This window comes from Aegilops tauschii, chromosome 7, assembly GCF_002575655.3.
Source record: "Aegilops tauschii subsp. strangulata cultivar AL8/78 chromosome 7, Aet v6.0, whole genome shotgun sequence".
Lineage (NCBI taxonomy): Eukaryota > Viridiplantae > Streptophyta > Magnoliopsida > Poales > Poaceae > Aegilops > Aegilops tauschii.
In genome coordinates this window covers 619206994-619278021 of record NC_053041.3, presented here as the reverse complement: position 1 = coordinate 619278021, position 71028 = coordinate 619206994, and the positions used below count along the sequence as shown (strand labels likewise).

Sequence of the window (71028 nt, the reverse complement as noted above, 5' to 3'; positions counted from 1 at the left end):
AAAATTCAGTGAAGAAGAACCATTACTACCTCCATGAAGTATTTGATCGCACCTGCGCTATTCTATCTCATCTCTATGGTGAAGAAGATCTTAAGCAGATGTGCTTCAAGCAGGACTTTGACTGGTCTCAACCACCTTCGAAGAAGTTCAAGAAGGTCAAAGTTCCTCACTTGGTGGCCAGCTCTTATTCTTTATCGCGCGCGACTGATGAAAATGAAGACTTGGGCGACACTGCGGCAGGCCCTACTTCAACAACCGACCCCAACAACGCTGGCGCTCCTCCATCGACTTCATTATGATATTCTTCAAGGGCGTTAGTCCTCACTTTCCATCCCTTTTGGTTGTCATTCAATGACAAAGGGGGAGAAATTTGAGTGAGTTGGTCTTCAAGCGGGTCTATATATGGGCGTTTTTGCTAAGATACAACTCTCGCTCATTTGAAATCTTTGTTGGATCGAGTTGTAATCTTTAACCCGATGGTGGTCTGATACTTCTTCTATGTTCTTCTGCATGCTATTTCCTCATATATGTTAATGCACGCATGCTGAATTACATCAGTCACCATATTTCACCATGCATTTCAAATCCTTCATACCATATGTTAAATGCGTGTATAAATTACAAGATATAGGGGGAGATCTCCATGATTCTACTCTTCAATGTGCATTGCTTCTCAAAAGCAAATTCCTCACTATGTACATCTTCAGGGGGAGATCTTCTATATCTTGCAATCAAATTCCTCAATATCAGTATTTACACTTCATATATTTATCCCCGTTGAAAACTTAACCTATATTTTCATCAATCACCAAAAAGGGGGAGATTGTAAGTGCATCTAGTGCCCCTTAGTGATTTTGGTGTATTGAAGACTTATAGGTTAAGGGACTAATGCGTTTGTGAGTGTACACAGGTCTATAAGTCTATGAGGAGTTTGATATTTACAGAGAAAGTCGACCCCTGAAAATGAATGTCTTCAACTGAAGACTTTGACTTTCTTAAGACTTTGAAAGTGAAGAAATTGGTGTGACCGTGAAGACATGATATTCATGCGAGGAACATGAAGCGTGTAGACTTTTGTTTTCGTAGTTTCATTTTCTCTTTCTTGAGTCATAGGAAACACCGTACTGTTAAAGGGGGTCGAGGAAAAACGAAGGAAAAGTTTCCATGTGATGCTCAACTCAAAATCCTACACCTACCAATCCCTTCGAGTGAAGCCATTGGAAATCTCATACAGCTCAGTAAATTTCTTTAGTGACAAAGACGAAGTTCTTCTGGTCTCTGAGGAATTTGTTCTGACTAAGGAGTTAGGAATTCGTCAGTGCGAATCGCCTACAAGTGAGGAACATGATAGCTCTGAGGAATTTGAGAGCTCAAATTTCCGACCGTTGATGTGCTATGCGCCAGCTGTCCCAAAATATCTACCCACCTAATGGTCATATCATTGAAGGTCATTTATGTCTTATCATGTCGGGCTGCTCCCTAGGCTTTAAATAGCCGCCCCCTACAACCACTAGCTGGTTGGCTGCTCCGAAAGAAACTGTACCTTGTCATTTAAAGCATCCCATCTTCCGAGGACATTGAGAGAAAATCATCAAGTGAGGAAAAACCAAACCCAAACACCTAGAAACCAAAAGTGGTTGAGCATCACTGAAGAGATTGTTCATGTGTGGATCCGACGCTTGTTACCTTTGAAGACTATGCATCTTCCAGACGGTTAGGCGTCATGGTCTAGAGCATCCAAGAGGAAATTGTGGATCGCCGAGTGACTGAGTTTCTGAAGGTTTGGAAGTCACCTGAAGAGTTACCACGAGTGATTGGGTGAGGTCTGTGTGATCTTAGCTCAAGGAGAATACGGTGAGGACTGTGTGTCCTCAGGTTTAAATACCTAGTCGCTCCAACCAGACGTACAACTGTCACAACAGTTGGAACTGGTCTACCAAATCACTGTCTGCACCGAGCTAACTGGTTCTATTTCCTCAACCCTTTCATTTCCTCATTACTGTGTTGTGTACTTGATCGTTACTATTTGAAGACTTCGACTGAAGACTTTCTTAATTTCCTGAGTTCAATTTCTTCAGTCAGTTTGTCTTTAGCCTGCTTATCCTGTGTTTACGCTTTCTGTACTCTCTACTTGTTTTCACTTCATCATGATGACTGTGCTTCTGTTCTGTTATGCTTGCATCTGAGTACTTATTCCGCTGCTAGTCGTTCGTGACTTAGGAATTTCCTCACTGTCAAATTCCTCAGTGACTAGTTTGTAAAAATCGCCTATTCACCCCCCTCTAGTCGACTTAACGCACTTTCATCACTATGTCGGTTGTACCATATGTACCGAGAACAATAAGTCGTATAGTAACTTACTGATTTTTACACAATGTATGTTGTATTTTGTATTCCAATTCAGAATTGAGATTCCATCGGGAATCAATCATATATGTCTGAATCTAGTGATCCACATGGATATGTAATCACTACATCTATCAACTGCAGAGATAGATGATTTTTTACTGTCGATGATATAAGATACCGGAATGAAAGTCCACCTCTGGAGAATAGTTGGGTATCTACGTGAACCCTTGTGCTACAATACTTGCTCTATGTTTCACCACCTCATTGTTCTCAATTCCGTTTCCAGAAGAAAACTGGTGTAGGTATTGCTTATGAATACCTTCCCATTATTGAGCAAGATCATTTCTACCTAGATTATAATACCCTTTCCTTGAGTTCAGTCCGAGTATTTTTCACACTTTGCCATGGCCATGGTCTTTGGATCTGAATCATTTGAAAGGTTTTTGCAATCTAGTTGAGAAATGTATGTCGACAATTGTAGACTTCCGGTTATATGATTCTCCAGAATCTATATATCAATATATAGTTGATGGAAATATCATTACCCATGGTGACTGCTCGTGATTTCTGAAAGCGATTGAGTCGGGTATTCCGATGTCCCGGTCATTGTGTGCACTAAGACCTAGGTTGGTGGAGGTTTCCCGTCCACTAGGTGTATACTACCCATTAGGTGTCTATCAACGTGAAGTTGAATTGCATTTACTGATTCACAGGCCTTGATATCCTTGCTTGCGAGAAGCTGAATCCTGATGTAATTCTGCCATACATCTCCCCCTGTTGCTTTGAATGGGAAGTGGAGTGGATTTTGATGGTACCTTCACTCTTTCATGCATTTTTTTGCAGGGTTGTAGGATTGTGTGACACCATTATAGTCAGTAAATAAATCTGGCAGGTTATTTGCAATGTGTTACAAATCTTCTGAATTCATGGTTCAGATCTTTGAGTACGTGGATTTGAGGCAGAAATGTGTTGAACATTCCACTAATTTCCCGGCATTCTTTATGGTACTTGAAATCTCCCCCTAATGCCTGGAAATGTTCCTCATTGAATCAGCATACTATCCTTGAATAACTCCCCATGTGAGGAGCTTGAGGTATTGACGGAAATACAGTTATTCCTCACATAGATCCCAACTATATGTTGAGGGGCCAATGATGTATGTCGGGTGGTGATATCAGTATGCAACCGAATTACTGCAGATAGGAAATACTTGGTAGATATCCACATATCAAAGATAAAGGGGAATATTATGCAGTTCTGTCATGAGCGTGTAAAACTGCATGACTTCAACGTAAAGTTGACAAGTTGTAGTTCCAAAGTGAAGATAATGCAATGAGCTTAACTCTTTGGATAGGATTCTACCAAACCATTTTGAGTCTAGACATTAGGACAAATTGCTAAACTTCAATCCAAAATCCATAGAGAAGGCCCTCAAGGAGAATTTTGCAATGTTATCCATTCGATTTGCTTGAAATCGATGTCAGGGTAATGAGTCAATGGTTTCATGTGAATAAAGCACACAGTTAAGACCATCATGTAGATATGTCTTTTAGAACCATGGAACACTTGAATAGTCTACTCAATGGCTGGGAAGAGCCACTTACCTCGACTTGATGCATTCAAGGAGTCTGAGTGGTTCAGCGTAGACAGTAGGGTTATCAACATAAAACTTCATTGATATGTACATACAAATAAATGATTTCCTTATAAATACATAATCTAATCAATCAATCAATCAACAAATAAATGCTTTCCTTCATATATGCTAATGAAAATCCGAGCTGGATTCTTGACACTCCCTGGATTAACCCAACACTTTTCTTTTGAGGGAATTTCCCCCACACTACTTAATGAAAAAGATAGTATATTTTTTTGCTAGGATCCTGCCTTGGAATATTCACTTCATAATTATACAATGATGACATCCCACAGCTGCATATTTTTGTAAATCATCATAACTATTTGTACAAGAGGAAAATCTCTGGCCAGGTTAATTTTATGAGGCTGGACAATAGGCCTGCCTACAACATTTGGTTTATAAAATTTTGTACAACAACAATATTTCAAGGCCATGTGAATGTTTTTGAGGCCACCCTTATGCAAATGTATACATATTTGCTTGTAAGTTCATTATAAAATTTGTACAAACTGAAACTTAAAGAGCCTTGGTACTGCATTTAAAGGTTGAACAGTAGGCCTTGGTACCGCATTTTTTTGCAACTCATATGACTACTACTGAAATTATGTCAACATACTCATACTTCTTGTTCTTCAAATGTCACCTAGCCTTTTTTTTCTTACTCTCAAATGCAGTATGGTATGAACAGTTATGAATGAGCACTGATAGGTCAGAATGAGTGAAATGGTGAAGCCTACCTCCTACATCTAACTAAAATACCCTAACTCCAACATCTAATTAAAAAACACTAACTCCTACATCCACTGGATCATTGAATCACAAAGTTTAATTACATATATCATTGGATATAAATGAATCCAGTACAAATAACCCTAACTCATACATCTAATTAAAAAATCATAACTCTTACTTCTACTGCATCATTCAATCACACAATTTAATTACATATATCACTGGCTATAAATGAATCCAACACAAAAAAACCCTAACTAAACATCTCATTAAAAACACTAACTACTGCATCTACTAGATTATTCAATCACAGAATCTATATATCGCTTGCTATAAATGAATCCAATACAAAAAAACCCTAACTAAACATCTAATTAAAAAAACCTAACTACTACTTCTACTAGATGATTCAATCACAGAATCTATATATCACTGGCTATAATTGAGTCCAATACAAAAAACCCTAACTAAACATCTAATTAACAAACCCTAACTACTACATCTACTAGATGATTCAATCACAGAATCTATCCAAACTTACCATTGACTATAAATCAATCCAATATCTAAAAACCCTAATTATTAGAAGGGGATTCAGCAACTAGCAACAACAAAAAAACTAACACCTAAATCTACTGCTTAACAAGGGTAACTAGCAACGGAGGGGACTGTTGGCAAGGATTACCTGCAGATCCACGTGCTCGCCGCCCGCCTCTGCAGGTCCATGAGATGCGCCGCTCGACGCCGTCACGCCAAGCTCCGGCACGGCAGAGTCCGACATGGCCACCTTCTTCTCCTCCAGATCCGTCGCCGCAGCGACCGATCCAGCTCATGGGGATGCAGCACCTCCCGCACCCGCACCGCTGATGCAGGCCTGCACGGCATCTGCCGCGGTCTCCGCGCCCGTCTTCTCCACATCTCCGTCCGCAACGGCGGCTTCGCCACGGCCTTGCTCCATTCAAGGCACGAGCAAGCAGGAGGGAGAGAGGGAGGCGGTGGTGGTGAGCGAGCAGGTGGGGTGACCAGTGAGGGAGACGATGAGGCAGAGGAGGGAGAGAGAGGTGATTTGGGGGAAATGGGGTGGGTGATGCGGCCGGTGCCCGTTCCCCTCCTCTTATACTATCGGCCTTTTTTGGAAATTATCCACACACACGTGCACGTGCACGACCACGGGGAAACGCAAACGCCAGTGCATAATACACGTACACGCCCGGTGTACAATAGTACACGAGACGGTGCGGGCTCGTACATGGCTCTACGACTGGTCTACGCGCGCTCTACGCCCACCTGAAATGACCATCGTGCCCCTTGTTACGAATGGCCATCGACGCATCTGGGTCGTCCTTGTGTTTCTTGCACTGAACGTTCACTCCAGGGGGGAGCACCAGAGCAGAAGCACTATGCACTTTCTTACAACAACATTTTCTTCCAAGATGACCACACTAATGAATGAGAATAAGTAAAATTTATGTATATAAGCAACTGCATATGACTCTATGTCTGATGAATGAGGACAATAGCAAACTCAAAGACACATTCTTTGTTCTTCCTAATTGAACCTTCTTAATGATAAAATTCCAGGCCACCTAAAACTGAGCCTGGGTTGGACCGGACTTATCAAAGGGTGGAGCTCGGCTGACGGCCATGCAGGACGAAGATGCGCCTGGGATGGAAGGTGCACAAGGTCGGACCTCCGCCACCGTGCCTGTCGTGGAATTGTAACGACAGATGTCCTAGTGTGAGGACTTAGTCGTGAGGCCAACGCATCTATGTGTTAGCTTGAGAGGGGTTGATCGGGATGAGAGACGCGAGGCGGATCAACACACAAGAGAAGGATTTAGACAGCTTCAGGCCCCGGGAAACATCATCCGGTAATAGCCCTACATGTTGTTTGTGGCTAGGTCTTATTATGCTCATGAGGGAGTCTCCGCATAAGCCGGCTCCCCTTTGCTGTGTCTAGCCTTAGAGATTATTTCATGTCCCTCTTGGGGTGCCCTGCCTGTCCTTATATATGTTGAAGGGGCGGGTTACATGACTAGTCCTAGTAGGATTAGGATTACTCTATTACATGTGGAGTCCTAGTCTTGCTTCCTTTGTAGGAGAATATTCCTTACGCCTTTCTTCTTAAGCTGGCCCACCATCATACGAACCGGCCTACTGGGCCTTGGGCCTCTTCGTCTGTCTGACCCGCCCGCCGGGTTACTAATGAGTCGCCAAGATCAGGCGGGTTACCCGTGAGTCGCCAAGCTCCGGGCGGGTCACCAGTGAGTGGCCAAGATCCAGCCGGGTTACACCGCGGGGTATATCCCCGACATTAGCCCCCAGTTTAATTTGGATTTATCCATGTTAAACTGATCTGCAACATAAACACAAGAACAAATTTGACAGGTTGTGCTCCGGGTTAAATATTCTTGTAAGCCGGCACCTGATCGACCTTAAGTCCTTATCATTTCCTCCTTCTAGAAAATCCGGGTCAATAGCCCGGCTTCATAATCAACTTGCTTGTAGAAGAAATATTGTAAATAAAGAATCCATTTGAGTCGGTCTTCAATGCTCTGATTTGACAAAAATATTGGACTTCAGATATTCAACTGATATTTAGCCGGCTTGAAAATGTAGAACTTGCCGAGCTATGATTTCCAAAATCGTCGGGTTATAAAAACTAATGATTCCGGGTCATGATTGTTGCAAACGCCGGGTCACACAATTGATCTTCCTGATTTACTCAAAACTGAGAATTTGAAGACGTTCCTCCTTTATATGCATATCACTTGTACCCCTCAAGTCTTAAGAAGAGAATAAAATGATAGCTTAAGACTTGCTTCAATATAAATGCTGCAACTTTGGAGAAATCCGGTTTTTTTTATCTCAGTCACTAGTCAAACTGAATATTCCATATATGTAGCCCCCAAGTGCCGGGTTGTCATGCTTGCAGCAACCTGGGACTTATAATTGCCTCATGCTCATAAAACTTCAACCAGTGTAGCCCCCAAGGGCCGGGTCATGAGCAGGGACTTTATATATACTTCATTGAAAATAACATCATATGATGTAACTCCCACCATGGGGCTTGAACCCACGTCCACAAGGTTAAGAGCCTTGTGCTCTACCAACTAAGCAATGGACCCTTCAGTATAATGGATTAAGGCTTGTGTACTTTGAATTTTTGACAGGAGCAATTGGTAGCCCCCAAGGGCCGGCTCATTACGATGTGATGAGTCGGGTCTTCAATAAAGCAAATAAAAATGACTTTGCATTAGCCCCCAAGTGCTATGGTGCATGCTGGCATTGACATGGGACTTGCATATTTGATGTAATCTCAACTTGAATAATGTATCCCCCAAGTGCCGGGTCGTAAGCCTGCAGCGACTCGGGACTATTCCTTCCATTATAAAATAAATAATATCCATTGATAAAATAATAGTCATTGCGCTAAAACGACTTTGAAAACCTCAATCATAATACTGGTTATTGATAACCATAATTAAAATCCAGCCATGTTGGCTATTCAAGATTTGAATAATATAATCCGGTATGAAAACCTCAATCATTCAATATTATAATGAAAATCCAGCCAAGTTTGGCTATAAAAGTTGTGAAAGCTTTTCGGTTGACAAGTAAATCCGGAGTTTAAATACTCGGCGGCTCTTGGCCGATGGTGACTTAATGCGCATTAATTGTAAGACGGAATTTTTATAACCCGGCGGCTTATAGCCTTTGAGAAAATCCAGAACGGATAACCATTTTGAAGCATCAATTTTGATGATGAGCTTGAACTTAATCATTTATATAATTTATAATTCTACAAATCCTGCACAGAGTTTAAGCTACATATGCCCTGGCGACTTAACGTCAATAGCCATGGCGGGTAACAACCCAAACATAATATAGTCTTATACAATTATGGAAAAGACTAACACTAAGGCCATTCAAGCCTAAACATACTGGCGACTTAATGTCAAAAAGCAGGGCGGGTTATCAAGCCTCACATATTCATATAACCAGGAAAACATACCTGTAGGATTGATTTATACTGCCGGCTTACATCGCCATATCCAGTGAGGGTAATAATCAAATGATTTATAAGCGCATGGATTCCAATGGCGCAATCCAAAATATACCGGCGACTTAACGTCCAAAGCCAGGCCTAGTTAATAAACTCCAGATATGCTCAAATATGAGCCATAGAGATGAAGGCTACATGGCCTGAATTGTCTCAAGCCATATGTTAATATGGTGTCAATATATGAATCCCAAAAAATGCTCAGAAAAAGATAATGAATCGAGAAACGAGGCTTTCATAGGCCGCCAAGCCTAAAGCTCCAAGTCTTTCATGGGTCGCCAAGCCACTGAGTTAACCTTTTACCCTTTGTGAATCCGGCTTCACATGACCGCCGGTTTAACCTTGACAAGTTCAGGGTCTATGTAAGATTGACTGTCAAGAGTTCGGCTTGTCATTCCGGGATTACCCGGGTGGAGTGGCAGAATCTACAAAGCAGGATAACCCGGAAAAGTTTGGTGAATGCACATGGTGTTCCAAGCCAGCTCACGAGGGTAGTAACGCTATGTTCTCTTTGTTGAATACACCTATGTTTGAACAGGAAGCCCCCACGTGCTTTATGGCGTATAAGCCGGACCAAGAGGGATATTCACAGCTATGCTCAACGAGCAGGAAGCCCCCAAATGGCTTGTGGCGTTGAGCTGATCAAGAGGGATATTCATAGCTATGCTCAATGAGCAGGAAGCCCCCCAAGTGACCATAAATGTGGCATTGAGCCGATCAAGAGGGATATTCATAGCTATGCTTCAAATATGAGCAGGAAGCCCCCAAGTGACCATAAGTGTGGCATTGAGCCGATCAAGAGGGATATTCACAGCTATGCTCAAATATGAGCATGAAGCCCCCAAGTGACCATAAATGTGGCATTGAGCCGATCAAGAGGGATATTCACAGCTATGCTTCAAATATGAACAGGAAGCCCCCAAGTGACTATAAGTGTGGCATTGAGCCGATCAAGAGGGATATTCACAGTTATGCTTCAAATATGAGCAGGAAGCCCCCAAGTGACCATAATAAGATGAGCCCATCAGGCAGGATACCCATGTTTGAACCATGCATTATGCCAGCAAGTTCTCTTTGGCAACCTTTAATTTTTCTGAGAACTCGGACTTGCGCGACATGAATTCTTTTTGAATCGGACATGTAAACCGGAATCTGAGAGCTTCAAAGCTTTATGGGAGAGAGATATCTTTTGAGCCGGATTTTAAACCGGAATCTTCATTTTGAGCCGGAAATTTTCTGACGGCCTCTTAATTTTCATCAATATGGCAGCGGCCTCCGGGACCGGGTTATCTTCCCCTTCAACGTCCTGGGGTTCTTGGATTTGCTGAAACTGGCAAGACTTGCTGAGTCATATCATCGTAGCCCCTGAGTCTTAAGACGACTCGAGGAATTGTCCTGAGATTCTCCATATTTGACCGTAAATAAACCGGTATGAGTCATTCAACAGCTCAGTGATATAATAGTCCCTTTTGCAGTAGACAACTTGTCCTCCATTGGAGAACTTGCAAGCCAGAGTAATTGTTCTTTTAACGAAAGCAACATGTAATATATAAAAATATACTGGATGGATTTCACCTGATACGTCAGGCCAGTAATTATCCACCGCGGAGTTGATGATCACCACGGTGAAGCTGAAATCAATCACGGGTGAGTCGGCTGCGGCGTTGTAAGCCAGCATGAACGGGCGAGTCAATCGCAGGCGCGGTAAGCCGCGCGGACGGGCGAGTCAACCACGTCATGTTGATGTAAATTGGGCCGTAGAGACGGCGGTTTGCACGTCCATTGAGCAGCGAGCAGGCACGGGTCCGGTGAATCAATGTTACCCAGGCCACAGGGCGGCAACTCGCCCATGTGCGTTGAACAACATGATGCAGACAAATGCCGGTGTAAACCACTTTTGTAGTGAATAATTGTCCTGCATGCAAAAATATATTGTCCGCCAGAGTGACTGCTCTCAGATGGATTAATATATGCTGAAAAAAGAGAGAGGGTAAATAGCACCTGGAATTCTCGTCGGATGAAGGCGGAATCAGCGCCTTAAAAAGAATACTAGTGTTTTGGTTTGCACTCCTATGTATTGAATATTAATCCTGATGAATCCACTTGAAGATGCTTTGGCGTGAGGCAGTATAAAATATTTGTACTGTTCACCAATCAGTACTACTTGTACTAGTATCTCCTGGCTGTTTTCTTTTCTGTTTTCTTCCTCCGTCGTTAGTTCCAGAGTCCATCAAAACTTGAATCTTGTGCCAAGGAATTATACTTCATAGTGGCTTGCTTTGGACTTGTGGCTGCTATAACCGCTGTAGCCCTGGGACATCTGCAGCCTTGTGTGCGACGCGGCCGTTGCAGGACTGGACGCCTCATAGCGTTACTGTTAGGGCCGGTTTACTGTGGTACTCGAATCTGTTTCGCGGAGGCCGCAAGAAACGCCGGTGATGATTTTTTTTTTTCAAATATCCTCTGAGGTCTTCCTTGCCCTTTCCACGTGGGCAGCCTATTTCTTTCCAGCCGAATGACTTGGGAGACGGCAGCGGCCAGCAGGGACCCGATGCGGGTGGAAACGGCGTGGAACAGCGGCAAGTGGGGTGAGGTGAGACTGGTGCGAGGCGGCAGAGGTAAGCGGCGGCTCGTGGTCAAGGCGGAGCGAGGCTAGCTCGAGACGGACTAAAGCAACCTGGCGCGGGCAACGGCAAGGCGGCCAGCGAGTCGATGAAAGCAACTCGGTGACGGAGATGAACCAGCAATGACGGCTCGCGGGCGGTGACTCGACGAGATGCAATGGCGGCTCGTAGGTGAGGCGGAGGCGCAGTTTGACCAAGCCACAGCGGGAGTGCCGGCGACGGCGACTTAGAAAACGGCCCGCAGCAGCGGCTCAACAGCGCAGAAACGGGCGTGGGCGGCTCGACGCCGTGGCATCACCGCGTTTAAGGCGGCCAAACGACCTACAGGCAACAGCGACTCGGCGGCGGATTGAAGCGGAGTTGGGCGGCAGCTGACTCCCCAGAAACCGGTTGACACGGGCGAGTTATGGCAACGGCGACTTGGAGGGAAGCCCCTGGTCATAGTGGCGGTAGCTCCAGCAGGGGCGGCTCGGGCAGAACGGGCCGCTCCAAGGCGGCTTGATGCAGCCGCGGGGCAGAGTGAAGAGGCCATATGATACAGACATGCAGCTGTCCAATATTAGTGTCAGTCCTACTGTTCTTGTCTATGTGCTAGTCACGTGGAGAGAGGCAAGAGAGGGCAAGCTAGAGCATGAGATGGTGCAACGTGAAAATAGAAGAGAATGGGAAGATGTCCAGATCGCATGCAACATTATCTATTTGGCTGATTGGTTTCCACGACTTAAAAGATCAACTTGTTTGTTAGTTGAGTACAAGGATCAAGTCAGGTACGTGTCAGCCCATAGCTCGGTTACGGCAAGGGAAGATCAATCTGGTTATTTCTTTGCAAGGAATCGGCCACCTGAACGACCAAGAGTTACACGCACAAGGAAGTTTATCAGGTGCAAGATCATGAGTTTAAAGGAGTTTGGGTGGGGACCACCATGTTGGAAAAAAACAGATCAAGGAGCAAACTAAAGATGCGTACCAGAAAATAGGAGTCCAAGTTAGGAATATTTGTATCAGTTTTATACCGGTTGGTTGTTTGTTAAAATATAAAGCATGGAATCTAGTAATAGTTAAGGAGAGGGTTAGACGTGAGAAAGAGTCCATAAGTTTTAGGAAAGCTAGCTTGCGTGCGTGTGTTTTGTTAGATGGTTGGCTAGTATATAAAGCCTGGCGCATCATGGCAAAAGTTCAGGTTATTTTGAGATGAATTAGACACCGTGTGTGTTTTGGCCGTCGGCCATTATCGAGTTTAGAGAAACCTTGTTAAAAATCTCTTTTGGCGTGTGAGTTCCCGCGACGCGACGCGTGGGAAATTACAAGCTGAGCCTATACGGTTCGTCCACGTTATTCCTTTGGATTGAAGGGTTGGCGTGTTGTTTTCGTGGGATTTGCGAACATCTTCGTAAACCCGCGTGCAACGAGTTCTTGCTGCGACGGAGGTTTGTGCCGTGAAAGATCAGGCCATCAACGGATCGACCCTCACCTCGAGGTTCGCTCCTCATCACCATATAAGCGGCCGGTGGCTTGCGAGGAGGGCCACCGTGTAGTATGCCAGTGGCGGTTTGAAGCAGTGGAGACCGCGGCGGCTCGGACAGGAGGCACGGCGGCGGCGGCGCAAGGCGAGGCCAAGCCAGCGGGGTTGGGGAACCTCGGATCTCGTCGAGGTCGCGAGCTATGGTGGCTGGAGGTCCATCGGCACTGGCCGTTTGGGTCCTCAGATGGGCGATGGATGCAGGGAGACGAAGACCCTTCTTCTTCCTTGTTGGTATGATTTGCTGTTGTTGTTCTTCTCCTTCCTTTGCGCTGATGCTGGTGGGAGATCCTGCTTTGTCTGGGCGGATGGCCCGGCCGCGGTGCTGGACCGGTCGGATGACTCGAGTTCTCTTCCTTCCGGAAGGGACACTTTTCGCGGTACTCAAAGCCAAAGATGGCGACGTCTGTTGCAGGTGTGTTGGATTGATGTCCATGCCCTCTCAGCGCTGGTGTCAAGAAAGGAGGAAGCAGCGTGGCGGCAATTGTACCAAGGTTGAAGATGATGACCTGCTTGCGACTGGTTGCAGATCCTTCTGCTGCAGGGGTCTTTTCTCAAGATTCAGGGATGATGACACAAGGCTCCGGAGATCTTCTTGTGTTATGGTTGTCTTAGGGTACTCTAGGTGTTCATGGTTCTTTGTTTTTACGTTTCAGTGTGCTTGTAAGGGTCAACTACTTTATATTGATTTGTGATAGGAATGATAAAATTCTCAAAAAAAAATACGACGACTTTGCAGCGGTGAACGACACACATCCCTAATTCTCATCTCAAACTTTGAATATGCGAGCTCCAGGATTAATCACAAAACAATGAATTTACCGGCTCTTCATGTCGGGTTATCCTGCGAGATTGCTCTGTGCCGGCTCTTTTTCATCTGACATATCGCGAGCTTCTCGACCCCTAAAAAAGATCCCTCCAAGAACTCAACACCACCGTGCGCAAGCCCCACGGTGGGGGCCAACTGTTGTGGAATTATCACGGCAGATGTCCTAGTGTGATGACTTAGTCGTGAGGCCAACACATCTATGTGTTAGCTTGAGAGGGGTTGATCGGGATGAGAGATGCGAGGCGGATCAACACACAAGAGAAGGATTTAGACAGCTTCGGGCCCCGGGAAACATCATCCGGTAATAGCCCTACATGTTGTTTGTGGCTAGGTCTTATTATGCTCATGAGGGAGTCTCCGCATAAGCCGTCTCCCCTTTGCTGTGTCTAGCCTTAGAGATTATTTCCTGTCCCTCTTGGGGTGCCCTGCCCCTCCTTATATATGTTGAAGGGGCGGGTTACATGACTAGTCCTAATAGGATTAGGATTACTCTATTACAAGTGGAGTCCTAGTCTTGCTTCCTTTGTAGGAGAATATTCCTTACGCCTTTCTTCTTAAACCGGACCACCATCATACGAACCGGCCTACTGGGCCTTGGGCCTCGTCGTCCGTCTGACCCACCCGCCGGGTTACTAATGAGTCGCCAAGATCGGGCGGGTTACCCGTGAGTCGCCAAGCTCCGGGCGGGTCACCAGTGAGTTGCCAAGATCCAGCCGGGTTACACCGCGGGGTATATCCCCGACAGTGCCCCTCCTGCCCTGTGCGCCGCAAAGAAGGGTGGGTAGGAGGAGGCGAGATAGCTCGTGCCAACATCGCGGCGGCGAGCTTGGGGGATCCATCCATATCATCCCCCACCCACGCATGGGCCTCAACCCACCTCCACCGGAACGACGAGCCGAGAGGTAAGGAGGCAAGAGATGGTGGGGGAGGCCCGCGTGGTGAGGAATGCGATGAACGGGTAAGAGGAGGAGGCAGTTGAATCTGGTGAGAGGAGAGGTCGCGTGACTCACCATGGGGAGCTACTAGTCGTGCTCGCCACCGCCTCCATCACAGTTGGCCGGCAGCAGAGCAAGCCCCATGGAAGGATGTGGCGGAGGTGAAGGCGGCCAACCCCATGTATGTCCCGTTCCTCATCTCCGAGATGATCAAACTGGGGCGGGGGCAGATCCAGTGGCGAGATAGAGAAGACCGGGAGGCGAAGGTGCGTCGCCGGCGCGGGCGGGCCTTGTGCGGTGGATTTGGCGGAGGAATAGGCAGCGGCGATGGGGCTGGAGGAAATGGGACATGAGAGAGAGGGGTCGCGTGTGTGGGTTCCCTTTGGATCGCTATTGCTTTTTATCTCGTGGAGGTTTTATCTAGCCAGCGAACGCACTTATCCTCGCCTTTCTTTCTCAGCACAGTAAAATAGACAGGTGGATAGCATGAGGATTCGCCCTTACTGCGTACGTTAATGTGTTTAATTGCCCGTGCAACCAAAGAAAGCCATACCGGGTATTTATCCCAAAGATGGAGATCTGCTACTTAGGAGGACAACACCAAACAGAAGACATTGTGTGTTGCTGCCACCACTTGTCATAGAAGACAATGTTTCACAGAGAGACACGTCCACACCCCATGATCCCGTGGAATTGAAATCTAAACCATTTCATGGTATACATGCCCCGGAGACAGCTGCCCGCATGCGACTTTGTGATAGACTAGCTTAATAGGGATGGGTGACCGGCAGGGAAGTTGCTCCCAGGTGTGCACAAGTAAGGAAAAAGTGCGCAGTAAAGACTAGTATTGATCTGTGGGGTCAGTCTAGATCTCCCCAGGAATAACAACCGCCGGCGGGTGTGTCCAGGGCGTTAGAAGTTGGTATCAGAGCCGACCCTCGCGATTACATGGATGTTTGTGGGTCAGGTGCGCGGTCATGTTGTGCATGACGTTTGCGACCCGTCGTGGCACACGGCATGGCACATGTGCTGGACTGGATGCTTAGACGTATGTGCCAAGAGGGAACATTCTTGTGGACTGACGAGGATGTCGGTTCCTCTGGGTGGGGGTGTATGTGATATCCTGATTTAATAAAGATGATAGACTACTCATATCAATAAGGAATTCCTTCTTTTTCGGGAGCCCATTCGGAAAGAACTCCAATGTTAAGAGTGCTCAGCTTAGAGTAATTCCAGGATGGGTGATCAATGGAAGTTGCTCCCGGGTGCGAGCCCATGTGAAAGAGTCTAACGGCGCCGATGATGATGCCTAGACGCGGCAAGTTATAACCACACCATCCACACTCCGTCACTTCGTTGCCATTGATCTAGGAAGTGCTGAATCCTCCGCCCACCAATGTCGGCAGACTCAACAGAAAACCACAAGAGCCAACCAATGTTGAACAGCATGAGCCATTGCCAGGAATTTGTTGCCTGCAGTACATGAAGTCGTTGCGCCCCTAGCCACTGGCCCCTCTCCATGCCAAGAGCTGCCAGCCGTCGAAGTCCTAACTGACACAAGTAGATTGGCCACTGACGCTGAGAGTAGACCAGTCTACCACCGTCGCCTCCTGCCAATCGCAACTGCGCTTCCCGTCACGCCTAGAATGAATATCGTGCGCCCGTCGACTGCAAGTGCTTCCCTCATTGGTGTCCTTCGACAGCGGCGAGGGGGTGAAGGCGGCGAGGGGGTGAAGGGGAGTGGATGGTGGTGCTAGGTTTGTGAGGCGCACACGAGTCACTTGGGCAAGAGTGATGCGCAGCGTTGCTTCTTACAATTTATTATATCAATTTATATTACAAATTTGTTCGGCATGTGTTTCAATATTTTCAAGTTTAGAATTTAGTAATTTACTGTATTCAAATAATGTAAGTTACGATGTGGATTGTTCGGTCATAGATTTTCTTAGATCAAAGGTAGCTTTCATAACTTGGCTATACGAAAACCAAATAGTCTTATCGAGCAGGAAAATAAAACCGAGGTACAAAGTCCACAGAGTAGATTCTCATTTCATCACCACTAAAAACGGGCATATGAACATTCAAATCATTAAAAAAATGAAACTAACAATACTCCCTCCATCCGAATATATAGAGCCTAATACTTTTTTCGTGGTTGCCTTTGACCATTAATAAGTTAATAATATATGACATGCATGTTACATAAAAGTATACCATCGAATTTGTATGTAAAAAGAGTTTCTAATGATATATATTCTATACATACATCTTCATATAATATTCCATTTTCAGATGAAATCTCAAAAAACGTATTAGACCATATATATTTGGATGGAAGCATAGCATGAGCATACGCCATCAGATGAATGAAGCAATTGATGTGGCAAGTTACCAGAAAAAATGTAGGGAAAACAGAATAGTAAAATGAAAAGGATGGAAAAGAAGAAAACAAAAGCATCATCAATGTTTTTTGAGCGGTAAGAAACTGCTTTATTGATCAAAGGGGATGTTCAAAGGAATACAAATGGGATCATGCAGGTACCCTAGCCACAAATGGCGACCCCTACTAAGTGAAACTGAAAATTTTACCAAACTATGAGCTTTTTTGTTTGTGTCTCTACCTTCATATATGATATTACAAGCCTGAAAAAGCAATTTCTTCTCCCTGATCTCACGAATGATAGTGCCGTTCATGCCACGAGCATCATTTTTTATGTCGTCCACTACCCCTTTGCTGTCGCATGAAATAATGACTTTTCCTAGATTCAAATCCAAGGCTAGTGCTTGAGCTTCTCGACATGCTAAGGCCTCCAAACAGGAAGGGTCTGTAACTCCAGGAAACACCATTGACGAGGATCCTAGGAACCGGCCTTCGTCGTCCCTACAAACAGCGGCAGAAGCACCAGTGGCACCATCACGGGATAGCCCTCCGTCGACATTGATTTTGACCATGCCTGCTACTGGGGGTTTCCACCTCTGGGGGTGCCTAGCTGGCGCCACACAAATAGTGCTATTCGGAACTTTTTTGATTGCCTCCAACTCTGATATGAACCGCTGCACAAAGATATGAGTGGCATGTGGACTCTGGAAGTTTGATTCGTGGATCGCCTTCCGCCTGGCTGTCCATGTAGCCTAAAGAGTAAATGTCAACAGCACAAATTTATCATGTGAGAGTGCCTCAATCATCGCAAACAGCCACTGCTTCGCTGATGGTTATGTAGTGGCAATGAGGTGTTCAGCAAGATCCCCATCGGTCAAAGTCCATATACATCTCAAAGACGAGCACTCAAGCAAAGAATGGCGCCAAGAGTCTCTAGCGCCACACAGCTGACAATTATCAGAGTGCGACATTTTCCTGCGTTTGCGAACATCTTCAGCAGGGATTGATTGTTTTGCTAACTTCCAAAGAAAATTCCGAATCTTTCCCGGGACATCAACATGCCAAAGCTTCTTCCATCCTCCTTCTTCTGCTGTTCTATTGGAAGCGCTCGCGCGGCCCTCGAGCCATGCTTCACGCCTCCGTTTGGTGCTTGCGAGCATACGATATGATGACTTCACAGAGAAATGTCCGTTCCTCTCAAAATGCCAACTCTAGAAGTCAGTATCATGCCTAGTAGAAAGCGGTATGCTCATGATGGCATCAACATCTGCCGGTAAGATTAATTGTTGCAGCAGTTCGCGGTTCCATGAGGCCTCTGTATGGTCAATGAGCTCGGAAACAAAAGTGGGACGGGCAGCCGACAAGCACACTATTGGTCTCATATTTTCATCTCTGGGGATCCGGTTATCTAGCCAGATGTTGGTGGATGAACCATCACCAATCCTCCTAATCAGACCTTGGCGTAAGATATCTCTTCCCTCTATAAGTGCTCTCCAAAAGCATCATCAAATTTTTTTAGGCAAAAAAACATCATCAAATACAAAAGAAAAGGCGCTTCATAAAATAATCGGGCCGGCCCAAGTGGTGGGAGAGGGTGCGAGCGGGCCGGCTGGACCAGTTTCCCCTTTCATCCAGCAGCGATGGAAGGTAGACTAAAAAAATCGTCTAAAAAAGAGGTAGACTGAAGAAAAAAAGCAGCGATGGAAGGTCGCCGACATCTCCGATGCTGCTCGGCGGAGCTTCGATCCGGCGGCCGGAGGCGACTCGCCATCCGAAACTCGAGCCGCCTATGGACGACGCCGACACAGGTCTCCGGCAGGTTCGCACCAACCAGCGAGTTCTCGGACTCGGACAAACCCTTTCCATTCCCGTATTCCAGATTTGCTTTTGGATTAGTTGTTAATTTCAACATTTCTGAGAGACCTCGAATTTCATCAGATGAGAGATGCATTCGATCTAGGGGTAATTTTTTTCTCTGAGAAATTTCACACTGTACTGTTCTTGTACTGAATAGTTTGGGAGTAATTTTGCTCTAGCTTTTTCATTCGTTGGAATAGGGCAGAGTATATATATGTGGAGTATACAGATAATTCTCGGACTCGGACGGTCAGTTCTACTTCTGGATTAACTCTTAATTTCCAAATGCATATAGACCAGCCCCCTTTTCTCAGAAATTTAGGAGTAATTTTGCCTTTTCATCCGCTGGAATTGGGTAAAGTGTACATATATGTTCAGTATACAGATAGATGAATATACAATCTTACCAAGACTAGACCGTGTTGCGTGGTCGGCAATAATTTTCAGACCAATGATAAGATGATGAAAATGACTCGTGCTGTGAAACTTCCTGCTGCCTTCAAGGTCAAGAGTGCCGCCTAGTACAGTCCTAGTATATACTATTACACGTGTTGTTAATCATAGTATAGCTTTGCTGGAAAACCAAGCCAGTGGGTACCAACCAAAGTGGTTGCGCAAGAGACATGAGTCGTCCACTCTGAAGTTGGACTGGTCTTACTCAGCTTATATTACTTCACGAGTCACTATGCTTTTGTTTTTTCCCTTAGTAGTATATATACCCCTGTCGAGGTGCATTTAGCCTTATTATAAAGCAAACCGGTGGGGAAGCACAGAATTAGTTCAAGCATCTCTCTCAACTTGTACTTGTTTATGTGGCTTAGTAGTGTGTATGCATGTTCAGACCCATTTGGCCTTATTATAGCAAACTATTGGGAAACAATGTATACATTCAAAGCATCTCTCTCAACTGGTACTTGTTTATGTGTCTTTGTTGTCTTCAAGGTTATCAGGTGCATCACCTTCAGGGTCTATGCACATATTGATCCTGCAGCCTACCTAGCCTTCTCCCCCTCTCTGAAAGCTTGCAATGGCGGACCCAATTACCCTTAGTGCTGCTGTAGGATGGGGCGTAACCACAGTAGGTTGGCTCGCCTCACCCATCATTCCTAGGCTCCTCAACAAAGCTTTCACCCTCCTCGAATTTGACGCAGCAGAGAAGCTGAAGATACTTGATATACAAGTTTTACAACTGCAGCGGGTGATGGATGTAGTCGACGAGAGCACTTACAAGGCTCACTTGGAGCCACTATTAGATAAGCTTAAATCTGCTCTATATGAAGCCGAAGACATCTTGGATGATGTTGAGTATCAGCGTCTCGACAAGCAGATCCAAGATAGCAAGTCAGCCGGCAGCATGCCTCCACGTAAGCGTGATTGGCTGATGAAGAATCTTCGGTCTGCCCTGCCGAGATCCCTGCTAAAAGATGAGGTATTTCCCTACCCTCATAGAACCCAGATGTATGGTCTATGCTTTCTTTCATGTTTTTGGTCCCTGCTAGTAGTTCTTTGGATGTCCTGCTAGTACTTGTTTGGATGTTTGCGGCGCTTGAGCCGTGGTTCTTAGTCGTTCATTGTTTGGTTAGGTTGTGGATTTGCTTTTGGATCTTTGGCATTGTATCGATGCCATCTTCGGCGTTGTACTCCTCTTTCTATAGATCATTCATACATGGAGATCTCCTGCATGGTTCGAAAAAAACAGGCCGAGTGCGTGTTTTTCGTCTTCCTTCTTGCTTGGGCAGCCGGCCATGTATGTATGCATGTTGCTGGCTAAAGCGTCCCCGAGCAGCTAGTTTGGTTAGCTCGAGCAGTCCGACTGGGCGACTACGCCCTGCCGAACCTGTGGATGCTCGTCGGAGTTGAGGCATAACGCCTGTGGAGGTATGGAGCATACGATGCCCAGGGATTGCCGATATGAGCCTAGAGACCTTGTCAGCGCACCTGGAACAGCAATGAGGGAACTTTTCTCTGGATATCAACAGGGTATAAATAGAGAAAAGGCCCTTGCTTTTCATTGGGTTGTGAAATAAGTCTATATTCCTGAGAATTTATTTTGGCGATATATTCTTTAAACGGAGTAGTTCTTGATAGCCTCAACTTGCCTGTTATTTGGTTTTGCAGGTGACTGGTATGTCAAAAGTGGAGTTGAAGAAGAGCCTAGAGAAGATAGAAAGTGCTATAAATGATGCATGTGATATTTTGAAACAACTGAACTTGCCAGGTGTAAGTGATGATAATGGGAGACCAGCTGTTGCTACCAATGCACTTAGTGCAGGCACTAGTTCTGCAGTACGTGTAATTGGTCGAGATAAGGATCGTCACAAGATCATAGCAATGCTTCATGAGAAGGAAGACCACTGCCAAGCAAACACCGTCAGTGGTACATGTTATTCTGTAATTGGCATTCATGGCATCGCCGGGTCTGGAAAATCAACACTTGCACGGTGTATTTATGATCATGAGAAAAAGCAGAAGCAAGAGAATAAGGAAGGCCATTTTGAGATTGTTATCTGGGTTCATGTTTCACAGAAATTTGAGATGGATTCCATTTTCAGGGACATGTTTGAGGGTGCTACAGGGAAAGAATGCCCCGAATTAAACAGTCTTCATGCCCTAACAGAAAAACTGGAGGAGGTACTGCTTGGAAAACAGATTTTGCTGATACTGGATGATGTCTGGTACAGCAGTAGGAATTCTGAAGACCATGAAAAACTACAAAAGTTAATTTCTCCACTGAATGTTGGAAAGGCAGGAAGCAGAATCTTGGTGACTAGTCGAACCGAAGATGCATTACTAGCTATGGGTACTGTACAAGAGAGATGTATTCCAATATCTGACTTGGATGATGAAGTGTTCCTCGAAATGTTCATGTATTATGCACTTGGAGATGCAAGGGTAGGTGGCAATGATCGAAGAGAACTTGAAATGATTGGAGAGGACATTGCAAAAAAACTGAAGAGATCACCTCTAGCAGCCAGAACAGTGGGTGCACGGCTCCGTAAAAACCCAAAAGTTGAAATTTGGAGAAGAGAGAAGGACCGGGACCTTATGAAAGAGACAATGGGAGCTCTGTGGTGGAGCTACCAGTATCTTGATGAGCAGGTCAGGCGATGCTTTGCTTACTGCAGTATTTTTCCAAGACGACATCGCTTGATACGTGATGAGTTAGTTAAGTTGTGGGTGGCAGAAGGGTTCATAAAGACTAGTAAGCCTGAAGAGGAAATGGAAGATGTTGCTCAGGAATACTTTGATGAATTGTTGTCGGCCTCATTTCTGCAATTCGGAGGGAAACAAGAGGTACGTGGACATGAGGTTGAGGTTGATTACTTCACAATTCATGATCTTCTGTGTGATTTAGCGGAGGAGGTTTCTGGAAGAGACTGCTTCAGGATCGAGAAAGGCTTCACAGGAGAAGTTCCTCCAGATGTTCGCTATCTTTTTGTTGGAACTAATGATAGAGAGATGATTACTAAGAAGATATCAAGACTGCAAAACTTACGCACTCTCATCATCGATGAGTGGATCCGTGTTAAATATGACGAGTGGGAAGTCGTAGCGGGCATGGTCACTATGTTGACAGGGCTGCGGAAATTGCGGGTTCTGAATTTGAGAATGGTTGGTGGACATGGTTTTTGGACCTTCTCAATCCCGGATTCTATTGGTCAACTGAAGCATCTGCGTTATTTTGCTTTCGTGGTACCTGCACATACCAAGCTAACTGTACCGTGCGCTTTTACCAAGCTTTACCACATGCAGGTAGCAAATTTTGGTGTGTGCGATCTTTTGACGTTCTCTGGTGGTGAAGATATGATGAACCTCGTCAACTTGCGCTGTGTGGTCAGCTTGGCAGATCTGAATTTTCCTAACGTTGGTAGGCTGACATGGCTCCAACAGTTAAGGTTCTTCACAATAAAGAAGAAAGAGGGTTATGAGCCACATCAGCTGAGGCACCTAAACAAGCTTCAAGGTAAGCTGCAGATCCATGGTCTTAAGAATATTGAGAGCAAGGAGGAGGCGCTTGAAGTCAATCTTGCTGGCAAGGAAAAACTCACAGAACTGGTTCTGGTCTGGGATGATGGGAGCTGCAGTCCAGAGGTTCAGGCAGAGGTACTTGAGGGCCTCTGCCCTTCAAAGTATCTTGAAATACTAGAAATTAGTTACTACAACGGTACGAGTTTACCGACTTGGATGATGGGTGAGCATAATGGCGGCCCGAAGAACCTGAAAGAACTTAGATTCATGCAACTGGGACCTGCTCCTGACCTTGGAGCTTTCATTCATCTTCAATCTCTATGTTTTCTGAAGTGCAACTGGGATGCCTTACCAGGCAACATGGAGCACCTTACATCGCTCAAGAAACTGGAGATCTCTGCCTGCGAGAATATACGGTCGCTTCCAACACTGCCCAAGTCCCTTGAGAAATTTAGAGTCAAATGGTGCAGTCACGAGTTCACGCAATCTTGTATAACGGCTGGTGATCCAAATTGGCAAAAGATTGAGCACATTCCAAAGAAAGCAATTTCACTTTATTGAAAAAGGTTACGGAAGGTACGCATTTAAATTCCTTTGATGTCTTCCTTTATGATTTTTGTGTTCAGTAAATGTTGCTGCAAATATTAGCCGTCAAGATTGCTGCCATGTTTCTGACTCGTTTGCTTTGCTAACTGTCAGCAGCATGCCCTTTTGATGAGGATGGGAGCTGAAGAAGATGGGAGTCAAAATCATGAAGCATCCTGCCAAATCTTAAGTCTTTACTGGGTAGCCATTTCCGGGTGGACTCCCTGCCAATTATTCATAAACTGTGGACACTGCAAAATGTCATGGCTGTCTCAATATATTTGTTTACCATATCTGGTATGTAATAATGTGGAATGGTGACCACTGGTTTATTTGCTTCCTATATATTGACCCCAAAACTGTATGATTCCTAGAGCTTGTAATAACACCCTGGGATGGTGAACACTGGATGTATTTGCTCGCTGCCCTTTGCAACACTGATGAATGATGAACGGCAAATAATTTGATTGCTAGGAATTAATTAGGGGATGGCTACAATTGTATGACATTGGGTCACCAAATTGGGTGGCGCGGGCTGTTTGCTTGGCATCTGAGCAACGAGCCTGAGAAAAAAAAAAGCAAGATCGATTTCAGGTTTGCTCAGGTTACCAAGAACACAAGATCGATCTTGGGGCCGACACCATGGAACTTTCCTCCTGGCACATGCACCTCGAAGGTGATGAAGCTTGCAGCCGGCAGGCCAAGCTCCAACTCGCACTGACCATGAAAACAACAACACATACACGACTACTGCCTGGTGTATTGTATCCATCCTCAACGAGGACATAACTCTTACCAGCCAAGAAAAAATGTGATATGTAAATATACTTCAACTACCTTTACCCACAGTTGTCAATCGACCAAAACTGTTAATTCCATTGTCACATTCTAAGAAAATTAGGGGTACTCGTTTGTTTTCGATAGAACGCATAGGCTTTAGTGGTTGCAATCAACGTGTACTATATTCAGCCTCGACGAGATAATAACTCTAATAAATAGTTCAGGAAAAATGTGACATGGAAATATACATACATCAGCTACCTAGCAGTACCACAGTTGTTGGTTGATTGAAACTGTTAAATTCATGGTCACATTCAGTCTTACTCGGGGAGAGCAGCAGCCACATTGACTGAAGCTACAAGCACCATGCAAACTAGAACAACATATACACGACTACTGCCTGGTGTACTGTATTCACCCTCAACGAGACCATAACTCTAATAGCTAAGAAAATACTTGACATGGAATATACTTCAGCTACATCCAAGACCACAGTTGTCACTGGACTGAAACTGTTAATTCCATTTGTCACTATCTTTTAGTCACGGAGCAGCACATCCATGGTAACTGAATCTAGAGATAGCATGGAAACAATAACAACATAGATTGACGTGACCACAGCTAGGTGAAATTCCTTTAGATTGTCATGCACCAACTTGTTGGCAAGGTAGGTGTTCAAATCTGCGAAGAGAGTCCACGCTATCAAACCCAAGGTCGTTTCGAACACATAACACTGATCTGATAACAACTGCCCTGAATCTGGACAAACGAGACAAAAAAACTCAGACAACACAAGAAGAATTTCCCACTCAATTTGTGCATATTAATTCAAGAGTTGTACGACCTTAAAAGAACAATTTTTTGGGACTTAAATTAGGTAGGTAGTATCACAGGACGGGGCAGAATAGCATAATATTGATCTCAACTGAATCTGAAACATGTGACTGCAAACACTCAATTCAGTGAGCTTGGCATCAATACAAGTTGGGATACACAGCCGGACAGACGCACATGAACATAAATGAATTCAGATTTGAAAAACTCATACAGAATTGGCTTCGCAGGAGTTCATTTACTGCCTAGGCACACTCTGTTAGTATAACAAACTTCTTAATAAACAAAGAAAGAAACTGGGGGTGTTGGTAGCAAGAAACGATGCAACCACCTTTAAACTTCTTATGTTTCAGTCAATCATCTCAACCAATATGATTTTCTTGGAGATTCAGAGCACAACCATGATACTGAGGATCTAAGAGTGGTGGAGAGATCGACTGCAATAAAGAACAATTTCAGTTGCCCGTGCTGGTAAGCACTCCCTTCGATCTTATGCAGGTTTATCTCAAAACAGTATCGCAAGATAAAATTATACATCTGAAGATGATGAAAGGAGAACTTTTCTGCCTCCCTACATCTATCAAAAGGAGAAGTGTACAAAATGGGCTGTCTCTGACTTGAATGAATTTTCTCAAGGTGAGTCAATCCAAGGTAAACCAGATATAAAGTTGTATTCCTTTACGCTTATCTTGACCATCAAAACTACTCCTCGAAAATAATTATAATGTCCTGGTGTTTATAATGATTCCATCAGGACTCATGCATAAGCTACTAATAGTGTACAAGATCATTCCTCCTACTAACCTCATTCTCTTAAAATGGCACTAGAAACAAACAAGACAAGAAACACAATCATGTTTCCAAGCTTGCCTAGTTTTCCCATGAGCACAAGAAAAATTAAACACTACCAAATCAAAAAAGAATCACCAATTGCCTTAATGAACATGAAGCAATAGACAAGTCATGTGATAATTATGAAGGTTAGGAAATAACTTGGAAGCAATATAAACTTTACCACTTCATATTCTACTTGAAGACAAAAGTGATGGTGGGAAGTTGATATATGTGTATGTCTCATACTGAAGATAGTACTCTTGCTCATAAATCCTCTGGAGCTGCAACGTCTTGACATCCATCGAGAAATATCCAACAAGTTGATTCTCTCGAGATGAGGCTTTTGTCCTTGTCAAGAGCAAGTACCTCTGTTTTGCATCTGTTATACGATATATGTACCCAGAATCTAGTGAGATTGTCTTTGTTCCATGCAACAGTATAGCTTAGATCGGATGAAGTTTCACCATGGAAACCAAACATCCCAAGCCTGCCTTCACCTGCCTCTACAATGGCTAAACCTCTGTTGTTCCATTCTCCGGGCGGGAGGTCAGCAATGGAGAACTCCATATTGCTGGTGTCAAGCAAGAGCAACTTCTGGCCACCGAATTGCACCCAGTCCCAGTAGAAGCAGCCATAAGCATAATGGCGGGTGAGAATAAAAGGGTGGACCTGTGACATCTCGGCCATGTCGCGCTCGCCAAGGGCCAAATCACTCCAAGCCTTGGATGCAGCGGCTTGCCATTGTCCAGTGCTTGAAGAGAAGACAAGGGCAGCCAGATTAGTTTTGCAATGTGCCATCAGGATGACTCTGAATGTTGTCTCTCCGTCCGCTGCCTCCTCCTCGCCAAGGGGAACGAGGAAAGGCTTGCACCGGGGCTTCCGTACCGGAGGGAACGGGTACTCAAGAGAAGCGGCTAGGTCGTGAGGTACTGGAGGGAGCAGGACGTACCGCCGGTGCAAGGGGTCGCATACCACGATCTCTCTGAAGACCGGGGGCCGCCCATGTTGTCCGGGCTCGCGGTCGAGGAGGACACGGCCGTCGCGGATGTCCTGCACGGTCCAGTGGCGGCAGTGGGAGGGGAGGAAGGAGAAGGAGAAGTCAGCGGCGCTGGCAAGCGCGCGGGCGGCGGGTGCGGAGGGGTGAGGCGGTTGGGCTGGGTGGAACCCGACACTGTCGAGAAAAGCGAGGATGGGTGGGGCGTGGAGGCGGCGAAATCGGCGGAGCAAGGAGCCGTCGGTGGAAGGAGACGCAGGCGGCGGAGGCGCGGGCGAGGTCCTCCGAGGCGGGCAGCCGGAGAAAGATCTCGGCCAAGAGGTGCTCGGGGATGTCCGTCAGAGTCGACCCCATTTCCTGGCCGGTCGGCAGAAGAGACGGCCGTCGGTGAGATGGGAAGAGTAGGTGCCGGCGGCGGCGGGTGTGTGGTGGTGGAGTTGGAGAGTGACCTATTTTCCTTGTGCTGCCGAAATGGGCTTGGTCGGGTAGAATGCGTAATATGGTAACGGGCCATCTTACATTACATGGCGCTCGCTTTTCTCTCTCTCAGAAAAAGCAAAACATAGACACAGTGAAGGGCTTTGTGAATCAAAGAAGGAGGCCCATGCCGGTGGAACCAATTTTGATGTCGCACATCGACCAAGGATTTGATCCCGTCCGGGACAGGGGGTCCGATTTTGGGTGCTAGTAGTATGGAAACTAGTACTATTGTTCAGGATTATAGAGAAATCTATTCGGTGGGAGATATGGATGAGGAAGAGAGAAATCAGGGAAGGAGTCCTATCTGTACAATAAAGGAAAATAGAGAAATTAGTGGGATTTTATTTTGGAAACTGCCCATTTATGATCCTTTAATTTTTGTTAAGTGTACAATTTTCGTCCAGTTGGTGGAGATTCTGGGAGAGGGGGTATACTATATCAACTACAGAGGGGGGAGGGGTTTCCTCTTGAGTTTCTTCCCGGTACGAGTTGTATTAGTGTGTAAGGAAGAGATGGAGATGGAGAGGAAGGGGGAGGCGGAGAATGGAGATGGGTCAGGGATCGGGGAGTGTGCCGGCGACCATGGGGAGCGGTTCTCCTGCTCTGGCTACCTCACCTGGGGGCGAGAGGATGAAGGAGTCCAGGCGGCCCTGTGGGGATGACTCACCGCTGGTCATCGATATGGAGGCCGCCAGGAGGGCTGTGAGGGGTTTCTTGGTGGTAGGGCGACTTCTGTCGCCATTCCAAGTTCATCCGCAGGTCCTTGTCGATGACCTTCGTGCTTCGTCGGCTTGGAGGCTGAAAGGCGAGGTCACCGTCCAGGAGGTGGACAGCGACAACGGGAGGTTCATCCTGAACTTCTCCGCCGACGTGGACAGACGCTTTGTGTTGAAGGCCCAGCCGTGGCACCATAAGCGTGATGGGATCGTCTTCGCCGAGTTCGACGGCAAGGGTAACCCAGCGAAGGTGGATCTTGGAACCATGGCTATTTGGGCCCAGGTTCGTGACCTACCGTTTGAGCTTAAAACTGAAGATGTGGGTACGTCTCTAGGGGGCCAAATTGGGGAAGTGATAACCGTCTCACACCAGAATCACATGATAGTAGAAAAGTATTTGCGTGTTCGCATGAAAGTCCCGCTACATGAGCCAATCAAGGGTAGAGTAGAATTCACTCCACTAGGCAGCAAAGATAAACGTTACTTTGATATTCGTTATGAAAAGTTGCCATCATATTGTGAGTGTTGTGGGCTTGTAGGCCATATGTCGGAGAGGTTCTGTAGGATTCCTAAAGAGAGTAGAGTAGCTGTTTTTGCAAAAAACCTCAGTGTAGAGGCCTACTGGAAGGGTAATACAACTAGTAGAAGAGCTCTTGTGTACTCGGGCTATAGTAACAAAAACATTTCAAAGGCTACTGAAGGTATGGTGGTCAAAGTAACCAAAGCTGTGAGTTATCTCACTGTGAAAGAGAAAGATGTTGCATCGTCTTTCCTGGCGACTGGAGGTCCAGTCCAGGGAGGCCACTCGCTCGGCCAGGAGGGCCGGGGGCAAGGACCTTCTCTGCTGGTGCCCGTAGGAGCTGCCTCGGGTCAGGTGGACCTGGATCACGGGCCACTCGAGCGCGCTAGCCTTGGTCAGGAGGGCCAAGGACTAGCGGCCAGAAGGGAGCACACCAAGGGGGCGCTGCAGGTTGGCCAGGAGGGTCGTTTTCCTGTAGCGTCCCTACACTCCATGCGGGGTGGTGATCATGGTCAGGTGGACCAGAATGCATCACTGTATGCCCCTGCACCCCCTACTAGCGAAGGCCAGGAGGGCCAAGCGCTGGTGGGGGGAGCGGCCACCACCACGGCTGTTTTAACTGACCAGGCAGGCCAGGACATGTTGCATCAAGGGAATTTTACTTCCCCAATCAGGTCTGTTGCGGCTATGGCTGCGTACCAGCCTAATCCGGTCGGCCAGGAGGGTAGGGAGGCTCTGCAGTGGGGTGATCAACTCCTCTTTCGCCCGGGGGTGCTGGAGGCGCTGTCGGGGGCTGTCGCTGCAAGACTTGCTCCAAAAAATACCACTGACACCCCTATTTACACTTTCGATGCTACAAAGAACTCCATGCAGGGAAAGACAAAAGGAAAGGGCAGAAAAGGAAAGAAGGGAGGAGGAGTTGGGAGTTCAGAGGAAGCACGCAAGAACATTATAGGTAAAAAAAGAAGCCTCTATGAAGCTCCAGCAACTGGTAGTGAGCTAGATTTCTCTTTTGAGAAAACCATGGATATCTATGAGCGTATTCTGTATGGGGACATAAATGTATCTTCTAAGCGTGTATGTACGGGTAGAGTGGAAGCTGTGAGAGATGGAAATGGGGTGGTTACTCACGTATCAAAAGAAGTTGAGGAGAAAGAAGAGGCTCCGGGGCAGCAGAGAAGGGAGTCAGTTGGAGATGATGGCGCATCGGCGGCCTCCGAAGAGGAGGTACGCCGGGCCAAATGAGAATCATCGGATGGAACTGCCGTGGGATGCTCTCTCCCACGGCGGTTCGCGAGCTCTTGGATCTACAGGAGCGTACCAAAGCAGAGCTAATTTTCCTTTCAGAATCTCACTTAAATAAATGTAAAGCCGATGAGCTTCGTCGAGTTTTAAATTTCGATTCAATGTTTGTAGTTGAGAGCGATGGCCGGGCGGGTGGCCTTGTCTTGTTTTATCAGAATATGAATAAAGTTGAGTTGAACTATGTGTCTAATAATTTTATTGATGTTCTTTTTATGAATGGGAATACTGTACAATGGCGTTTTACGGGGTTTTATGGGCACCCCAACTGGAGTGACCGTGCTCTGTCATGGGATGATATTCGAAACTTGTATAAAAAAGGCGATCACCCATGGGTAGTTTTAGGAGATTTTAATGAAAGTTTGCTCTCATCATAGAAAGAGGGAGGGAATGCGAGACCAAATGTGATGATGAGAGATTTTCGAAATTGTTTGGGGGAATGTGGACTAGCAGATATGGGATGTATGGGTGATTTATTTACATGGAGGAGGGGCGAAATCAGGGAAAGACTGGATCGAGCAGTCTGTAATGTGGATTGGGCGAATAAACGAAGAACATGTACACTCAGACCATCGCCCTATTATTTTAGACATGGAATATTTTGACAATAATATTTTTGACCGCTCAAAAAGTCGAAGGAAACAATTTGAAGCTCGATGGCTGAAAGAAGAGACGGTTACGGAAGTTGTACGTACAGCTTGGGAAAAAGCGAAGATGTTGGGCATAGGGCCGTCTCTCGCTGATCGTACAAGAGCGGTACATGTAGATTTGCACACTTGGGATCGTGATATCCTCAAGGGTCCAAAAAAAAGAATCAATAAACTAAAAAAAAATTTAGAAAAAATACGGAGAGGGCCTGTGAATGCTAACTCTCTTGCAAGTCAAAAGGAGATTATTGTATTGATTGAAAATTTATTGGAACAAGAGGAGATACACTGGCTACAACGGGGTTGAGCAAACTGGTTATTGCATGGTGACCGTAATACTTCTTTTTTCCATAACGCCGCAACAACTAGAAAGAAGAGAAATCAGATAAAAAAATTGCTTGATGATAATGGGGTTTGGGTAAAAGACACGGAGATGAAGAATCATATTTTGGGATATTTTTCTAACCTATTTACTTCAGAAGTTAATCAACCGAACCATGAGGTCCTCTCCCTTGTAAAAAGGAAAGTAACAAATGAGATGAATAGGGCTCTCCTTGCCACTTACACGGCCGAAGAGGTTAGGAAGGCGCTCTTTGACATTGGTGATTTAAAGGCGCCAGGGCCAGATGGCCTTCACGCCATTTTTTACAAGAGATTTTGGGCTATGTTAGGGGATGATTTGACTGAAGAGGTTCTCAAAGCGGTGAATACATGTACTATACCTGATGGTTGGAATGATACTACAATAGTAATGATCCCAAAAGTTAACTCCCTAGAAAAGGTAACTCAATTTAGACCAATCAGTTTATGCAATGTGGTGTATAAGGTCATTTCAAAGATGATTGCTGCTCGTCTGAAGAAAATCCTCCCAGATATTATTAGCCCTACCCAAAGTGCCTTTGTGCCTGGAAGAATGATTACAGATAACATCTTAGTGGCTTATGAATGTTTCCATAAAATAAAAAATAAAAGGACCGGTAAAGAGGGCATGTGTGCAATCAAACTGGACATGCACAAAGCATATGATCGAGTGGAGTGGCCTTTTTTAAAGGAAATCATGTTGCGACTAGGTTTTCAGCAGGATTGGGTGAATTTAATTATGCAATGTGTGTCCTCGGTGGAATATCGGGTTCGTTTTAACACGGAAGAAACAGAGAGCTTCAAACCATTTAGAGGACTGAGGCAGGGGGACCCTCTCTCCCCATATCTATTTTTGTCATGTACGGAAGGCCTGACTGCACTCTTAGCTAATGCAGAGGAGAATGGAAGTATTTCCGGAATTAAAGTTAGCAGAGATGCCCCATCTATTTCAAATCTCCTCTTCGCGGACGATTCACTTATCCTGATGCAAGCTAATTCGATGAACACGGAGGCGCTGAAATCAGTTTTGGATTCTTATTGTGCTGCTTCGGGGCAAATGGTGAGTGTTGAAAAATCTAGTATATTTTTTAGTCCCAACACGAAAGTGGAAGATAAGGCGCATATATGTACTATTCTGAATATTATGACTGAAGCTCTCAATGACAAATATTTGGGTCTGCCTTCAAATGTGGGTATGGACAAAAGTGATTGTTTCCAATTCTTAATAGATCGAATTGTCATGAAAATCAGTGGTTGGGAGGAAAAGCTGCTATCAGCAGGAGGAAAGGAAATCCTTCTCAAATCGGTTGTACAAGCTATCCCAACTTATGCAATGTCCATCTTTAAAATTCCTAAAAAAATATGTAAAGGAATCATTGACGCGATGTCGCACTTTTGGTGGGGTGATGAAGACAATCAGAAGAGAATGCATTGGATGGCATGGTGGAAGATGTGTGTACCAAAAGACCAAGGAGGAATGGGTTTTCGAGACATACATTGTTTCAATCTGGCCTTGTTAGCCAAACAAGCGTGGCGCCTGCTTGATAATCCTGATTCCCTATGTGCCACCATTTTGAGAGCTAAATATTTTCCGGATGGAGATTTAATGAACGCGAGTCTGAAAAAAGGATCTTCTTTCACTTGGCAAAGCATTATGGCCGGAGTGGATTCTCTCAAAAAAGGTTATATTTGGAGAGTTGGTAATGGACAAAATATTGATATTTGGAGAGATGCATGGATCCCGAATGGGGCCAGTAGGAAAATTATCACTCCTAGAAAAGGGCAGCTTCTAACAAAAGTTGCTGATCTTATAGATCCAATCAACAATTGCTGGGATGAAGATTTGGTAAGACAAACGTTGTGGCCAATTGATGTCCAGAGGGTGCTTACGATCCCTCTCCCTACGTATAACATGTCGGATTTCATAGCTTGGAGCTTTACAAATAATGGACTGTTCACGGTTCGTTCTGCTTATCTGGAGGAATGGAAAACACAACATGGGAGGAAATTGCAACAATCAGATGGCATGGGAGGAACAAGTGTCAATACTGTTTGGAGTAAGATTTGGAAATTATCTTGTCCAGCAAAAGTGAAGATCTTTATTTGGCGTACCTTACATGGAACCCTCCCATGTCGTGTTACACTTGGTAATAGACATATGAAAGTTTCGCCCACCTGCCCATCATGTTCGAACGGGCATGAAGATACTAAACACTTATTATTTTTGTGTCAAAAGGCAAAAGAGGTGTGGGAGAAACTGGGATTGCACGAAGCCATTAAAAAAGCTTGCGTTGTCGATCGTGCGGGAGAGGCAGTACTCGAATTTCTACTTCTTATGCCAGAACACGAGCTATCTACAGTGGGCATACAGAATGTTCGCGAACTGATCGCTATAACAACCTGGTATTTATGGTGGGAAAGACGTTCGCTAGTCCATCATGGGAAGACCCAAGATGCATACCAAATTTCGATGGGAGTCCGTGCTATAACAACAAACTATGTTATTGCCCAATCCTCCAAGGCAACAAATAGAATAGAGGGATGGACGAGACCCCCTCTAGGTTTTGTCAAATTAAATGTTGATGCTTCTTTCGATCAAGACATGCTTAGAGGCACAGCGGGAGCTGTACTTAGAGATGATAAAGGAAGATTTATTGTTGGAGGAAATTGGAAGATGGATTGGTGTGCAGATGTCTTAACAGCGGAAGCTATGGCACTACGTTTTGGCTTATTACTTGCACAAAAGGCGGGAAGCAACCGACTTGTTGTTAACTCCGACAATATGGAAGTAATTGACACGATGAAGAATGGAGGACATATAGCGGGAGCGGCGGCAGCTGTGTTTGATGATTGTTATTTTATGGCTTGTGATTTTCCGTTAGTTAGATTTGAACATTGTAGAAGGCAAATAAAGTAGCTCATGAAATTGCCAGAGTAGCTAAATTTTTTGAGACAAGGAATTGGTTTGAGGAACCTTTGAACGATATTGTAAATTTTCTTATAGACGATGTAACCATTATTACTAATAAATAAAGAGGATGTTTTACTTTAAAAAAAACACACCGTGCTCCTCCAATCCCAAGACTACCACCGTAACTCGTTGACTTCGTTAAGGCCTTATACGGTTTGAAAGAAACCAAAACATAAGAATTGGAAATACTATAGGAATTTGATAGGATGACACTTGACATCCTAAAGAATTGACTCGCCTCTTTACTACACGTAAAATGAATTTTGAGTGGATGTGTAATTTTCTCTAAAAACATAGAAAATGGATAGTATTCCTATGAAATACATGTACTCCTTTCCAACGAACCGAATGCATCTATAGAAAATTTTCCTCTGAAATCCTTGTTCCTATGTTTTCCTATGAAAATCCTCCAAACCGAATGAGGCCTAAGGGCTGAAAATGGCACGCTCGAGCCGCTATCCATCTTTCTCAGCCATGGTCTTCCCAATATACCGCAACACTGGTTGTCAACACATCGTTTCATTTCAACATCGTTCCAGAACTACAAGGAGCTACCACTCAAACTCCACGGCGAACCAGACCTCTCATCTCTCGCTTCATCTACTTGCCATCAATAAGCTGCAACTTTAAAGGATCCACTTCATGATTAAAGCTCGGATTTGTTGTGAGAACATTCCATTTTTACCGAGTAGTGTCGCAAGTCAGAAATCAAAGACCATCCGACCGACGGTGTTAGCCCTAGACACTCTGCAATATTCACACCGTACGTGTGCACTGGATTTACATATGGTCGACAAACGCCTTAAAAGGGCACGAAGGTTGGACGCAAGACTTCGTTGTGTTTTGTCACCCGCCGCCACCTATGATTAACTAGTGAGATAACAACCCTCAAATCCAAATGGATTCCGCAACGGTGTCTAGGAAATTTTAATTATGCATTTCGGTACTACAACTGCATGTGCAATATGAAAAAAACATCATATGTGCCTTTGAGAGCAGCATCGATTTGTTTCGGCCATGCACCTATCCACCGGCTCCCTCACACTGGCAATCTTTCTCGAACCAAAACACGTGGAGGACCATGGATCAACGTCAACACGTGACTTTTAATTTCTGTCGTGGTACTTTTGTATCCTTTGCCACAATGCTTCATGAAGTAAAAAGTTTCACGACTCTATATTATATTGTAACCCATGTACCTGACAAGGTTGATATCGGAGAGCACCGTGGTTTGATCCAGCCGGTGAGTGGCTCTCGATGATATGGCTTGTCACCTAGCATTTCAATCTCTCTTAATAGTGCTAGTGGAGATGATAGTGTCATGCAGTTTGGTCAAATGTTCTTCGGTTTCAAGTTTTATTCTCCTCGGCCTTCCTTCTGGTGAGTAGGGTGTTGAATTGATGGTTGTCATCTATTGGGTGGACGACTGATGTGTTTTAAAAAACTTTTGAGGACGAAGGAATAAGCTTTTCGCTGAGGACCATAGTAACGGTTGAATTGTTGGTGAATACAACAGAAATATAGAGCGAGTAGTTGAGCATTCAGAGAGCCACCAACCACACACCATAAAAAATAATAATAAGGAAAAATTAGAAGGACGTTTAGAACTGAATTGTTGAGGAGAATATCACACATTCTAGAAAAGACAAATGGCCTCACGAGGAGGTGGGCATATGCATATAGAGGAAGCTTATTATGAATGTAGCTGCGGGGGTGGTAGGGAGGCCTTGCGAGCTTAGACTTACTTTTCACTCCCATGTGATTTACTTCGTGACTGCACATTGATTGTCGGTATCTTGGGTGAAATTATATTTACAATACATTGTTAGAATAGAATTAGCAAACAATACCCCCACTCCTAACTTTAAGAATGATATATTAATATCAAAATCATACCATTACACCCACATCTTCAAGGACGCAATTTCACGATCAAGTTGAGACGCTGAGGATGCACACGACCAAAAATCATAAAAAGAGTAAGAGTGCAAAATAAAGAGAGCCATCGTGAAAAGCGACACGCAACAATATCCACCAACGAGGTTCGAGAAGATCAACACCTTTAGAAAGGAAAGCTGCGCGCAAGCCCCGCTACCGCTGGGTTCAGTCGCTGAAGGACAGATCTTTGGTTTCACCCCAAATAACATGTCTAAGAAATCTCGAAATCAATGCTTTCAACAAGGGAAAGGCGCCTTAAGAATGTCATTGCCCGTGCAACCAAAGAAGGCCATATCGGGTCTTTATCCCAAAGATGGAGATCCGATACTTAGGAGGACAACACCAAGCTGAAGACATTGTGTGTTGCCGCCACCACTTGTCAAACAAGACGATGTTGCATGGAGAGACACATCCACACACCATGATCCCATCACTAGTGCAGAACCGGCCTTTATCACCGGTTCGTAAGGGCCTTTAGTGCCGGTTCTGCAACCGGCACTATGGAGTGGAGACTAAAGCCCCCCCTTTAGTACCGGTTTGGCACGAACCGGCGCTAACGTGCCACCACGTGGCATGAGCCAGGCCCGGGTGCGTGTAGGACATTAGTACCGGTTGGTAACACCAACCGGTACTAAATGTGTGGGTGTGTTTTGGTTTTAATTTTTATTTTTCCTTTAGTTTTGTGTTTTCAATTTAATTTAGTGATTGTTTTACATTATAATGAGTTGTTAAATCATTAGGTGAAAGTACCGCAGATTAGTTTCGACTGGATGCATGTGGATCCTAGCTAAGTGATCAAGTATATGCCATATCCATATTACTTGATCACTTAGTGATCTAAGTAATATGGATATGGCATATACTTGATCACTTAGCTAGGACCCATCCAGTTGAAACTAATATGCGGTTTCTTTCATAAATGATATAATAACTCATCATCATCATCATCATCATCATCATCATCATATTATAAGCATTCATAACACCACAAAAGCAAATCACTCTTTGAGATTAAGTTCAGGACGAAGAACACGGACACGCATGAGAGGACAACAAGTACTAAGAGCATGATAACTAGCTAAATCACTCCTGCTGCTCTCTCTCAGGTAAAATAGCATAGAATATGTATAGCTCTCCTGATTCATCATATTGGAGCATGCAGATGAACCTGTCTCCTAATCGTGGGCTGCACTTCTGATTGCTGCCCCCTAGTACTTCTCTGCGATCGTTAACAATTTTGCTCCAATCTTTCACTATTAAGCATTCATCGCTTTCAGAAATCCTGAATGCACTCATGTGCACTGTAGGATATCTTGGCCGTAAGCTAACAATTGACATGCGACCTTTAGTCTTGATCTACTGAGGCACAACTGTCATCGGGAGTCCCTGTTGAAGAACATCGTATAGTAATTAATATACTTAGCAATGAAAGTTTAGCTTGAAAAATAATGTATGCAAAAGATGCACTGAGGACTAATAGTAAAAATCTTACCATCTTTCCTAAATACATGTGACCGTAGTTCAATACGATCACTATTGGTCGCACGTTTTGAGTACTAAGATTTTCAAATTCAGGAAAATGATTTCTCTTAACAGCATCAAGATCCTCAAGCCATGAAACATAATGACTTATCTCCTCGCAGTTTAGTTAAGCTCCGGGACAGTAGTAGGTCCTGTCTACCAAGCGCCGGACATGTTTGCTTGAATGGAAATAAGCTGTCAATAGAAATTAGTTGTGAACTATTTTTGAATAAACAATATCAAAGACATAAATATGGTTGAGAAACTCACATAATGGTAGAACTGGAGGCGTCTGCACATCGACCCAGATGTCTCTATTACCTTCAATATCATCTTCCGGACGAATATCAAAGGTGATAACCATATCAGGCTCAAATGCATAAGCCTTGCATAGTGCTTGCCAAGTTTTGCATTCAAAATAGGTGTACGTGTCTGCATTGTATAATTTGACGTTGAAAGTATAACCATGCTCGGTCTTCAGGTAAACTCTCTTTACCTCCATAGTTTCCATAGCACTGAAACCTATCTTATCCAAGACAAAAATTCTTGCATGGCAGGGGATGCGCTAGTAGAATAGTGAAAATTTAAAATTATAAGTTGAAGCAAATAAAGCATATATAATTCATGCTTAATTACGAAAAAAGACTTGTCGTTGTGACTTACTGTATCCACTTCGAAGGTCTCATCCAGCTTGATGCTGAAGCGCCTATCATCAACAAGGAAATTTCTGTCGCACAGGCCGCGCTGGTCTTCACAGAATTCACACTTAATGAAATCTTTTTCGTCGTCAGACGACATTTCCTATGTTCATATAGGTGAAACATTAAACACTTACTAGTTCTATTAATTCAACTAATTCAACTACTTCTATTAGTTCAACTAGTTCTATTAATTCAACTAATTCAACTAAGCATTTAATAAAAATAAACGTGTTCTATTAATTTTCTTACTAAAATAAAGTAGTTAGTTCCATATAGTAATATTTTAATTAGATCATCAAATCTCATATATCTAAATTTTCTTACTAAAAATAATCTAGTTCTATTAATTCAACTAATTCAACTAAGAATTTAATAAAAATAAGCTAGTTCTATTAATTTTCTTACTAAAATATATAAAGTAGCTATATATATAGTAATATTTTAATTAGATAATCAAATCTCATATACCTAAATTTTCTTACTAAAAATAAACTAGTTCTACTAATTCAACTAGTTCAACTAAGCATTTACTAAAAATAAACTAGTTATATTAATTCAACTAGTTTAAGTAATCTCATATACCTAAATTTTCTTACTAAAAATAAACGTGTTCTATTAATTTTCGTACTAAAAATAAACTAGTTATATTAATTCAACTAGTTCAAATCTCATATATATATACCTAATTAATATCTAGCTAATTCATCTAAAATTGACATTAATATTTAACATCTTTTCCATATAATTCATCTAACATTAACATTCTAACATTCTTATCTACGTAATTTATCTAACATTAATCTAAACAACAGAAAACAGAAAATAAGTAAAAATAATATGTGTGTGTGTGTGTGTCAGTGTGTGTGTATGTGTGTGTATGTGTGTGTGTGTGTACGAGCGGGGGGCGGCGGCATACGGGTGGCGGCGCGAGACGGCGATGCGACGGGGACGGCGCGACGACGAGCGGCAGGCCGGGGGCGACGGCGCGATCGAGATGGCGACGTGGTACGGGGCGGCGGCGACGGGCGGCGGGGGCGACTGCGGTGACGGCGACGACGGGCGGTGACGGCGACGGCGACGACGGGCGGCGAGGGCGACCGCGCGCGGCGGGGGCGACGAGGGCGGCGGTGATGTCGCGCGAAGTAGTTAGAGAAGAAGTGGTGGTCGATGAAACTGAATTTTTCGTAAGTGCCATATATATAGGAGGGGCCTTTAGTACCGGTTGGAGCCACCAACCGGTACTAAAGGCCAATTTTCGCGAGGCCAAGGGGCGGGAAACTGCCCCTTTAGTACCGGTTCGTGGATCCAACCGGTACTAAAGGCCGCCCTTTAGTACCGGTTGGAGCCACGACCCGGTACTAAAGATGTGCGCTGGCGGAGGAGCGGTGCGGGCAAGTTTAGTCCCACCTCGCTAGCCGAGGGGCGCTCGCACCAGTTTAAAAGCCCCGGCGCGGCTGCTGTCTCGAACTCCTCTCTATAGCAGGCTTCTGGGCCTAACTCTGGCGCGCTGCCCATTGAGCCTGCTGGCCCTTCTGGGCCGGTATTTGCAAACCCTAGGGTTGGCAGGCCCAGCGGGCAGCGCCCCAACAATTTTTTATATAATTTTCTTCTATTTATTTCCGAGTAATTTTTTTTCTGTATTTAATTTCTTTGTGAATATAAATAAATTATATAGTTTTTTCTTTTCTGCATTATTTATTTTCTGCTATTTATTTTGTAGTGATTTTCAATTTCACCGTCATTTAGCTCTCTAAACAAATCGGTAATTGACTGAAAAACAACAAATGATGTCAGAACGTGTTGGAAATTGATGACGTTGCTTTGAATGATGCATACTGAACGCAAAAATAGGCTGGAGTTCAAATAAGTTTAAAAAACATTGAAGTGCCCGTGTAACAGATGAGTTCTCGTCCGAAACCCTGATACTCCGAAAGAGATTGTCCAGTTTGTACACGAGGTGCGTCCAATTTTCGCCGTGACCCTCTCTACTCTTTTGCACATGCTATGTGGGCGAAATAATGATACCATGCCAAGTTCCAACATTTTCAGAGTTCATTTTGTAGTGATTTTCAATTTCACCGTCATTTAGCTCTCTCTAAACAAATCGGTAAATGACTGAAAAACAGCAAATGATGTCAGAACGTGTTGGAAATTGATGACGTCGCTTTGAATGGTGCATACTGAACACAAAAATAGGCTGGAGTTCAAATAATTTTAAAAAACATTGAAGTGCCCGTGTAACAGATGAGTTCTCGTTCGAAACCCTGATATTCCGAAAAAGATTGTCCAGTTTGTACACGAGGTGCATCCAGTTTTCGCCGTGACCCTCTCTACTCTTTTGCACATGCTATGCGGGCGAAATGATGATACCATGCCAAGTTCCAACATTTTCAGAGTTCATTTTGTAGTGATTTTCAATTTCACCGTCATTTAGGTCCCTAAACAAATCAGTAAATGACTGAAAAACAGCAAATGATGTCAGAACGTGTTGGAACTTGATGACATCTCTTTGAATGATGCATACTGAACACAAAAATAGGCTGGAGTTCAAATAAGTTTAAAAAACATTGAAGTGCCCGTGTAACAGATGAGTTCTCGTCCGAAACCCTGATACTCCGAAAGAGATTGTCCAGTTTGTACACGAGGTGCGTCCAGTTTTCGCCGTGACCCTCTCTACTCTGTTGCACATGCTATGCGGGCGAAATGATGATACCATGCCAAGTTCCAACATTTTCAGAGTTCATTTTGTAGTGATTTTCAATTTCACCGTCATTTAGGTCCCTAAACAAATCGGTAAATGACTGAAAAACAACAAATGATGTCAGAACGTGTTGGAAATTGATGACGTCGCTTTGAATGATGCATACTGAACGCAAAAATAGGCTGGAGTTCAAATAAGTTTAAAAAACATTGAAGTGCCCGTGTAACAGATGTGTTCTCGTCCGAAACCCTGATACTCCGAAAAAGATTGTCCAGTTTGTACACGAGGTGCGTCCAGTTTTCGCCGTGACCCTCTCTACTCTTTTGCACATGCTATGCGGGCGAAATGATGATACCATGCCAAGTTCCAACATTTTCAGAGTTCATTTTGTAGTGATTTTCAATTTCACCGTCATTTAGCTCCCTAAACAAATCGGTAAATGACTGAAAAACAACAAATGATGTCAGAACGTGTTGAAAATTGATGACGTCGCTTTGAATGATGCATACTGAACGCAAAAATAGGCTGGAGTTCAAATAAGTTTAAAAAACATTGAAGTGCCCGTGTAACAGATGAGTTCTCGCCCGAAACCCTGATACTCCGAAAGAGATTGTCCAGTTTTCGTCGTGACCCTCTCTACTCTTTTGCACATGCTATGCGGGCGAAATGATGATACCATGCCAAGTTCCAACATTTTTAGAGTTTATTTTGTAGTGATTTTCAATTTCACCGTCATTTAGCTCTCTAAACAAATCGGTAAATGACTGAAAAACAGCAAATGATAACGTGTTGGAAATTGATGACGTCGTTTTGAATGATGCATACTGAATGCAAAAATAGGCTGGAGTTCAAATGACTGAAAAACAGCAAATGATGTCAGAACCTGTTGGAAATTGATGACGTCGCTTTGAACTGTGTGTACGGAACGCAAAAAAGTCTGGAGTTGTAATAAGTTTAAAAAAATGAAGTGCCCATGTAACAGATGAGTTCTCGTCAGAAACCCTGATACTTCGAAAGAGATTGTTCAGTTTGTACACGAAGTGCGTCCAGTTTTTGCCGTAACACAAGAAATCCGGAGTTGTAATAAGTTAATAAAGATAAAAAAGAGGCACAATGCTCGTTAATTAGCTTCAAGCTTTTCGGAATAGTGCAAACTGCACTGCACATAGCTCCGTGCAGTCTACACTATTCCTCAAGACTTAAAGCTAAGCAACGTGCAGATGAACATTGCGCCTCTCCTTCATCGTCTCTGCACTCAGGGCTTATAAACCGCTCCTAGTGCCTCTCTATTTGCGAGGTGGGACTAAAAAACAGCTTACTAAGAAACTATAGTACCAGTTCATGGCACGAACCGGTACTAAAGGTGCCCATGGGGCCCCAGCCTGACCACAGCCTGACGCAACATCATTAGTACCGGTTCGTGACACGAACCGATACAAAAGGTTGCTCACGAACCGGTACTAATGATCTCCGCCCGCCTAGCCGTTGGAACCGGCACTAATGTACACATTAGTGCCAGCTTAAAATCAAACCAGCACTAATGTGCTTCACATTTGACCCTTTTTCTACTAGTGCATGGAATTGAAATCCAAACCGTTTCATGGCATACATGCCCCGGAGACAGTTGTCGTGTGTGAATTCCTGGCTTGCTCATCACCACACATAATCAAGCCATGCGTTTGAATCAAAAACTACCACATAAGGGAGAGCCGGTTCAACATCTTGCGCGCACATGCTTTGGACCCCATGTGAAAGAGTCTGACGACGCCGACAATGACGGCTAGACGCAGCAGGTTATAGCCACACCATCCACACCCCATCGCTTCGCTGCCATTGATGTAGGTAAGATCTAGGAAGTGCCAAATCATCCGCCCACCAACGTCGGAGACTCAAAAGAAAACCACAGGAGACAACCAATGCTAAACAGGATGAGCCAATGCCAGAAATTTGTCGCCTGCAGTTCGTGAAGTCGTTGCGCCCCTATCCACTGGCCCTTCACCATGCCAAGAGCTGCCAGTCGTCGGATTCCTCACTGATACAAGTAGATTGGCCACCGATGCTGAGAGTAGACCGGCCCGCCATCGCCGCCTCCTGCCAATCACAATTACGCTTGCGAAACGCTCGCATCACGCCTAGTACGAATAGCGCGCGACAGTCGATTGCACAGGCTCCCCTCATCGGTGTCCTTTGATGGCGGGGGTGAAGGAGAGTGGATGGTGGTGCTAGGTTTGTGAGGTGCCACCCGAGTCACTTGGGCAAGAGTGATGCACAACGTTGCTTCTTACAATATATTTTATCAATTTATATTACAAATTTATTCTGCATGTGTTTCAGTATTTTCAAGTTTAGAATTTACTATATTAAGTTAATGTAAGTTAGGATGTGCATTGTCAGTTCATGGTATGCAAAAACCAAATAGTCTTATCGGGCAGGAAAGTAAAACTGAGGTACAAAGCCAATTGACTAGATTCTCATTTCATCACCACTGAAAACAGACATATGAACATTCAAATAATAAAAAAAAACTGAAACTAACAATACTCCCTCCATCCAAATATATAGAATCTAATACTTTTTTTAGGTTGCTTTGACCATTAATAAGTTAATAATATACGACATGCATGTTACACAAAGTATACCGTCGAATTCATATTTAAAAGGAGTTTCTAATGATATATTTTTATACATACATCTCATATATAATTAATCTTATCAATGACTCAAATGCAATGGAAAAGAAGAAAACAAAAGCATCATCCAATACAAAAGAAAAAAAAGCGCTTCATAAAATAATCGGGCCAGCCCAAGTGGTAGGAGAGAGTGCGAGTGGGCCGGCCGAACCAGTTTACCCTTTCCTCGAGCATAGGTTCGCCTCAAAAGAGAAAAAACAGCGTCATCTCAAAAAAAAGAAAAAAAACGATGGAAGGTCGCCGACGTCTCCGATGCTGCTCGGCGGAGCTTCGATCCAGCGGCCGGAGGCGACTCGCCATCCGAAACTCGAGCCGCCTATGGACGAGACCGGCACAGGTCTCCGGCAGGTTAGCGCCAACCAGCTAATTATCGGACTCGGACAAACCCCTTTCAATTCCCGTATTCCAGATTTGCTTTTGGATTAGTTGTTAATTTTTAGCATTTCTGAGAGACCTTCGAATTTGATCAGATGAGAGATGCATTCGATCTAGGGGTATTTTTTTTCTCTGCGAAATTTCACACTGTACTGTTCTTGTACTGACTAATTTAGGAGTAATTTTGCTCTAGCTTTTTCATTCAAACGAATAGGGCAGATAGAACTGGACCGTGGTGGGCAAAAAATTTCAGACCAATGATATGATGATGAAACTGACCCGTGCTGTGTTAGAACCTGCTTGGAGACTTAATTACAAAAGAGGCATGAGCCGTCCATTCTGAAATTGGACCGAGACTTATTCAGCATTTGGCCTTGAGGTCATGCAGTAGGATCAGAGAAAAGAAGAAATACGACATTGATGTTCTAAGCAAAGAAAAGAAATACGGTATAGTGGAATAATATTCGGCGTGGTTATCTAGTCTTGACTAGATAAAGACGAGAGAAGGTGGATGTGCATCATCCACATCAGTTCATGATGTTAATACTAAATACCATTGACCTGCATCTAGTACATCAATGGTTCCCTAAGGTTCACACCTCTATCTAGTACAGGGAAAAAACGGAGATATTAACCTACAGAGGAAGCGAAGTTATGGCTAATTGTAACATTAACTGGTAATGGGGTAGGTGTTGATCCATCGGAAATTCCCTTGAAGCATCCATGCCAATTCATTAAGTCTTGATAGTATGCAAGAGGACCTGGAAAGAAAATAAATGCGATCGACATTACCATTCTAAGCAAAGAAAAAATTATGATATAGGTGGAAAATGAGTGGAGGGAAGTGTGTGTAGAATACTGCATAAGTGTGACAGAGAGAGCATTAGTTCCATCATCTCTCTTACTACCAGGTCACCGGGTGTATTAGCTGGGCCTATACATATACTGCAGCCTAATTAGCTAGCCATTCTCTCCCATCTCTTAACTAAGGTTTGCAATCAATGGTGGATCCAGTTAGCATCGGTGCTGCTGTAGGATGGGATGTATCTGCTGTAGTCTGGCTCACCTCGCCCATCATATCAAGGGTCCTCAACAAAGGTTTTGCCCATCTCGCCTTTGACGCAATCGAGAAGCTGAAGATACTCGATATAGAAATTTTACAGCTGCAGCGTGTGATGGAGGTAGCTGACGAGTGCACTTACAGGGTTGGCTTGGAGCCACTGTTAAACAAGTTTTGGTCTGCTCTCTATGAGGCCCTTTTTTCTCAGAAATTTCACACTGTATTGTTCTTGTACTGCTAATTTAGGAGCAATTTTGTCTAGCTTTTTCATTTGCTGAAACCAGGTTGGGCAGTGTTACGTGGCCAGCATTAATTAATTCTCAGACCAATAATGTCACAGCCCTAGAATTTGGTTGCAGATAGTTGCATAAGCACTCATGACATCATGTTAATTTCAAATGAATTTGAAATGGGGGATGTTCAAACCCTAGCATGAAATCAAATTCAAATAGGTTCAACCTAAAAATATTTTCAATGATCCCAAAATGCCCTTAAAAAAGTGTTCATGATTTCGGGAAAAAGATGTAAACCTTATCCTGTGATGATGCATATTTTTCATTGGCATTTTAGGTCTTTGAATTAACTGACTACTTATTTGAATTGGAGTTGTAAAATTCTAAAAGTACTATTATAGCTCCAATAATTCTAGAAAAGATGGTGGGTCTCTGTAATAATCCATTTTGCATACTCAAAGTTTTTCCAGAATTTATAAGAAATGATTTGGTGTTAAACTAAATCAAAACATAGGCAAACAATTAGAAAACAGAACAAAAGTAGAAATTAGAGAGAGAGAGAAACTCACCTGGGCCTTACCTGGCGGCCCAGCAAGTCGGCCCAGCCGACTGGCCCCTGCCAGTCGTCCCCCTCCTCTCGCCAGGAGGACAGGGGCACGCGCCCGACGCACGCCGGCACAGGCCGCGGCCACCTCCTCCCTCCCTGCCTGCCTGGCTCCTCCTCGACGCGTCTGGACGACGCCACGCGACCCCCAGAGCCGTCCGGCTCTCCCTCTCTCTCCCCCGAACGCTCTCCCCCTCCTCTGTTCTCCTCACCGAACGTGCCCGCCGCCGCCGACGAGCACCACCGCGGCCATCGCCTCTCCCTCGTCCCCTCGAGCAGCCCAGAAGCACCGCCGCGTCTTCCTCGTCCTCTCCATCGAGTCGTGCGGCGCCAGAAGCTCTGCTTCATCTCCAACGCCGCCGTTTTCCTCCTCGGTCGTCCGAGATCGCCGCCGCCCGTACGTCGCCGTCCGGCCTTCCCCGAGCCCGGTTCGACGCCTGCTGCAACCGCTGTGAGCTGCTGCTCCTCCTTCCCCTCCCCGTTCTCGCCCTCGCACACCGCAGCCGCATCCCCGCTCGCACCCGAACTCCGGCCGCCGCCTTTGAGGTCGCCGCCATCGATTTAGGTCGCCCCCGGTGAAGCTGATTGCACCACTAGCTGCGCGCGGACGCCAGATCGCCGTAGCTCCAAACCGCGCCGCAAGACACCGCCTGTAGTGCCGTCCCGAGCAACTCCGGCGTGCCATCGCCGTGCTTTTGGTCGCCGGCGTCAACTGCTGACGTGGCGCCGGATTAGTTAGCACTAATGACCCCGCTAAACACCCCTAGTGCCACTGCCATGTGGGCCCTGTGCCTGTTTAGCTTAATTTAATTTTCTGTTTAGATTAGTTCTTAACCCGGTGGGACCCACGTGTCACCTTTGACCCTCCTGACGTGGCCGTTGACCTGGTCCCACGTGTCAGCCTCTGTAACCGGCACTGGGTCACTGACCAGTGGACCCCACTGGTCAGCTTTGACCTGGACGGCGCCTGTTGACCTGCTGAGGTCAGCATGACGCAATGCTGACGCAGTAATAGGTTTTCCTGGACTTATTCTTATTCAGGAAATTCAGAAAATGCCCAAAACTTCTAAAAATCATAGAAATTCAATCGTAACTCCAAATGAAATAATTTATATATGAAAAATTATCAAAAAAATGCAATCTATCCATCTGTATCATTTTCATGCATGTCAAACTAAGTTATACCTGCTGTATAGGTGAAAACATGATAATGGCATTTTAAATGCTAAATATGGAGTTTGCATATGAACCCTTAGCTCATATGGACTTCATTTAAACTGTTGCTAGATGCATTAGTGTAAATCATAACATTCTTGACATGTCATGATCATGCATCATATTGTTGCATTGCATTGATTGTGTTCCCTCTTGTTTGCCGGTGTTTGTCCCCTCTCAGTAGACGTGGTTTCGACGATGAGTTTGATGACACCGATGAAGAGCTATACTATCTTCAGAAGTGCCAGGCAAGCAAAACCCCTTGTTCATTCCGATACAATCCCACTCTCTCGCTTCTGCTCTCTTTTACTGCATTAGGACAACAACGCTTCAACTGTTACCTGTTGCGGTAGTTGAACCTCTTTCCTCTGCATGACCTGTCATTGCCACAGTAAATAGATGAAACCCACTAGCATGAGTAGGAGTTGTTTGGGCCCTAATGTGCCTACTCATTCGTGCTTGTTTGTCATGCCTGCTACTGCTTAGAGTTGAGTCAGGTCTGATTCATCGGGGATGAATTGGAAAGTGGTGAACATGTCCTTCGGTGTATGAGCTAAGTGTGTGAACACGATTTGGTAAAGGTAGCGGTGACAGGCCATGTAGGAGTACATGGTGGGTTGTCTCACTGAAACCGTCCTCAGGAACCGAGTTCTGTGTTTGTGATCCATGAAACAGCTACTACCGCACGTTGGGCCCTGAAATATGACCCCGCTCGACTTATTAACCGCCCTTGTCCTCTGTCCAGGAGTTGCAATTAGTTTCTGGTGTTTGTAGGATATGTGTTGGAGGCCGTGCGTAGCGCTGACCGTAGGGGTGGGCTATGATGCGGTAGATACAATATGGCCCGGTGTACCGAGCGCCCGTTTGATGTCTCGGGAACCCTGCACACATCGTTTGGGGTTGTGAGCGAAACCCCGGCCGGATCTCCTCGCGGATGGAACCCGAATAGGCGATAAACCTAGACTAGAGACTTGTGTGGTTAGTTAGGTCGTGGTCTACACCCACGTCGGCTTTCGCTTGAATCTGCCGAGCACATGTCGTGTGTAGACGCTAAGTGGTGGAAACATGTGAAGAAGTACATCCCTGCAGGGTTATAAATGATCTATTCGAATAGCCGCGTCCACGGTAAAGGACTTCTGGGTTGCCTATAACAGTTCATAGACAAGTGAAAGTGGATACTCTAAAACTCACAAGATAAGCGTGACTGCTATGGATGGCCTTCTCGTGGGGAGACGGGAGCGGATCCATAGTGGTGTATTGATATGGTGAATATGTGGACTCGTGTGCGCCACCTCAAAAGAGTTACTTGCAGTCATAGTTTAGGATAGCCACTGAGTCAAAGCTGGCTTGCTGCAGTCAAACTCCACCAACCCCTTTGTTGATATTGATGCATATGTAGCTAGTTCTGATGTAAGTCTTGCTGGTACATTTGTACTCACGTTTGCCTATTTTATGTTTTACAGAGAGACGTCAGTCTCGCTAGTAGTTTCGTGTGGACTTCGACGTTTAGCTTGATACCTCAGCTACAATCTTGTGCCCTCGGCAGGATCTGGTAGATAGTCAGGCTTCTCAGCCTTTTTCATTTGTAGATATTTGTACTCAGACATGTTAAGCTTCCGCATGTGCTTTGACTTGTATGCCTCTGAATGTTGGGTCATGAGACCCATGTTTGTAATATCTCGCTCCTTGGAGCCTATTGAATGAATACTTTGAGTCGTAGAGTTTTGTTGTGATGCCATGTTGTATTTACACATATCGAGCATATTGTGTGTATGATTGAAATGCTTGGTATGTGTGGGATCCGACAACCTAGTTGTTTATTCTTGGTAGCCTCTCTTATAAGGAAATGTAGTCTTGTGCTTCCATGAGCCATAGTACTCCGCTACAGCCCGGTTCACCGGAGTCCTGCTAGCCCAGCACTACTGCTCCGGAACACTTGACTGGCCGACATGTGATTCACTTCGTTCCTGTGTCTGTCCCTTCGGGGAAATGTTACGCGGTGACATCCGGAGTCCTGCCCAGCCTGCTACAGCCCGGTTCACCGGAGTCCTGTTAGTCCAGTGCTACAGCCCGGATTCGCACGCTGCTGACCGACATGCTCGATGTTGATTCATGTATGCCTGTCCCCGTAAGTTAGTGCCACTTTGAGTTCACGACTAGTCATGTCGGCCCGGGTTTTCTGTCATATGGATGCTAGCGACACTATCATATACGTGAGCCAAAAGGCGCAAATGGTCCCGGGCCATGGTAAAGCGACACCCGTGGGAATATCGTGCGTGAGGCCGCAAAGTGATATGAGGTGTTACCGGCTAGATCGATGTGACTTGAAATCGGGGTCGTGACAAATAATAAAGACCAGACCATGTTGTGTGGCCAACATTACTTCTCGGACCAATGATATAAGATGATGAAACTGACCCATGCGTGAGAACTTGACTGGAAACTTCCTACTTCAAAGCAAGCCAGTGGGTACAGTGGCTACACGTCGATTTTGAAATTGGACCAAGTCTTATTAGCCCACCATTGCTGTACCGAAAGCATCCGTCAACCACACCCCCGTCCTCCCAACTGCCCCAGCATTCATTCTCTACTTTGCTAGTAGCTTCAACCGCACACCATCACTACTGTTCTTCCTCTACAATTTTCGGCCTCACATTCTTCTTCTTCACGCGGGGGGTGGACACCAGGTCCAGTCTCGCAGACGTGAATTCGCCAGAGATCTTAGTGCGGAGGCCGAGAAGAATCACCAGGTCCAGGCTCGCCCTCGGCGACAACGCGCTCCCATGTTGAGGTCTGTTTAGCATTCTTACTTCTTATAAAGCAAACCAGTGGCAAACAAAGCATCTCTCTCTCTCAACTGGTACTTGTTTTGTCTGTCTTAGTTGTGAACAGGTTACCGGGTGCACTACCAGGATTCATGTACATATAGATCCTTCAGCCTAGCTTGCCTTACCGAAAAAGGCTTTCGCCCCGCTTTATATATAAAGCAAAGCCTAGCTAGCCTTCACTCCCCAAGGCTTGCAATGCCGGACCCAATTACTGTTAGTGCTGCTGCAGGATGGGGCGTATCCGCAGTAGGCTGGCTCGCCTCACCCATCATTTCAAGGGTCCTCAACAAAGGTTTCACCCACCTCGACTTTAACGCAGCGGACAAGCTGAAGATACTTGATGTTCAAGTTTTACAACTGCAGCGCGTGATGGAAGTAGTCGATGAGAGCACTTACATGCTTCGCTTAGAGCCACTGTTAGACAACCTTTGATCTGCCCTCTACGAGGCCGAAGATATCTTACATAGTGTCGAATATCAGTGTCTCAAGAAGAAGATCCAAGATACCAAGTCAGAAAGCAGCATGGCTCATCCATTTAAGATGTATATTCTGATGAAGAATCTCCAGTCTTCCATGCCGAGCTCTCCCCTAAAAGATATGGTATTTCTCAGCCCTCATTCTTGGACGTGTTCTGATTTATCAGAATGAATTCTTACTTGTTTGCCATAGTTATCTAAAACTAGATGATAGGATCTTGAAATGCAATGCTTGATAATGTTTTTTTATATAGCCTCAACTTAACTATTATTTGGTTTTGCAGGACACTGGGTTGCCAAAAGTGGAATTGAAGAAAAGCCTAGAGAAGATAGAAAGTGCTATAAATGATGCATGTAAAGTTTTGAAACAACTGAACTTGCCAAGTGTAAGTAATGATAATGGGAGACCTGCCGTTGCTACCAGTTCACGTAGTGCAGGCATTAGTCCTCTGCTACGAGTAATTGGTCGAGATCAGGATCGTGACAAGATCATAGCAATGCTTCATGAGAAGGAACACCGGTGTCATGCAAACACCATTAGTGGTACATGTCATTCTGGAGTGAATTGCAAAAAACATCGACATTGAAGGCTAGGGTTGTCAAAAATCACAAGTCTCTAGTTTTGTGCCCAAAAACACTAATTCCCAGGCTAATTTTTTGCAGAAACCACAAGTCGCTCGGTTCGCTCGTTTTAAGTGGGATTATGACAGGTGGGGCCCGCTTTTGTCGACGTGGCATAACTGTTCATCCGTTTCACTCGTTAGACGCCGTCAGACGCCGTGCGCGGGCCGACTCGAGCCGGAACCCTTTTGACCGGTCCCTCCCCGCTAGCTCTTCTCCATCTCTCCATCTCTTTCCCTCCCCACACCCTCTCCTCTCAGACATGGCGACGGCGAGTGGCGGTGGCGACTGCGGTGGGCCTGCCGGTGGTGGAGACGACAGGCCACCGGAGGCGGATCTCTGCGGCAGCTCAAACCCCGGCGCCCCTTCGGACAGCAGCCCCAACACCAGCCCCCAGCACTCGCTGGAGTTCGCGGCGGCTAGATCTTGGGCCAGGGCCGTGAAGGCGGATCCGACGGAAAGCCACCGGTGGGGCTCTTCATTCGGCGGCGTCTAGTAAGTTAACCTCATTTGTACAGATTCTAGGGTTAGGGTTAGGATTCGGCGGCTGGATCTTGGGATGTATGTATGTGTGGTTAATTTGATTTGCAGTGTTAAACCCTAGCTTGTGTACTGAAACACTCAATTTGATTTTGGGGGAGGGGGCAGGGGAATAGCCCACTGTCATAGACTCATATAGTTGATATGTAGCAATGTGAACTGTTAATTAGAGCAGTGCCAATACAGAACACATTAGAGTAGCTTATATTGTTAATATGCAGTGTTAATTAGAGTACGTTAGAGTATCTACATCTGTAGTTATGCATTGTTAATTAGAGCAGTGCTAATAAAGGGCAAATTAGAGTACCTTCTTTTGTAGTTATGCATTGTTAATTAGAGCAGTGCGAATAAACGGCAAATTAGAGTAGCTTCTTTTGTAGTTATGCATTGTTAGTTAGAGCAGTGGCAATAAGAGGAAAGTATAGTAGCTTCTTTTGTAGTTATGCATTGTTAATTAGAGCAGTGCCAATAAGAGCAAAGTATAGTATATTTTGTTAATATGCAGTGTTAATTATAGCATATTACTGTGAACTTTTTTATAGTAATTATGCAATGTTAATTAGAATTGTTGTTTTATTTTGTTGTCTAGTTTGGACGATGCTGTTTGGGAAGTTAAAATGCACTTCCATGAAAGAGACAACTTGGAGAGATCCCTCTGCATTTCAGACATCACATATCACAATTTGGTAGCATTAATAGAGACAGAGGGATATGGGCTGAATGATTACATCTACTTTGTGAGGGAGCCTGGTGTGGGTATTGAAGGATTGGTAGAAATTTCTGATGATGACAAGGTGGATGAAATGCTTGACCATATTGCTAATAAGGATCAGACTGTAGTGAATTTGACAGTGATTAGGGCCACTGATCCAAGACCTGCAGATTTGAATGCAGGGTATTTGTATGAGGAGCAGGTTCCTTTGAGTCAATTAGGAGAAAAACCTGTCTATGAAGTCAATCCTTCTGGATTTCTATTCAGATCACCTGAGAAATCAAATAAACAGAGGCAGTCAGAGCCACTTCAGTTCTTTTCCACACAGCAGAGCACAAACTTAGATATTGCTATGGAGCAAGATGAGCAGGAGACACTAATGGAGCTAAAGAGGAGAACCAAGATTGAGAACTTTAGGAAACATAAGGAGGCATCTGAGCATGTTCAAATGGTTAAGCAAAAACTACCAGTTCTTCTAACTGAAGATGACTCTGATCTGGATGCAGATGAGGACTTTGTTAAAAGGCTTAATGATTTGAGGAGGCAGAGAGAGGACCCACTCCTTCATTTTGAAGGAGACACTAATGTGGATGAAGTGTATGGGGAAGATGAGGAAGAGGAGCAAGTGGAGCAAGTGGAGGAGGATGAGCAGATGGAGCATGAGGAGGAGGAGCAGGTGGAGGAGCAGGTGGAGCAACAACATGAGCCACCAAAGAAGAAGGAAAAAAGAAAAGGGCCAACCAAGAGGTCACATTCAAGCTTGGAGTAAAGATTTGAGGATGTGTGGGTACCATCATCAGATGAGGAGATAGATGTAGGTGATTTGAAGCAGGAATATGATGATGGAGCTGAGAATGCACCTTTTATTCTGCCCAATGGAAGGAAGAGCAGAGCATATAAAGCACAACCAAGGAAGTGGTACAGTGAAGAAAGAGAGAACCCAGATGAGCAGTTATGTAGAAAGCTTTGTTTCCTTAATGTGTACCAATTTAGGAGAGCACTTCAGACATTTCACATAAGTCAGAATAGGAACTATGACTTCCACAGAAACTGCAATGACAGCATCATAGTTGTGTGCACTAATGTAAAATGTCCTTTCTACATTGCAGCTTCTGTTGTTGCAAATGAAACTACTTTTTGCATCAGAAAGGCTAATTTTCTGCACACATGCCCAGCAGTAGCAGAGAATACAAAGGTCACAGGGAAATGGGTGGCACACCAGTGTGAGGATATGATGAGAATTGATATTGGCACACCAATCACCACAATAATGCAGAATTTGAAGAAGAAATATGGAGTAGAGATCTTAACCCATATGGTCTATAGGGCTAGGAAACAAGCATTGAAGGTTGTCCAAGGAGACCAGAGAGGTCAATACACTAGGATTAGAGATTATTTGCAGGCTGTTTTGGACACAAACCCAGGAAGTAGATGTGTTGTGACCACTAAGCATTTGCCACACCACCCAAGCAAGAACCCAAGGTTCCATGGCCTGTTCTACTGTCTTAATGCTTGCAAAGAAGGGTTTTTAAATGGATGTAGGCCATTCATAGGTACATTGTGTTGTAACTTGTGTAGTGTTTTTGTTATTTGGCCACATTAAATACACTATCTTCTCACATTTGTCACTTTGCAGGGGTAGATGGTTGTTTTATCAAGCTGTCAACAGGTCAGCAGATCATTGCTGCAACAGGAAGGGATGGAAACAACAACATATACCCTATAGCATTTGGAGTTGTTGACAAAGAGGACACAGACAGCTGGACCTGGTTCATAACACAACTGAAAGATGCACTTGGTGGAGAAAGTGGAAAGTTTGGGTATTATACTATCATTTCTGATAGGCAGAAGGTAAACTTCTCTTCTCATATTTCTATTGTACCATTAATTTTTCATATGCACATTGCTTTGTGAACAATTCAAATGGACCAATATTTAGCTCTAGTTCATATTGTTTCAACATGGCCTTTTAAATGCAGTAAACCATGTTTTTCCCAATTGTCCACAAAGATTCTGCCTTAGATACATTTATCAGAATTTCCAAACTGCTGGTTTTAGAGGTGATGAGTTAAAGAAACACATGGATGCAGCTAGCTACTCTTATACTAAGAATGAACACCTAGCTGCAATGAATGATTTGAAAAGAGAGTGTAAGGCAGCTTGGGCATGGCTTAATAAAGTACCAGTTCATACATGGGCTAGACATGCAATGGATTTTACATGCAAGACTGACCTAGTTGTGAACAACATCAGTGAGGTGTTTAACAAAATGACCCTAGATGTTAGAGGGAAGCCAATAAAGACCATGCTGGAAGGAATTAGGACTAAATTGATGGTCAAATTTAACACCAATAGAACTAAGACAGAGACAGCAAATTGGGAGATTTGCCCAACATATGCAGAGATGTTAGAGGAGGCAAAGTACAACTCAAGGTGGTGCCAATCTTTGATGGCTGGTCCTAACATTTACCAAGTTAGTAGTGGAGATAACACCTACTCAGTGAACTTGCTGCACAGAACATGTGGATGTAGGAAATGGGATATGACTGCTATGCCTTGCAATCATGCAGTCTCTGCAATTGTGAAAGCTAAGTTGCAACCTGAAGACTTTGTTGATGATTTATTCAAGAAGGCAATGTACAAAAAAGCATATGACCATATCATATTTCCTATCCCTGGTCCAAATATGTGGCCAAGGACAAGAACTCAGGACATAGAGCCTCTAGTTTTCAGAGACAAAGTTGGGAAGCAACAAACAAAGAGGAGGAAAAACCAATTTGAGAAGCCAGCACCAAGAGATACATCTAGGATGGCATCCATTACTTGTAGCAACTGCAAACTTGTAGGGCACAGATACACTGTGTGCTCCAAGCCCTTGAAACCAGCTCTTGCTATGAGACAAAACCAGCATCAGGTTAGCTTCATCTACAACTCATGATATTCATAGCATCTTTGTTTCTGTTTTTGTAGTTATGTCTCAATTGATATTCATAGTTCATGATTGTTTCTATTTTTTAAATGCAGCCAAACAGGTCACATGCTTCTGCTTCATCTACAGCTGCTGCACCAACAAGGAAGAGGCCATCTCCATGTACAGCAGATGTTGGGACTGCTCCTCCCAGGAAGAAAGCTGCACCTGCTGCAACTACACCTACTGCTCCTCCAAGGAGGAGAGCTGCACCTGCTGCTACTGCACCTACTGCTCCTCCTAGGAGGTCTCCCAGGAAGAATGCTACCCCAGCACCTACTGCTCCTCCAAGGAGGTCTCCCAGGAAGAAAACTACCCCAGCTGGTACATCTTCTACATCTGCTGCAGGCCATAGGGGAACATTTCATGCTCCAAGATAGACTGGAAGGAAGAGGACAGTTTCCTACAAGATGAAAGAGTACCTATATGCTTCTGGTAACTAGATGTTGCCTTTGTTGGCTGCTTGAATTTGATGCCCATGTTGGTTGTTGAATTTGATGCCTTTGTTGGCTGTTAAACTAGATGCCTTTGTTGGCTATTCAAGTAGATGCCTTTGTTGGCTGTTGAACTAGATGCCTTTGTTGGTAGGTTTGAACCAGATGTTGAACTAGATGCCTTTGTTGGCTGCTTTGAACTAGATGTTGAACTAGATGCCTTTGTTGGCTGCTTTGAACCATATGTTGAACTAGATGCCTTTTGATGGTTGTTAAACTTCACGCTGGATGTTGATGGTAGTTGCACCTAAATGAGTAATGATGCCTTTTGTTGCCTTTTGATGGTTGTTGAACTTGAATGCATGATGTTGATGCTTGTTGAACTTGAATCACCTAAATGAGTCTTGGGTGCCTCGACGTCGAAAAAACCACCTAAATGAGTCTAGGGTGCCTCGACGTAAAAAAAACCACCTAATGAGTCTAGGGTGCCTCGACGTCGAAACAACCACCTAAATGAGTCTAGGGTGCCTCGACGTCGAAAAAACCACCTAAATGAGTCTAGGGTGCCTCGACGTCGAAACAACCACCTAAATGAGTCTAGGGTGCCACGACGTCGAAAAAACCACCTAAATGATTCTAAGGTGCCTCGACTTCGAAAAAACTACCTAAATGAGTCTAGGGTGCCTCGACGTCGAAACAACCACCTAAATGAGTCTAGGGTGCCACGACGTCGAAAAAACCACCTAAATGAGTCAAGGGTGCCTCGACGTCGAAAAAACCACCTAAATGAGTCAAGGGTGCCTCGACGTCGAAAAAACCACCTAAATGAGTCAAGGGTGCCTCGACGTCGAAAAAACCACCTAAATGAGTCTAGGGTGCCTCGACGTCGAAAAAACCACCTAAATGAGTCTAGGGTGCCTCGACGTCGAAAAAACCACCTAAATGAGTCTAGGGTGCCTCGACGTCGAATAAACCACCTAAATGAGTCTAGGGTGCCTCGACGTCGAAAAAACCACCTAAATGAGTCTAGGGTGCCCCGACGTCGAAAAAACCCACCCATGTGAGTATAGGGCTATTTCAGATATACAAATGAACATCAAAATTCATCACATTCAGCATATTGGGAGATCCATACATAAGCAATACATAACTAATTAGTAGCATAATTGGGGGATCCATACATGACCATTACATAACTAATATGTAGCATAACTGGGAGATCCATACATGAACATTACATAACTAATAAGTAGCATAATTTGGAGATCCATACATGACTAATAAGTAGCATAATTGGGAGATCCATACAGGACCATTACATAACTAATAAGGAGATCCATACATGACCATGAACTCCATGACCATTACTGCCCAGTGTGGCTCATTCATCTAAGATTGCCTTGATCCCATTCAGCTTGGCCTTGGTCTGCTCCACAACCTTCTCAAGCTCATCAATATGGGCCTGCAGCTTAGTCTTCTCTTCAGCAAACTTCAACTTCATGTTCCTAATGACACTGGCTTGAGATACTGTCAGGTTCTTAACCATGTCATACTTCTCTTGGAGCTCGCTCTCATCAGGCTTCCTTTCCATCTGGGCCCTCCTCTCATTCTCATCCAAAAGGGCTTGAACATCTCCAACCAACTTGTCATAACTGGCCTGCAGCTTGATCTTCTCTTGTGTCAGTTTGTGAACAGCAAATGAGTTCATCAGGTTGTCCTCAATCCTGTTTCTCTTGGACTGCTCATACATATCCCATAACTTGGACAGTGCATTCTCCATTGTAGCTGGCCAAGATGGATCAACCCATTCAACTAGTCCACAGTTTTTACCATCCTGTTAAATTACAGTGTTAAACAGCAAGATATGAGCTACATGCCAAGATGAGTTCTTTACTAATAACAAGTAGGCACTCCAACCAGTACCAACAATTAGGCAATCTAAATAATGAGTGCTTACTAACTAAAAGCAACTAGGCCAGCAGTACTTAATAACAATTTTTAATGAGTGCTTCCAAACCCATGCACATGCTTGACATATAAACAAACCTCACTTGTCCACACTGTCACATGCTGACATATTAAGAAATGACCTCACTTATCCACACTGTCATATGCTCACATATAAACAAATGAACATGCCACAACACTCTGCACATATGCTCACATAAATACAATGACTTCACTGAGCCAATAAGCATTGGGCACATATTTAAACAACCTAACTAACAAGACAGATCTGCTAACTACCAAAATTAGTACTAAACAATGACCAATATGGATGCCCACAGCAGCTAATTAGCAGAAATTTGACACATACCTTCACAGCACAAGCAAGGAACCTCCTGCCAGTATGGATGCCCTCGAAAGCAACAAGTCTTTCTGCTCGCTTCCGGTGTTCATGGCACAAAACATAATCATTGCCCTCGAATTCGGAGTCATCCGTGGTAGCAGGGATCTGCACGTGCAAAGGAAAGCAAGAGATTTGGGAAGGAAACATCAGATCTAGCTCAAGAGGAAAAATCCCCAAATCCAAACCCTAACCCTATTTCTACCAACTCACCTTCACGATGCCGTCGTTTGAACCTGAGGTGGCGTACTGGTAATACCTGCCGTGCTCACCTTCACTGCTGTCATCATCCTCACTCCAGGAAACCATGGCGACGATGTGGCGGCGGCGGCGGTCGGAGATGTGGACGGGTCGACGGCGGCGAACGAGTGGGAGCAGAGAGCGCAAGCGAATGAGGGTTGGGGTGGGTGGGCCCGTAACGATTCGAGGGAGGGACCGGTCAAAAGGGTTCCGGCTCGAGTCGGCCCGCGCACGGCGTCTGACGGCGTCTAACGAGTGAAACGGATGAACAGTTATGCCACGTCGACAAAAGCGGGCCCCACCTGTCATAATCCCACTTAAAACGAGCGAACCGAGCGACTTGTGGTTTCTGCAAAAAATTAGCCTGGGAATTAGTGTTTTTGGGCACAAAACTAGAGACTTGTGATTTCTGCAACCCTAGCCTTCAATGTCGATGTTTTTTGCAATTCACTCTGTCATTCTGTAATTGGTATTCATGGCATCGCCGGGTCTGGGAAATCAACACTTGCACGGTGTGTTTATGATCATGAGAAAAAGCAGAAGCGGGAGAATAAGGAAGGCCATTTCGAGATTGTCATCTGGGTTCACGTTTCACAGAAATTTGACTTGGATTCCATTTTCAGGGACATATTTGAGGGCGCTACAGGGAAACAATGCCCAAAATTAAACAGTCTTCACGCCCTAAAGGAGAAACTAGAGGAGGTACTGCTTGGAAAACGGATTTGTTGATACTGGATGATGTCTGGTACAAGAGTAGGAATTCGGAAGACCATGAATAACTACAAAAGTTAATTTCTCCGCTGAATGTTGGAAAGGCAGGAAGCATAATTCCGGTGACTAGTCGAACTGAAGATGCATTATTAGCTCTGGGTGCTGTTCAAGAGAGATGCATTCCAATATCTGACCTGGATGAGGAAATGTTCCTTGAAATGTTCATGTATTATGCACTTGGAGATGCAAGGGTAGGTGACCATGATCGAACAAAACTTGAAATGATTGGAAAGGACATTGCGAAAAAGCTGAAGAGATCGCTCTAGCCACCGGAACAGTGGGTGCACGGCTCCGTAAAAACCCAAAAGTTGAGATTTGGATGAGAGAGAAGGATCGGGACCTTATCAAAGAGACGATGGGAGCTTTGTGGTGGAGCTACCAGTATCTTGATGAGCAGGTCAGGCGATGCTTCGCTTACTGCAGTATTTTTCCAAGACGGCATCGTTTGAAACGTGATGAGTTAGTTAAGTTGTGGGTGGAAGAAGGGTAAAAAGACCTTCAAGAAGAACAAGAAGGATGAGGGCTGCTTTACTTGTGGTTCGGTTGAACATTGGGCCAACAAGTGCCCAAACAAGTACAAGAAGTCATGGCAGGACTCCAAGTCTATCAATATGATTGTGAACAACAATGAGAGTGGTGCATCTGGGTACGGTAATTTATTTGCTGTATTTTCAGTTTGGCCGTCCACCGATTGGTGGGTCGACACAGGTGCAGGTGTTCATGTGTGTGCTGACATTTCATTGTTTTTTTCTTACCAGGCCACAGGTCACGGGTCCGTACTGATGGGGAATGGCGTGAGTGCTTCTGTTCTTGGTGTTGGCACGGTCGATCTGAAGTTTACTTCGGGAAGAATCGTGCAGCTGAAGAACGTGCAGCATGTCCCCGCCATCAAAAAGAACCTCGTTAGTGGCTCCCTGCTATGTAGAGAAGGGTTTAAGTTGGTATTCGAGTCTAATAAATTAGTTGTTACGAAATATGGACTATTAGTTGGAAAGGGTTATGAATGCGGAGGCATGTTCCGCCTTTCTCTTGCAGATCTATGTAATAAAGTGGTGAACAATATTCATTTGAGTGTTAATGAATCTGAAGTCTGGCATTCACGTCTTTGTCACATCAGTTTCGGCGTTATGACGCGGCTAGCAAAATCGAATTTAATCCCGCGTTTCACTTTAGCCAAAGGTTCTAAATGCCATTCGTGCGTGCAATCTAAGCAACCTCGCAAGCCTCACAAGGCAGCAGAGGAGAGACACTTGGTGCCACTGGAACTCATACATTCTGATCTTTGTGAGATGAATGGTGTGTTGACTAAAGGTGGAAAGAAATATTTCATGACTTTGATAGATGATTCCACTAGATATTGCTATGTGTATCTGTTAAATACTAAAGATGAGGGTCTACACTACTTCAAAATCTATAAGGCAGAAGTTGAGAATCAACTTGAAAAGAAAATTAAACGAGTCCGGTCAGATCATGGTGGAGAGTACTTCTCGAAAGAGTTTGATGCCTTTTGTGCGGAACACAGCATTATTCACGAGAGGACGCCTCCCTACTCACCCCAGTCAAACGGGGTTGCCGAGCGGAAAAACCGTACTCTAATTTATTTGGTTAACGCCATGTTAGATACATCGGGTTTATCCAAGGCATGGTAGGGGGAGGCTATAATGACATCATGTCATGTCCTGAATAAAGTTTCGACAAAGGATAACGAGATCACTCCTTATGAGAAGTGGACCAAGATAAGGACAACACTCTCGTACTTACGTACTTGGGGCTGCTTGGCGAAAGTTAATGTGCCGATCCCCAAAAAGCGTAAGCTTGGACCAAAGACCGTGGACTGTGTTAATTCGGGCTACGCTATGAATAGTGTTGGCTATAGATTTCTAGTAGTGAAATATGAGGTACCTGACATGAAGGTCGGTGCAATTATGGAGTCTAAGGATGCTACATTCTTTGGGGACATTTTCCCCATGAGAGATGTACAAAGCACTTCTAGACAGGAAACTGAGGAGACTCCTGAACCTGCCATTCCGATGGAATATTATAAACAAACACATGATGAAAATCCTGAGGAGGATAATGAGGAAACCCTTGGTAGGGGCAAGAGACAAAGGACTGTAAAGACCTTTGGTGATGATTTCTTCGTATACCTCGTGGAGGATAATCCCACTTCTATTTCAGAAGCGTATGCATCTCCAGAAGCTGACTACTGGAAGGATGCGGTCCGTAACGAGATGGATTCCATCATGGCTAACGGGACTTGGGAGCTTACTGAACGTCCTTATGGTTGCAAACCATTGGGATGCAAGTGGGTGTTCAAGAAGAAGCTTAGGCCCGACGGTACGATAGAAAAGTACAAGCCTAGGCTTGTGGCGAAGGGCTACGCCCAGAAAGAAGAAGAATATTTCTTCGACACTTATTCACCTGTGGCCAGACTGACCACCATTCGAGTATTACTCTCGTTGGCGGCCTCGCATGGTCTTCTCATTCATCAGATGGATGTTAAGATGGCTTTCCTGAACGGAGAGCTAAAGGAGGAAATCTATATGCAACAGCCTGATGGCTTTGTGATAGATGGTCAAGAAGGAAAGGTGTGTAAGTTGGTGAAATCTTTGTATGGCTTAAGACAACCGCCTAAGCAATGGCATGATAAGTTTAATGAAACGTTGACATCTGTTGGGTTTGTTGTTAATGAGGCCGACAAATGTGTATACTATCGCTATGGTGGAGGCGAAGGAGTTATACTGTGTTTGTATGTTGATGACATACTGATATTTGGGACTAATCTCAAGTTGATCGAGGAGGTTAAGACTTTCCTATCTCAGAACTTTGAGATGAAGGACCTTGGAGTGGCTGATGTTATCTTGAACATCAAGCTATTGAGAGATGATGAGTGTGGGATTACACTTCTGCAATCCCATTATGTCGAGAAGGTGTTGAGTCGCTTTGGATATTCGGACTGCAAACCATCTCAAACACCATATGATTCTAGTGTGCTGATTCGAAAGTCTAAGGGCACAACTATAGATCAATTGAGATACTCTCAGATTGTTGGTTCACTCCAGTATCTAGCGAGCGCAACAAGGCCTGACATCGCATTTGCTATTAGCAAACTGAGCCGATTTGTTTCCAAACTGGGTGATGTACATTGGCGTGCTCTTGAGAGAGTTATGCGCTATCTGAAAGGTACTATGAACTATGGACTTCACTATACCGAATACCCGTCGGTACTTGAAGGGTATAGTGATGCGAATTGGATCTCTGATGCTGATGAGATGAAGGTCACAACTGGGTATATGTTTACTCTTGGAGGTGGTGCTGTTTCCTTGAAGTCTTGCAAGCAAACGATCTTAACAAGATCGACAATGGAAGCAGAATTAACAGCATTAGACACATCGGGTGGCGAAGCAGAATGGCTTCGAGATCTGTTGATGGACTTGCAAGTGGTTGAGAAGCCGGTTCCGGCCATCCTTATGAACAGCGACAATCAAACAGTTATTGTCAAAGTGAAGAGTTCAAAGGACAACATGAAGTCCAACAAACACATAAGAATGAGATTGAAAGCTGTCAGAAATTGAGAAACTCCGGAGTGATAGCGTTGGATTATATCCAAACAGCTAAGAATCTGGCAGATTCCTTCACTAAAGGGCTATCACGTGTTGTGATAGATAGCGCATCAAGGGAGATGGGTATGAGACCCACATGAGTTGCCATGGTAGTAACCCAACCTATCTGATCGGAGATCCCGTGAAATAGGACCTGGGAAAACAAGCCAGCGGTGAACTGAGGAGAGTAACTTTACTAACCCACTCTGTTGGAGATGCAATACTCTCGGAAACTGTATGGAAGGATGACTACTGTCTTAATGTGTTCCAAGGCTTATATATATAAGCAAGATGCTATCCTACAGAGCGACCTTTGGAGGAACACACCTATATGAGCCCGACTGCTGGTCACAGTCTATGAGATTGGGGTGATCTCTAGCAAGCTCATGAACAGGCCAGGAGTGTGACTAATATGCTCCACCCGAGGGGTCGGCCTTCGGCAGCCTCGTATCAGTGAGACTTGTGGTGAAACTTCTTGACGCCAAACTGACAATTCAAGGCATAGTCCATTGTTCAGTTGTGAAGGAGTGTAACTACTTGGTCTAGGTGGAGCTCAACCTTAATCGGTCTCCACTGAGATGCTGGTATATCAAAACAGCGTTTGGAACAAAGGACAAGTGGGCCCCTGAGATCTGGTGGGGGATTGTTGAAATATGAGATGGGCCTAGAGCCCATATGACAATTTCAGATTTAATCTCTAAGGGCCCATGTAGGTGGCATGACAAGGTGGTGGGAAGTTTAGTCCCACCCCAGAAGTGGAAGGAGAGTTGGAGTGGTTTATAAGGGATTCTCTCCCTCATGCTATTGGAGCTTGAGAAGAAAAGAAGCCCTCGCGCACTCCTCCTCCTCCACTCGCCTCGCCTCGCCACGCCACGCCTCGTCACGACGCGTTGCGGGTTGCGGGATTGAGCCGAGCCGAGTTCACTCCTATGCGCTTCTTTTTGCTGGTCAGGAACGGAGAGTCTTTGACAGGTAGGGCCACGATCTGAGACGTCGGATCATGGGCTATCGACTTGGACGTGGGTTCAGCCCACGTCTCTCCACGCGCGGCCGCACATATATATGTGGGGCGCTGCCAACCCTAGCCGCCGCGAAAACAGAACGCATCTCCATCTCCGCCTCCACGCCCACGTTGTTCCTCTGCTGCTGCTGCCGCCGGCGACTCCGTCCCGTTCACCGCGTACACGGTTAACGGGAGAGCAGGCCTCCGAAACCCCGCCTCTCCGGATCCTGTACGGGAGAGGGGCGATTAGGTTTTTGGGTAGCGACTACGCAACTGCTCGCTTCTGTTCATCTACGTCCGCATCACCTTCGTCATCACCATGTCGACCGACGCCGACTGTGCCGCCGCTGAGAAGGCCGAGGCCGACAAGAAGGCCGCTGAGGATGCCGCGGCTGCTGCCACCGCCACCGCCGCCGCGTGGCCGATTGGAGGGTATACATCGTTTATCCCTCTCGTGTTTCTTTCTGTTGTAGCAGTATTAGCAATATGCGTAGATGTTTCTACTATGTGCGTAGTACATGCTCTGTTAGATCGTAATCAGTGTGTTATCAATGCTGTCCATGTCATGCTCATGATTCATTCATGGATTAATTTAATCGAAAAACTGCCTATTTACTCATCAAGATGCTTACTAAGAAGATACCAGGATTGCAAAATTTACGCACTCTCATCATTGATGACATGATAAAGGTTCAATCAAACGAGTGCGCTGTCTTTGGGAGTTTTTTCATTATGTTCACGGGGCTGTCGAAATTGCGGGTACTTAATTTACGTTTCTGTGGAATTGGTCTTAGTATGTTCTCATTCCCAGATTCCATTGGCAAGTTGAAACATCTGCGTTATTTTGCTTTTCGGGTGCCTCAAATTACCAAGCTAACTTTACCGGCCGCTTTTACCAAGCTTTACCACATGCAGGTGGTAGATTTTGGTCTTTGCATTAATTTGGCGTTCCGTTGTGGTGAAGATATGATGAACCTTGTCAACTTGCGGTGCGTAATCAGCAAGGCAGATCTGGCATTTCCGAACATTGGCAGACTGACATGGCTCCAAATGTTACCATTCTTCACAATAAAGAGGATACATGGGTATGAGTCACATCAGCTGAAACACTTAAACAAACTTCAAGGCAAGCTGCAGATCCATGGTCTTGAGCATGTTAAGACTAAGGAAGAGGCTGTTGAAATCAAACTTGCTGGCAAGGAAAGACTCACAGAACTGGTACTGGTGTGGGATCATGATCACTTTCGCATTCCAGAACCAGAGGTTCAAGCAGAGGTACTTGAGGGCCTTTGCCCTTCGAAGTATCTTGAAAGACTAGAAATCAGGAATTACCAAGGTAGGAAGATACCGAGTTGATTGATGGGTAAGCATAAAGGCAGCCCAAAGACCCTGCAAGAGCTTAAGTTCAGCAGATGCAGGTGGGATGCCTTGCCGGGTAATACAGAGCACCTCACATTACTCAAGAATGCGATATATAGAGATCGGTGATCCAATTTGGCAGCAGATTGAGCCATTCCACATAAAATAATTGGAAGTTACTGAAAAAGGTCCGTACGGAAGGTACATATTTGATTTCCTTCTGTCTTCCTTTTCCAGTTTTTGTGTTCAGTAACTGCAACTATTTGTGTTCAGTACGGAAGATATTGCAACTATTAGCCGTTGCTGTTGCTGTTACGTTTCTGATTCGTTTGCAAACTGTCAGCCGTGTGCTTTTTGCTGAGGACGGAAGCTGAAGCAGATGGGCTGCCAAATCTACAGGCTCTTACTGAATCGTTGGTTTCTACAACATGCTTGGTTTGTTGATTCTTGTGTATTTGCTTGCTTGTGAAGCGGTGTGGCGCTCTACCCCATAAATCACGGACAGTGCAGAATGTCATGTCTGCATGCAGTAGGTGGACACTGGATTACCTATGTGTGTGTGTGTGTGTGTGTGTGTGTGTATTGGTAAGTATGTCATAATGTGCAGTGATGAACACTAGTTTGATCTGCTATTCCTATGTATGATTTGTAACACTGTTGAATGCATGATAAACCTGAGTTCCCAACGTTTGTAATACATAATATCGAATGATTAACTCTGAACCTATTTGTTTCCTGTCGTTTGTAACATTTGTCGCACGCCGAAAGTATCTCATTGCTGGGAGTTTGCTCACCAAAGTTTCTGACTGAATCGACCTGAACCTGGGTCTCGCAGCTGGCTAAGGACACCTTCTGGCAGGCTGGCAGGAAGATGCGAAGCTTATCATGGGCATGCCTTTGGGAGTACATGCAGATTCCGTTCCTCAGGCATACTCTGCGCAGCGGGAACAAGCAAAGCAGTGGTGCGCATGAGATTCTGGGAAGATTGAGGATCACCGGCGCCGCCTTGTATGTCAGATCTTCGTATGAAATACTATGCGCCTGAAGTTGGCTGAGGAGTTGACAGTGGTGGATTTAGAGGCTGTCAACTTGTGGAAACTGATGCCCAGCTGAGAAGAAAGGATCCACAGCCCACTGTATGTGCTTCTCCAGTTGCGACTTGTCTGTCTGCGTCGACAAACAAACAAGGCTCAACTAAAGTTGACACTAAATCTGTAGACTCTGGTGTGGTAAAATGGGAGTTCCATGTGCCAGAGTTTACTGCTGGTGATCTCATGGGCGCTATGCACCAACTTGTCACCCTAAAAAATGAAAATACTTTGGAAAAATGTGACATGGAAATATACTTCAGCTAGCTAGCTCTACCATAGTTGTTGATTGATTGAAACTGTCAAATTCATGGTCACATTCACTCTTACGCATGGAGCAGCAGCCACATTAACTGAAGCTACAAGCACCATGCAAACTAGAAACAAAAAACTTGACATGGAAATATACTTCAGCTACATCTAATACCACAGTTGTCACTTGGCTCAAACTCTTAATTCCATTTGTCACATTCTTAGTCACGGAGCAGCACATTCATGTTACACCATGTTAACTGAATCTAGAGGTAGCATGGAAATAAGAACAACATACAAAAGACCACAGCCAGGTGAAATCCTTCAGATTGTCACGCGCCAACTTGTCGGCAAGGTAGGTGTTCAAATCTGCGAAGAGAATCCACACTATCAGAACACAAGGTCGTTTCGAACACATAACACTGATCTGATAACAACTCCCCTGAATCTGGACAAACGAGACAAAAAAAAAACTCAGACAACACAAGAAGAATTTCCACTCAATTTGTGCATATTTATTCAAGAGTTGTACCACCTCAAAGGAACAAATATTTGGGACTTATATTAGGTAGGTAGTATCACAGGACGGGGCAGAATAGCATAATATTGATCTCAACTGAATCTTAAACATGTGACTGCGAACACTCAATTCAGTGATCTTAGCATTAACACAAGTTGGGATACACAGCCAGACAGACGCACATGAACATAAATGAATTCAGATCTAAAAAACTCATACAAAATTGGTTTTGCAGGAATTCGTTTACTGCCTACGCACACTCTATCAGTATAACAAACTTCCAACTAAAAAAAGAAAGAAACTACGGGTGTCACTAGTAGAAAAAGGGCCATTTGTTCCGGTTCATAAGGCCCATCTGTCCCGATTGGGGAACCGGGACTAAAGGGTCGTTACTAATGCCCTAGACCTTTAATCCCGGTTCTTATACTAACCCGGACAGATGGGCCTCCACGTGGCCGCTCCGGCGAGCCCAGGCAGAGGGCCTTTGCTCCCGGTTGGTAGCACCAACCGGGACCAATAAGCTTCCACGCGTCAGCATTTCAGGGGCTGTTTTTTTTTTGAAAGGAGGTGGTTTAGGGGTTTTGGGGGTTAATTTAGGTAGTTATAGGTAACTGATAGAGAGATGTGTCCTCTCTTATCTCCGTGCTACTGCTACTGCTATGCCTAAACATGACTTAGATTGAAGTGAGGCAACATGTGGTGCATGTTGAAAGTAATACTAATCCAAACTTGATCAAGTTTGGATTGTACTACTTTCGACATGCACCACATGCATGTTGCCTTCACTTCAATCCAATCCATGTTCATTTCACCCACACATATATGATAACTCTTCATGCTCGCATCATGCATCATCATAATAACAAGTCCTACTAATCATCATCATACAACTTCTACTCGTTATTAATAACAAGTCATACGATCATCATCCTGATAGTCATCGAACCAACCCTACTTAATTGTTCTTAGCACATGATCATCAGTATTAGGCAGGACCTAAATACCCTATTTAAGGTAAAATAGCATAAAACAATATAGACCCTGACTCTCCATTATGGAGAATGGAGATCATCCTGTCTCCAATTCTTGCGCGGCGCTTCCTTTTGCTTCCAAGAACCTCCTTACGACTGTTCATACATTTTTTTCATTCTCTGATTAGTATGTCTCCACTTCTTTTAGAAATCCGGTATGGACAGTTGAGATTCGTAGGATGACCTGGATATATGTTCAAAACACGAAGGCTGCCATTCTGATACATCAAATGAGGCACACAATCCTCTGGTATTCTCTGTTGAAAAACATAGTAATAACTTCATAGTTAGCAATGATGTACTAGTTTTAGAAGTATGCAAAAGATGCACGGATGTTGTAATAGTAAAAAAATCTTACCAGGGTATCTCCATGGTAGTTACCGTTGTTCAACACGTGCACTAGTGGCACGTATTGACCATAATGTTGAGGAGTTTGATTGTAGATATTGTAATTCTCAAGATCAGTACAATATCCGACCAGATGATTTTTCTCCTGATAAGTTAACTCGGAGCCATCGGTGTAGTGGGTTTTGTCTATCATGTTCCACACATTGTTTGAACAATCAAAATAAGCTGTCAATGGAAATAAGCTATCAAGTATTTTGAAATAAACAATATAAATTAGTTAATAATTAACTATGTTTGAGAAACTCACATAGCGGTAGAACTGGAGGCGTATCAACAAGGACCAAAATGTCCATATTGTCTTGGTCGATGTCAGGATCACCAAGATCCATGGTGACAAGCATACCCTCATCAAAACCATACATCTTGCAAAATTCTTCCCAATTTTTGCAAGCAAAATGGGTTACGCTCTTAGCATTACACAGATTTACTTCAAAATCCACATCATGATGGGTCCTTAGGTGAATTCTCTTCGTTTCAAAATTTTCATGGTCTTCAAAATCCATCCTCTCCAAGACATAGCGTCTTGCATGGCATGGGATAAGCTATACTCGAATTATAAAAGATGAAAATTACACGTTTAAATAGTTGAAGTCATGCTTAATTACGAAAAAACACTTGTCGCCGTTGCATAACTTTTCAACATCGAAGGTCTCCTCGAGCTTAATGCTGAAGCGCCGATCATCGTCCAGGTGAGGCCTGTCGCACAAACCTCGATCGTCGTGGCACCAGCCGCACTCCCCCAGGAGACTTTCGTCATCCGATGACGACATTTCCTACGTTCATAATTCAAATATTAAACTTGTACAATTAAATATATGTACTACAAAAACTAAATTAGATCATTATTATTCATCACGGGTTGACTATCGGTCTGTCGAGTCTTTTCTTGAAAACTCTCAGCTCACGTGGTGTATACATTCGACCGTTGGTGATGGTCGCTCCTCCATTCGTCCCCGAGTGCATTACACCAAAATGTCTAGCACATGGGAACGAAGGAGAAGCGACCCCCATGACAACAGTCGGGATTCTTCGTCCTCTCATATATATATGGTGGAACTCTCCCTCACTGATTCCTCTCTGACATTTGTGACCGTCGGTGATGGTAGCTCCTCCTTTCGTTCCCGAGTGCATTACACCAAATTCTCTAGCACACGGGAACGAAGGAGAAGCTACCCCACGACAACAGTCGGGATTCTTCGTCCTCTCATATATGGTGGAGACTCGACAGACTTAAAGTCAACCCCGAATATCGTTTAATTATCTTTCTAAAAAAGGATTTGGCTGGTCTCACCTCGAGGTCGGAGGGGGTCGATGACGGGGACGACGGCGGGGATGATGGAGGGGGGCTCCTAGATTTCCGCGACAACAAAAACCCTATAAGCTATCAACTAATCATATGCATACGTCTTGCATAGTGCTCTCCAATTTTAGCATTCAAAGTACGAGTAGTTTTCCAATTTGAGCATTCAATAAGCAAAACCAAATCGTAAAATAAAGTAGTATTCAAATTAGCATGCATTCAATTATAAGAAAAACTACATCATCTCTTCCGTTCGTACATCGTCGAATATTATCACTAATACACCTCGAATACTATCATACATATATATAGCATCGCTAGTACAGCTAGAACTGTAGCGCCCGACGGGTATCGGCGCGGGCGGTGGACACCCAAAGGGAAGGAACCATCACAGGATCATAGCTCCAGTGAGATCCCTGAAGAACCTACCAGGTATTGTCGAACCTGCCCTCCAACGCAACCATGTAGCTCCAGTGAGATCCCTGAAGAACCATCATAGGTATTTCTTCTATATATAGTAAAACAAAGTAGTTTTATTAAATCAACTAGTTTAACTACTAAGCACTTACTATAAATAAAATAAAGTAGTACTTACTAAAATAAACTACTTCTATAGTAAAATAAAGTAGTTTTATTAAATCAACTAGTTCAACTACTAAGCACTTACTATAAATAAAATAAAGTAGTACTTACTAAAAATAAACTAGTTTAACTACTTCTATTATTTATCGACCCCCCTCATGTCGAAGTTATCGGGGAGGGGGTATATCGACAACGACATACCCGATAAAAAATAAGAAGAGGAAGAAGAAGAAAAAAAGAGGAGAAGAAGAAAGGAATAGAGGAGAAGATCGAAGAAAAAAAAGAAGAAAAAAAAGAGGAGAAGAAGAAAGGAATAGAGTCTTGTCCTCTATTCCTTTCTTCTTCTCCTCATTTTTCTTCTTCTTTTTTCCTCTTCTTATTTATTTCTCCACTTCTTCCTCTCCTCTTCTTCTCCTTCTTCTTCTCCTTCTTCCTCTTCTTATTTTCCTTTTTCCTCTCCTTCTTTTTCTTCTTCTTCCTTCTTCCTTCTTCCTTCTTTCTCTTTTCTTCCTTTTCATTATTTTACTTTTTCCTCTCCGATCCACTAACCTAGAATCTACTATCCTAAAATACACTAACAGTAGAACTAATAACCAAAAATGCACTAAATCAACTAACCTTAAATGTAACTTTTGCAACACAATTTTTTTCTAAATATGCACATATATGTACATAAATTGACAAAAAAAGCTATGAACAAAAAAAATCATACATCAATGCATACACATCCATGGATCATACATACATCTGCATATATATATATACATATACATACAACATCCATATATATATATACATACATCAATGAACAAATTAAAAAGTGTATGAAAAAAAACCAGAGAGCAGGCCGGGGCGGCGGCGCGCGGCAAAGCAGAGCAGGCCGGGGCGGTGGCGGCGGCGCGCGGCAAGCAGAGTAGGCAGGGGCGGCGGCGCGGGGGAAGGGAGGGGGCTCACTGGGCGGCGACGACGAGGCGCGGCAGAGGGCGGCG

The 71028-nt window shown here is 44.5% G+C and overlaps 4 protein-coding genes, 1 long non-coding RNA gene and 2 pseudogenes across 9 annotated transcripts; 5 read left to right on the top strand and 2 right to left on the bottom strand.

Annotated features, from left to right (window-relative positions):
* The first annotated feature begins 18738 nt into the window (after positions 1-18738).
* On the top strand, positions 18739-23958 carry LOC109761631 (putative disease resistance protein RGA4). 4 transcript variants are annotated; one of them, XM_020320449.4, is made up of 4 exons: positions 18739-18889; positions 19870-20356; positions 21046-23472; positions 23599-23958. In XM_020320449.4, exons 2-3 carry the CDS (start codon positions 19955-19957, stop codon positions 23455-23457), a joined length of 2814 nt encoding a protein of 937 aa, XP_020176038.1. In that variant the 5' UTR covers positions 18739-18889; positions 19870-19954; the 3' UTR covers positions 23458-23472; positions 23599-23958. The 4 variants fall into 4 exon arrangements, with proteins under 4 accessions (XP_020176038.1, XP_020176037.1, XP_040251004.1 ...); XM_020320448.3 differs by having other exon boundaries at positions 23596-23958; XM_040395068.2 differs by having other exon boundaries at positions 18768-18889; positions 19878-20356; positions 23596-23958.
* Positions 23959-24454: 496 nt separating this feature from the next.
* On the bottom strand, positions 24455-27561 carry LOC109761630 (uncharacterized; annotated as a pseudogene).
* Positions 27562-43694: 16133 nt separating this feature from the next.
* Positions 43695-48676, top strand: LOC141026481 (uncharacterized). The gene is made up of 2 exons (XR_012188684.1): positions 43695-43818; positions 48421-48676. It is a non-coding gene; the product is annotated as an uncharacterized lncRNA (long non-coding RNA).
* A 1304-nt stretch (positions 48677-49980) lies between these two features.
* On the top strand, positions 49981-59384 carry LOC141027518 (putative disease resistance protein RGA4; annotated as a pseudogene).
* Positions 50779-55836, top strand: LOC120968372 (uncharacterized). Of its 2 annotated transcripts, none has more exons than XM_073505415.1 (5): positions 50779-51377; positions 52012-53218; positions 53771-53985; positions 54114-55048; positions 55159-55836. In XM_073505415.1, exons 1-2 carry the CDS (start codon positions 50809-50811, stop codon positions 52901-52903), a joined length of 1461 nt encoding a protein of 486 aa, XP_073361516.1. In that variant the 5' UTR covers positions 50779-50808; the 3' UTR covers positions 52904-53218; positions 53771-53985; positions 54114-55048; positions 55159-55836. The 2 variants fall into 2 exon arrangements, with proteins under 2 accessions (XP_073361516.1, XP_040251001.2); XM_040395067.3 differs by having other exon boundaries at positions 52012-53687.
* LOC109761632 (uncharacterized) lies at positions 56918-58559 on the bottom strand. Its single transcript, XM_020320450.3, has 3 exons — positions 58097-58559; positions 57854-57991; positions 56918-57370 (listed from the first exon to the last, which is right to left on the bottom strand). The coding sequence occupies exons 1-3, from the start codon at positions 58430-58432 to the stop codon at positions 56918-56920; spliced, it is 927 nt and encodes a 308-aa protein (XP_020176039.2). The 5' UTR covers positions 58433-58559.
* Positions 59385-64043: 4659 nt separating the features above from the next.
* LOC120969178 (uncharacterized) lies at positions 64044-65903 on the top strand. The gene is made up of 4 exons (XM_073504583.1): positions 64044-64492; positions 64592-64835; positions 65202-65293; positions 65694-65903. The coding sequence occupies exons 1-4, from the start codon at positions 64124-64126 to the stop codon at positions 65901-65903; spliced, it is 915 nt and encodes a 304-aa protein (XP_073360684.1). The 5' UTR covers positions 64044-64123.
* The last annotated feature ends 5125 nt before the right edge of the window (positions 65904-71028 follow it).

Excerpts from the sequence above, each read along its gene's own strand:
- LOC109761631 (XM_020320449.4), top strand. The coding sequence starts at position 19,955 with ATGGCGGACCCAATTACCCTTAGTGCTGCTGTAGGATGGGGCGTAACC. Across the intron at positions 20,357-21,045 it reads GATCCCTGCTAAAAGATGAG|GTGACTGGTATGTCAAAAGT; the intron begins GTATTTCCCTAC and ends TTGGTTTTGCAG.
- LOC120968372 (XM_073505415.1), top strand. The coding sequence starts at position 50,809 with ATGTCATTCTGGAGTGAATTGCAAAAAACATCGACATTGAAGGCTAGG. Across the intron at positions 51,378-52,011 it reads TCTTCATTCGGCGGCGTCTA|TTTGGACGATGCTGTTTGGG; the intron begins GTAAGTTAACCT and ends TTTGTTGTCTAG.
- LOC109761632 (XM_020320450.3), bottom strand. The coding sequence starts at position 58,432 with ATGACAGGTGGGGCCCGCTTTTGTCGACGTGGCATAACTGTTCATCCG. Across the intron at positions 57,992-58,096 it reads CAAACGACGGCATCGTGAAG|ATCCCTGCTACCACGGATGA; the intron begins GTGAGTTGGTAG and ends TTGCACGTGCAG. Across the intron at positions 57,371-57,853 it reads TCCTTGCTTGTGCTGTGAAG|GATGGTAAAAACTGTGGACT; the intron begins GTATGTGTCAAA and ends GTAATTTAACAG.
- LOC120969178 (XM_073504583.1), top strand. The coding sequence starts at position 64,124 with ATGCTTACTAAGAAGATACCAGGATTGCAAAATTTACGCACTCTCATC. Across the intron at positions 64,493-64,591 it reads ACCTTGTCAACTTGCGGTGC|TCACATCAGCTGAAACACTT; the intron begins GTAATCAGCAAG and ends CATGGGTATGAG. Across the intron at positions 64,836-65,201 it reads AGAAATCAGGAATTACCAAG|CCGTGTGCTTTTTGCTGAGG; the intron begins GTAGGAAGATAC and ends GCAAACTGTCAG.